The sequence below is a fragment of the Centruroides vittatus genome, unplaced genomic scaffold (assembly GCF_030686945.1).
Source record: "Centruroides vittatus isolate TY-2023 unplaced genomic scaffold, ASM3068694v2 contig_55, whole genome shotgun sequence".
NCBI classification, from domain to species: Eukaryota; Metazoa; Arthropoda; class Arachnida; order Scorpiones; family Buthidae; genus Centruroides; species Centruroides vittatus.
The window spans coordinates 89,952-162,040 of record NW_027122326.1 but is presented as its reverse complement, the minus strand read 5'-3'; the positions used below and the strand labels follow the sequence as shown (position 1 = coordinate 162,040).

The following is a 72,089-nucleotide window of genomic DNA, read 5'->3' as shown; positions in this document are numbered from 1 at the left end:
GCAGCTGCATCAGCTTCTTCATTCCCTTTTATACCTACATGGCCTGGGACCCAACAAAATTTTACAAGAATATTACTTGCAATAAGATGGCATAACAGTTTGCGAATTTTAATCACTATAGAGTGAGAACTAGGTTCATGTGAGATCAAAGCCTGAAGTGCACTAACTGAGTCAGTGTAAATAACACAGCCACAATGACCTTTCCTAATTACATATTTTAAGGCTAGGTAAATAGCCTGCACCTCTGCAGTAAAGATGGAAAAATTTGATGCAATTTGTTCTGCCACGATCTCATCCTGGCAGACAAAGGCTGAGCCAACGTAATCAACTGATTTCGATCCATCTGTATAAATACAAATTAAATTCCTGTCGTGATGTTGAATTTCTGCAAAGTGCTGCCTATAGATGTAGTCACGGGTGGATTCCTTAGGAAACTGCTTTAAGCTAATGTCAACATTAATCACAGGAGTTGACCAAGGTGATATATTAATAAGGGTATATATTATCGACCTCGGCCTGTGAAATGTTGCTTGTGTCCAGGTCAATCGTGCTGCTTACATTCTCCATTCTAATGTCAAATGTAGGGACACAACTTGGGCAAGCTGTAAATAATCTTTTCAGCTGAGTATGTGATACTCTACAATAAACTGAAGGTTTAGCCAAAGATTTCTGTTTAATGTAATAAAACAAAGACAACTGCTCTCGCCTGAGAGATAGTGGGGGCTCATAAGCATCTACGTATAAACTTTGGACAGGAGAAGTTCGAAACACACCAGTGCACAAACGCAATGCTTGATGGAGGATTGGATCCAGCATCCGAAGAGTAGATTCTCGCGCAGAGCCATACACAATACATCCATAATCAAGCTTAGAGCGAACAAGAGCTCTATATATTCTGAGCATCAAACATTTGTCTGCTCCCCAGAATGAGCAGCCTAATACCTTTAAAAGGTTCAGAGATTTTAAACATCTACTCTTCAAATTGCGCAAGTGTGGTAAGAACGTCAATTTATGGTCAAACACGACACCCAAAAATTTTGGTTCGTTGACCATTGGGATTTTAACCCCATTTAGGTGAATTTCAGGCTCCAGGTGCAAACCACGCCTTCGGCAAAAGTGAATGCACGAGGTCTTCTCTACGTTAAAACTGAAACCATTGGTCTTGGACCAATTGTCAATGCGATTCAGAGAGGTTTGCAGTTGTCTTTCAATAAAACTCATGTTAGTAGACTGACAGGAGATCTGAAAGTCATCCACATACAAGGAGTGTTTCACACTGGGAGGAAGACACTTAGCTATGCTATTAATTTTGATTAGGAACAGAGTCACATTCAGAATAGAACCTTGAGGAACACCCTCTTCTTGTATGAAAGGCCTAGACAAAGTGTTGCCCATCCTGACTTGGAATCTTCGATTCTGCAGGAAGTTTTTTATAAAAATTGGCAGATTACCCCGCAGTCCAAATTCATGAAGATCACGGAGTATTCCATATCACCAACAGCGATCATAAGCCTTCTCTATATCGAAAAACACAGACACTAAGTGCTGTCGTCTTACAAACGCTTCGCGTATAGATGTTTCAAGGTTTACTAGATTGTCTGTGGTACTTCTGTTCCTACGAAATCCACTCTGATGTGGTGAAAAGTAGTTCTTTTCCTCTAAGAGGAACATCAGGCGTCTGTTTACCATTCTCTCGAAAAGTTTGCAGAGACAAATAGTCAGAGAAATTGGTCTATAATTAGAGGGATTCTTGCAGTCTTTACCTGGCTTGGGAATGGGAATTATGATAGATAGCCTCCAAAAGTCAGGGAAAGTATGTTCTGTCCATATTCTGTTGAACAGATTTAGAAGGTTACTAAGGGAATTGTCTGACAGATTTTTAATCATGCTGTAATGGATTTTATCCGGACCTACAGCAGTATTCCCCGAGCGTGAAATTGCTGTACATAGTTCTATTCTGCTGAATGGCACATTATATTCCTCATTAGATGGGGAGTGGAAGTTTAGATATTGTTTTTCACTTTGGACTTTATAAGCCTGGAAATTTGTTGTATACATAATATTGCTGGATGAAGACGAAAATGTTTCACCCAACAAATCAGCAATACCTTTTATGTCACTGATTATTGTGCCATTATTTTCCAGCATGGACAGAGAGTGAGAAGCATATTTCCCATTAATTTTATGGATTTTATCCCAGACTGCTTTTGAGCTGGTGGAAGATGTTATGCTAGAAACATACTTCCTCCAAGAGTCCCTTTGGCTTTGCCTTCTTATTTTTCTGGCATTAGCCTTTGCTATCTTAAAAGCGACCAAATTGTTAGCAGTGGGGTATCTTCTAAAAATCCCCCATGCTTTCTTTTGCTTTTTAAATGCTGCCTCACAATTCTGATCCCACCATGGTTTCGGATGTTTTGGATATCTGGTTGACGTTTTCCCCATTGTTTTTTCGGCTGCCTGAATAATACTGGAAGTGACAACTTCGACTGCATCATTGATATCGGCAGTATTGACCATTTCCTCAGTGATATTAGCCAAAGAGGAAAAAGCAGGCCAATCTGCCGTTTCAAGTTTCCAGCGTGGTGGACGGGCTGTTTCACAGCTTTCTCTGCCTTGGTATTTTAGAAATATTGGGAAGTGGTCACTGGAAAGTGGATTAGATCCAACCTCCCATATAAACGCTGAAAACAGATTTGGGGTTGCTAATGATAGATCAATGGCAGTGAATGTTCTTGTTGGGGCGTGGAAGTATGTCACTTCTCCAGTATTAAATAAATATAGTTGGTGATTACCTATGAATCTTTCAATGGCTCTGCCTCGACGGTTGATATCGTGACTGCCCCACATTGGATTGTGGCCATTGAAATCACCAAGTAAAAAGAAAGGAGTTGGCAGCTGTTCAACCAATGCATCCAATTCATCGTCATTGACTCTGACATCTGGTGGCAAGTATATGGAACAAACTGTGACAGTGACGCCCATAGATATTCTGACTGCCACAGCTTGCAGTTCTGTTCTTATTTGTACCGGAAAAGAGAAGATGCGGTTTGAAACCAGTACAGCCACACCTCCACTGGCGCGGGTGTGGCTGTCGTCATCTTTACGGTAAAGATCGAATCCTTTTAAAGAAATTCTTTCTCCAGGTTTTAGATGTGTTTCCTGGAGTGCCACGCAGAGAGATGAGGTAGAGTATGTCAGGTGTTTAACGTCAGAGAAGTTGTTGCGGAAACCACGACAGTTCCATTGGATTATTTTATAATCCATTATGTGTTTGAGGTAGCATTCTTTGCGAGGGTATCCCTCTTTAATTTAACAGGGGGTCTCTCTTTTGGAGGTGACTTTGGTTTCGTAACCTCCGTATTAGGCTCTTCGTCAGATATGTCAGAAAACTCACTCACAGATTGAGCTTCTGATTTTTTTGAAACTTTAGAGAGGGCTGCTTTCACTCTTTGTTTGTTAAGTGGGTTCTTACTGGCTTTTTTAGAACCCACATTTCTGGTTGTTACCCCTGATTTACTTACAGAGGTTTTAGTCTTTGTGATCTCCTTTTCTTCTGATTGTGTAGATGGGATCAATAAGCATCTTGCATGGCATGTAAGAGATTCGCTTGGGGATACAGAAATATCTGTTTGAACCCCACGTGTCGTAGTAGATTTCAACACTGCAGCAAATGTCTTTTGTTGCATAGGTGCACTTGGAGTGACCATGCGACGAGCCTCTGGATATGATATGTTTTTCTCAGTTTTTACCCGTTGAATTTCTTTTTCTCTTTGCCATGCAGGGCATTTCCGGGAGTAGGAAGGATGGGCATCTTTGCAGTTCACACAGTGTGGAGTACTTTTACATTCAGTACTGTCGTGACCTTCAGTTCCACACTGTGCACATAAGCTTTTGCCTCGGCAAGACGTCTGGGAATGTCCAAATCGCTGGCATTTAAAGCAACGCAGCGGATTTGGAATATACGGACGAACTGCACAGTGCAGATACCCGGCTGTAACAAAGGATGGCAATGTAGGCTTGTTGAACGTGAGGATTAAATGTTTTGTGGGTATCAACTTGCCGTCTCGACGGATCGAAATGCGTCGAACGGAAGTGACACCTTGGTCTGAGAGGCCGATCTGAATGTCTGATTCGTCTTCAGACATTAAGTCAAACTCAGATATCACACCTCGTGAGGAGTTCAAACTTACGTGTGGTGTGACCGAAATTGCCATGTCTCCAAGAGTCTTCATTGACAAAAGCTTTACTGTTTGTTGAGGAGAGGCTGTTTCTACTAGTAGATCCCCTGACCTCAATTTTTGCGTTTTTTTTAAATGCCCAATGGTTGATTCAAATAGCTTTTGAATCAAAAAAGGAGAACACTTAGCAAGGGGTTTTTCTCCAGTTGCATGCACTATTAAGTAAGCAGGTTGGCTGGAGGTCTTTTCTTTTGTCTGTGCTTGTTTTTGGTTTTTGGTATCCATATTTAAGAATTTATATTCAGCTCCTAGTGACCCCACCCACCATGGGGCCCAACAGGGGGGTGCCGTCACATGGGAGACTCCCATAGACCGTCGCACCAGGGTTTCCCAGGAGCTATACCCTCACAATGCAGTCGAGAAGAGCACACCTTGTCTGACGTGTCTGCCCGGTCTGCATCGATCGGTTGACTCCAAGCCGAGGTCAACAATGACTCAACGACCAGCCGATTGACTCAAACGGAGCCTGATTTGAGCCTCCCGTTTATCCGAAGCAGGGGCCAAAGCAGTGTGTTGGGGACGTTATGTTGCCCCTCAACTACCAGGATCCCCCTTTCCGGCATACGGGACACCACGCACGGCAAACACGTGGGTGGGCGTTCAGATCCCAGCGATGGTAAAAAAGAGTTTCTAAACCATCTCTGGGAGGTCCCCTCACCACGGACAAAAACCCACATCGAGGGGCCAAATTATGTTCGGTCATGAGGGCAAGCCCCCTTCTCAGTAATAAGGATATTAGTGTGAATATAGGTAGTAGTATGGAACATTGTGATAAGGTTTGGAATTTGGACCATCTGGAAGAGAGAGTAAAAGATAGAGTGAAAGGGATTTTGGATAGTTACCCCAATGCTGTGGTGAAGGAAATTGCCAACATATCTGGCATGAAGAATTACAGTCACTCCATAAATCTGACTAACAATCGCCCTATTAATGTTAAGCAATACAGAATCCCGGTCAGTTATCTCCCATTGCTAAAGAAAAAGGTTGGTGAACTTTTGAGAGCTGGAATCTGTGAGGAAAGCTCATCAGAGTGGAACTCACCGATCCATGTGGTGCCGAAAGAGTCGGGAGAAATTCGCATAACTCCGTTAATTTTTCTTAAATCTAAAGTCACGGAGGCTCAAGTATATCCGATGGCAAAAATCGATGATATTTTATCACAACTAAACGGTAACAAATTCTTCTCTGTCTTAGATTTAAAGGCAGGCTATTTTCAAGTCCCTCTGGACCCAAGGGTCAGGCATGTCTTTGCAATTTCAACCCCCTGGGGCAAATACCAGCTTTGTCGTATGCCTCAGTGCAAAGAATAGCAGCCGTTTCTTTCAACATGTGATGAATAAGGTGCTAGCAAGGTTTGTAGGCAATAGCTGTTTCATCTTTCAAGATGATGTGGTCCTTTTCTCTCAAAATTTAGATGATCACCTTGAGTTACTTATCTTGTAGCACTTTCATGACCTTACTGAGGAATTAAAATTGAACCCCAGTAAATGTCAGATTTTGTCCAACGAAGTAAAGTATCTTGGACATGTGATTAATGATAAAGGGATAAGCCCAGATCCTAATAATATCGAATCTATAAGGAGAATTAAACCACCCAATAATGTAAAAGGCATACGAAGCTTCTTAGGGGTAGTAGGATTTTTCAGGAATTTTGTACCGTCCTTCTCTGACATTGCAAATTCGCTGACTAACCTTACAAAAAAAAGAACTAAATTTAATTGGAACTTAAGCTAATCAAAACTCTTTTGGCATTCCAAGGAGGCTATCACCTAACCTCCAATTCTGGCCCACTCAAATTTTAAAGAGCCTTTCTTTTTACATACGGATGCATCTGATGTAGCAGCCACTGCGGTCCTGGAACAACGACGCGATGAAGGTTTAGCACCCATAGGATACTTCAGCAAGAGGTTCCAAGGTGCAGAATTAAATTACTCAACCATCGAGAAAGAGTGCCTCGCCATTATTTTAGCATTAAGGCATTTTAAGTATTTAGTTTTAGGCCAGAAAGTCAGTCTTGTTTGATCATAAACCGTTGGTGTTTTTAAATAATATCCATAACGGTAGTAGACGTTTAACGCGCTGGGTAATGGAACTATCTGACTATCATATTGAAGTACAACATATAAAGGGGATTGATAATAAAGTGGCAGATTTTCTTTCAAGGAACATAAATGGTGTCAGTTGTGTTAATGTCGAATCTACGGGAGAACTTTTCCCAACAAGACAAGAAATTATTCAGTCCCAAGACCACGATAGCATTTTCGGTCCTATAAAGAGGGATTTAATTAGAGGTGATGGTGGAAGGGACGCAAAGCAGCCATTGAATGAATATGTTGTTTTAAATAATTGCCTGTACAAAAAGATTTTTCTAAAAATACGGGGTTACTACATAAGTCAATTGTGTGTGGGTGAAAGTTTAGCTATGAGAATGGTTAAGGCGATACATGAAAACAAACTTTCGGGGCACTGGGGGTGCGAAAAACAGTAAAGAACATCAAAAGAAACTATTTTATAAGAAATCTAGAGCGAAAGGTCGATCAGATTATTAAGGAGTGTGAGAATTGCCAGCGATATTACATACATAGGGGAGAAGCACCTTTGCAGGAAAACGAAATAGCCGTTGCACCTTTCCAGAAATTCGCAGTGGATGTAATAGGGCCTATTCATAAGACTAGTAAAGGCAATCAGTATATCTTGGTGATTATAGATATATTTATCCGTTTTGTAGAGGCTCATCCGTTGCCTGACCAGACTGCCCTATCTGTTAGTAATATAATTTTCGAGAAAGTGATTTGTAGGTATGGCACCCCAGAGGTGATAATTTCCGACAGAGGGACAAATTTCCTATCATCTCTTTTTGCTGATTGTTGTAAATGGCTCAATATTAGAAGAAATGTAACCACCGCGTATAGACCATGCTCCAACGGCATTTGTGAGAGAGTAAATAGGTCTATCATCAATATGATATCAAAGTTTTCTAAAGAGAGTAGTGTAGAATGGGATGACCTAATTCCTCCCGCATGTTTTGTTTACAATAATGCGCACCATTCTGCTCTTGGTGATTCGCCGGCATTCCTCCTATACGGCGTTGATCCCCGTCCTCCCAATATTGATAAAAATTGGAACCACACTGATACGGATGAACAAAAAAGATTTTTGGTAGATAAACTCCGTGCCATTCAAAGTATGGCAAACGACAAAGCCCAGCAGCATAATAAAAGGGGTAGAGATTATCGTAATATTAACAAAAAATTAAGAAAAGTCAGCGTGGGACAAAAAGTTTGGATAAAAGAGAAGGGTAATAAGAGAAGAAAATTTTCTAGTAATTATAAGGGCCCATTTCGCGTAGTCAAAATCATTAATCCCACCACCTATCAGGTCGAAGGTTGCAACTTAAAGGACAAGGAAACCGTTCATATAGATAGGTTAAAACTTTGCCATGGTAATATAAATAGACATACAATTAAAAGAAAAAGAAAAGGGGTACAGATGACAAACATGTCTGATGATGAGGATGAGATCCCTGATTTTAGGGTAATCGGGAGAACACCTAAAATTGTACATAATACAGAGAGAGAGAACAAAGATACTGGTGACCCCATAGAAAACAAGCAACGTGAGAGACCATACAATTTACAGCACAGAGATATAGACTTCCGTACGTTACACTACGGAAATTAATCTTAGTCGAAGATTCCAAGTGTAATGCCAAGGCATTATATTATTATTATTGTTATTATTTTTTTTCGCATTTTTATAATTACACATGTCATGTCGAATTTTTGTTTTTGTTATTTACTTATTTTTGTGAAATTCCGTTTGCGTGTCGACATCGGGTTTTGGTCGGATGTTACCCGTCGTGAACGTGATTGGCCAGTGGTCTAGACCACGGGCCTTACGTCATGCTTAATGACAGGTAGTATAAAAGGACAAGAACTTTCGTAGCCAATTTTTTTCTCGTCAGATTCTGCTTACGAGGGTTCGACGGCAAATCGATAGAAGAATCCCGGACCATTAGAAGAGGAACTATCCGTGAGGATCAACAGAATCCAATTGCATCTGAGGCAAGAGTGTTTTATATTACTAAGTGAGGAGGAATAAGTGTTAACGAAGTAATAAGGAACTGACTTAAGATCTTATTTTCGATGTCACACGCGATATTTAATGTATATAGAAACATATGTATAGTATATATATTCTTAGTTTGTAAGATGTTTTTTTTTATTGTTTTGAGTCCTCAAATGATTCCCTATAATTAAATGTTAGTTTTGAATCTCGAGTAGTTTGTAAAGTCCTTATTTATTGTTCTGATTGTATTTACCCTCCAAGATATAGCAGCAGACTCAGGTCTACTAGCTTTGTTACACAAGTCATAATGGGAAACACTTTGTCTAGGCCTTTCACACAAGAAGAGGGTGTTCCTCAAGGTTCTATTTTGAGTGTGACTCTGTTCCTAATCAAAATTAATAGCATTGCTAAGTGTCTTCCTCCCAGTGTGAAACACTTTTTGTATGTGGATGACTTTCAGATCTCCTGTCAGTCTACTAACATGAGCTTTATTGAAAGACAACTGCAAACCTCCCTAAATCGCATAGACAATTGGTCCCAGACCAATGGTTTCAGTTTTAACGTAGAGAAGACGTCGTGCATTCACTTTTGCCGAAGGCGTGGTTTGCACCTGAACCCTGAAATTCACCTAAATGGGGTTGAAATTCCAATGGTCAATGAAGCAAAATTTTTGGGTGTCGTGTTTGACCATAAATTGACGTTCTTACCACACTTGCGCAATTTGAAGAGTAGATGTTTAAAATCTCTGAACCTTTTAAAGGTATTATGCTGCTCATTCTGGGGAGCAGACAAATGTTCAATGCTCAGAATATATAGAGCTTTCATTCGCTCTAAGCTGGAATATGGATGTGTTGTTTATGGCTCTGCGTGAGAATCTACTCTTCGGATGCTGGATCCAATCCACCATCAAGCATTGCGTTTGTGCACTGGTGCATTTCGAACTTCTCCTGTACAAAGTTTGTACGTGGATGCTTATGAGCCTTCACTATCTCTCAGGACAGAGCAGTTGTCTTTGTTCTATTACATTAAACAGAAATCTCTGGCTAAACCTTCAGTTTATTGTAGAGTATCAGATACTCAGCTGAAAAGATTATTTACAGCTCGCCCAAGTTGTGTCCCTACATTTGACATTAGAATGGAGAATGTAAGCAGCACGATTGATTTGGACACAAGCAACATTTCACAGGCCGATGTCGATAATATATCACCTTGGTCAACTCCTGTGATTAATGTTGACTTTAGCTTAAAGCAGTTTCCTAAAGAATCCACCCCGGACTACATCTATAGGCAGCACTTTGCAGAAATTCAACACCACGACAGGAATTTAATTCCTATATACACCGATGGATCTAAATAGGATGACTATGTTGGCTTAGCCTTTGTTTGCCAAGACGAAATTGTGGCAGAACAAATAGCCTGCAACTCCGCAGTAAAAATGGAAGATATCAGAGCTATTTATTTAGCCTTAAAGTATATAAATAGGAAAGGTCATCGTTGCTGCGTGATTTACACTGACTCAGTTAGTGCACTTCCGGCTTTGATCTCGTGTGAACCTAGTTCTCACTCCATAGTGATTAAAATTCGTAAACTGATTTGTCATCTTATTGTGATTAATTTCTCTGTAAAATTTTGTTGGGTCCCAGGCCATGTGGGTATAAGGGAAAATGAAGAAGCTGATGCAGCTGCAAAGTCAGCAAGACCTTCTCAGCATACAATGCATACTGAAGGATGTGACTTTAAGCTAGTTGTTAAAAAACGACTAGCAGAGAGATTGCAAAATATGTGGAATGCACAAGTCCACAATAAACTACATGAGATCAAACCTATAATAGAAAATTGGACACATAAGCAACCCTATGACAGGAGATCTGAAGTTGTTTTTACTCGTTTGAGAATTGGACATACTCGGCTGACTCGTCAATATCTTTTGAAGGGTGATGAGCAGCCAGTATGCCAGTATTGCAAATGTCCACTTACCATAAAACATAAAGGCAGAGCAATCGAGCAGTATGAGATAATGCGTAGACAGTATCTTGGGACAGGACGTTTGACAGAGATTCTGGGCCATAGGCCGAATCTGTATAATGTATTAGACTTTGTACAAATTAGTGACCTTTAAAAAGAGATTTAACTATTTATTTATTTATTTAATTTGTCGTTAGGTCATTTTAATTGTGTATATACTCGTTCTTTTTTTTGTTGTTATTTTATATAATATATGCATACAGTGTTTAGAGAATTAACCATTTAGTGTGGCGCAGCTTGGCCGTGGTGGCCCTTGTGCCAAAAAACTTCAACAAACCAACCAACCATTCATTAGCTGGTGGAAGTATGATTGTTTAGCTCGTTTATTTTCATTTCGCCAAGTTTTAACCCAGCATGAGAGTTTTTCTTATTTTTCTCTTCATGTATTCTTGCCAGCTGTAACAAAATTATTGCCTTTTTTCTCCTATTCATTTCAGAAAAGGAACGGCTTGCCATTTTAATAATAAAAGTGGCTAAAAGTCCATAAATACTCTGAAGTAGAAAGTAAAATGTCGGTAAATTCACAAAAATAGACTAAAACAAGCTACTGTAATTTTATTGGTTTATTATAGGGCACGTGTTTTGAGTTGCAACTGCAACGAACAATGTGTGATTGCAAGAAAACATGCATGTGTTTCAGTCGCCTGCGTGGTTGAAAATCACAGTGTGAAAAAGGCTTTACAATTGGTGTTCATTGAAAGTAAGTCTGAATAAGGTGACAGAAGGCCTTAAGCATGTCGTTGCCCTGAAGCAAGAGACTTTCTTGACATGGCCAGGTGATGCTCTGCGTAGGAGATGGCAGATTAAAAGCCTAACATTTTCCAACGTGGGGCACTGGAAAATATAATGACAAACTCTGTTCGGGACTCCACAGAATGCAATGATCACTGGATGAGATCTGAAACCTTGCCAGGTAGGAGTTGAGTTTTCCATGGCCAGTTAGGAACTCGGTGGTGTGGCTAATGTCTTGGTGAAAAATGGCAGGGAATGTGGCCAAGACACTGGGGATAAACTTTCTAGTAATACTTCTAACTTGGCTGTTGTTCCAACTTTCTTGCCAACTGTCGTAAGAAGGTGATTATACAACAAAACTCCTATCGCCCACATCAAAGTGTCGCCAATGGAGAGGCTCGCTGCCTCTCTGGCAAGGCTGTCCGCTTTATCATTGCGAAGGAGGCCATAATGGCCTCTAATCCATGAAATGGCAAACACATTGGTGGAGGTAGCAATGATGGACTGAATCCTAACCACAATCAGGTTCCATGAGAGGAAGTTATTAATATTTTCAGTAGTAGAGCAGCAGTCTGTGAAAGTTGCTGTTGCACCACTCGATGGCCATGCAGATGGCTGTGAGTTCTGCTTGGTAGGCAGAACAATTGGCGGCAAGAGGCCAGAGTTATTCTGAAGTTCAGTACCATCTTAGAACGCCACAAAAGCACTTCACACTTTGTCCTCAAATTTAGAGCCATCAGTAAAGATAGAGAGGTGGTCATTCTCCAAAGGCTGGGTGCATATGTAGGGCCTCTTGTAAGGTGGAAGAAGTCTTTTGGGTGCCAGTAGGTCTCAAGGGATGAGAAAGGAATAGACAGGTTGGTAAGACAGATGCTATGACCTTTCCTACGGTGCCAGGAATTAGATGCCAAGGAAATGGCAAGATTAATAAGGTTGGTAAAGGTTTTTTGCCACAAGGGCCACACAGGCCAAGTTGCGCCACAACATATAGTATAAATAAATAACAATACTAAATAGAATAAAATAAAAAACAGAAAGGAACAAAAAACAAAGAACCAATAACGAAAATATATAACAATTAAAATGTATATAGCAACAAGGTGTATAGAAAATAAATAGTTACAAATATTTATAAAAATATTTAATTTTTAGAAAGTTCAATAATTTATTAACATTTGGCCTCTGGCCCAAAATTTCTTTAAAACTTGCATTTCCAAAATGCTGTCTATGAATCCTCTCAGATGCAATGCAATATCTCAGTATGTGCTTAACACTTACAGTACAGTTGCAATACTGGCATACAGGCAGGTCATCACCCTTCAAAAGGCATTATGAGTCAGTCGAGTATGTCCAATTCTCAAACGAGTAAGAATGACCTCAGATCCTGTCATAAAGTTTCTTCTGTGTCCAATTTTCTATCACAGATTTGATCTCGTGTAGTTCATTGTGGACTTGTTCGTTCCACACATTTTGCCATCTCTCTTCTAGTCGTTTTTTAACGACTAGCTTCAAGTCATCTCCTTCAATAGATTAATAGGGAGTTTGCCAGAGATGACCTGTAAAGAAGAAGTTGAGAAGGCACGGAAGATGTGCAGAAAAGCTTTGCACTGTTCACCACGGAGCTTCCGTTCAATGTGCACTTGGCCTAAGCAGCCAGCCCAAACTGGGGCAGCATAACAAATCATTGGCAAAAACACAGATGATGGAAAGAATAGCTGGGGAAAGCCCCCATTTAGACTTTGCCACCCTGGAGATGGCATTGAAGAGGTAGTTGGTCTTATTAGTTACATATTTAATATGGTCTGCCCAGTTAAGTTTATGGTCAATGATAACACCTAAATACCTGATCGTTGTCATTACCTTGATTGAAATCCTTCCATTTTTATGATGGGGGGCCTGCGGTACAGATGAGGTTTGCCTGGATTAGTAAACACAATTCCCTGTCCGCAGGGTAGTGTTCTATCTCCATTTCTATGGAATATTATTGTAAATGCTTTCTTGTGCAATAATAGTATAAATGTATTCATACAAGCATTTGCCGATGATATTGTGATAGCTTATCAGCATGAAGATCTTCAAATAATACAGGAGAAGCTAAGTATAGCCCTAGAGACTGTACATTACAATGTTAACTAAACTGTGACTGGTTATTTTTGTTACATAACTGCAACTCGCCATTTTCTAAACGAAGCATGTGGTTTTAGCATTATCGTGTACTAGCACTAGTGAAATAGTTTTGTTTTAAAATGTTGAAGAAAAGACAACGAAGCCAGCGAACTACAAGTCACCAGTTCAAGATGCTTGTTAATTTTATAAAAGATAGCCCTAAATTATTGTCAGGGAAGTTAGATGCTTCCTTTACTGTAAAACATCATCAGAAATTGTGGCAAGAAATAGCCAACCATCTGAATTCCAATGGAGTTCGCTCATAAAAAGATCCAGAAGGATGGCAAAAAGTAAGTGATAGTAATAAATTTATATATTCTCCATGTTTAATATTTTAAATAACGAATGGGCTGACAAAATAGACCCGGTAAATTAAGTAAATATTTGTGATGTATAGTTTATTTTAATTTATGTATATAGAATGTACTTTCTTTTTACAACACTAATGAATTAAAGCCAACATTAAACTTAGATAGACATACATTCTGCCAACATTTTATAATTATATAAACAAACAATAAAATCTAGAAAATAAAGATTTCTACGTTTCTTTGTATATTACATTAATTACATGAAATTATACAGAATTTTTTAATTCATTCATTCAGAATAATATGACAAATTTAATTTTTCAACAAACAAAAAACAAAAAACACCACTACCTAAAACAGGGGTGATAACAAGAAACCTGGGTTCAAAAAAGGCTAGTAAGAACCCATTAAACAAACAGAGAGTGAAAGCAGCTCTCTCTAAATCTAAAAAATCAGAGGCTCAGTCTGTGAGCGAGTTCTCTGATATCTCTGATGAAGAGAATAATGTGGAGGTAAAAAAACCAATGTCACCTCCAAAAGAGAGACCCCCTGTTAAATTAAAGAGGGATATTGTCGCAAAGAATGCTGCCTCAAAGACATAATGGATTATTTTATAATCCAATGGAACTATCGTGGTTTCCACAACAACTTCTCTGACGTTAAACACTTGACATCATCTATTTCATCTCTCTGCGTGGCACTCTAGGAAACACATCTAAAACCTGGAGAAAGAATTTCTTTAAAAAGATTCGATCTTTATTGTAAAGATGACGACAGCCACACCCGCGCTAGTGGAGGTGTGGCTGTACTGGTTTCAAATCGCATCCCATCCTTACCGGTACAAATAACAACAGAGCTGCAAGCTGTGGTAGTCGGGGTTTCAATTGTTGTAACTGTCACAGTTTGTTCCATATACTTGCCACCAGATGTCAGAGTCAATGAGGATGAAATGGATGACTTGGTTGAACAACTGCCAACTCCGTTTATTCTACTTGGTGATTTCAATGGCCACAATCCAATGTGGGGCAGTCACGACATCAATTGTCGAGGCAGAGCCATTGAAAGATTCATAGGTAATCACCAACTATATTTATTTAATACTGGAGAAGTGACATACTTCCACGCCCCAACAAGAACATTTACTGCCATTGATTTGACATTAGCTAGTCCAAATCTGTTTTCAGCGTTTACATGGGAGGTTGGATCTAATCCACTTTCCAGTGACCACTTTCCAATATTTTTAAAATATAGAGGCAGAGGAAGCTGTGAAACAGCCCGTCCACCACGTTGAAAATTTGAAACGGCAGATTGGCCTGCATTTTCCTCTTTGGCTGATATCACTGAGGAAATGGTCAATACTGCTGACATCAATGATGCAGTAGAAGTTGTCACTTCCAGTATTATTCAGGCAGCCGAAAAAACAATGGGGAAAACGTCAACCAGATATCCAAAACATCCGAAACCATGGTGGGATCAGAATTGCGAAGCAGCATTTAAAAAGCAAAAGAAAGCATGGGGGATTTTCAGAAGATACCCCACTGCTGAGAATTTGATAGCTTTTAAAAAAGCAAAGGCAAATGCCAGAAAAATAAGGAGGCAAAGCCAAAGGGATTCTTGCAGGAAGTATGTTTCTAGCATAACATCTTCCACCAGCTCAAAAGCAGTCTGGGATAAAATCCATAAAATCAATGGAAAATATGCTTCTCACTCTCTGTCCATGCTGGAAAATAATGGCACAATAATCAGTGACATAAAAGGTATTGCTGATTTGTTGGGTGAAACATTTTCGTCTTCATCCAGCAATATTATGTATACAACAAATTTCCAGGCTTATAAAGTCCAAAGTGAAAAACAATATCTAAACTTCCACTCTCCATCTAATGAGGAATATAATGTGCCATTCAGCAGAATAGAACTATGTACAGCAATCTCTCGCTCGGGGAATACTGCTGTAGGGCCGGATAAAATCCATTACAGCATGATTAAAAATCTGTCAGACAATTTCCTTAGTAACTATCTGAATCTGTTTAACAGAATATGGGCAGAACATACATTTCCTGACTCTTGGTGGCTATCTATCATAATTCCCATTCCCAAGCCAGGTAAAGACTGCAAGAATCCCTCTAATTATAGACCAATTTCTCTGACTACCATTCTCTCGAAAAGTTTGCAGAGACAACTAAACAGACGCCTGATGTTCCTCCTAGAGGAAAAGAACTACTTTTTACCACATCAGAGTGGATTTCGTAGGAACAGAAGTACCATAGACAATCTAGTAAACCTTGAAACATCTATACGCGAAGCGTTTGTAAGACGACAGCACTTAGTGTCTGTGTTTTTCGATATAGAGAAGGCTTATGATCGCTGCTGGCGATATGGAATACTCCGTGATCTGCATGAATTTGGACTGCGGGGTAATCTGCCAATTTTTATAAAAAACTTCTTGCAGAATCGAAGATTCCAAGTCAGGATGGGCAACACTTTGTCTAAGCCTTTCACACAAGAAGAGGGTGTTCCTCAAGGTTTTATTCTGAGTGTGACTCTGTTCCTAATCAAAATTAATAGCATAGCTAAGTGTCTTCCTCCCAGTGTGAAACATTCCTTGTATGTGGATGACTTTCAGATCTCCTGTCAGTCTACTAACATGAGTTTTATTGAAAGACAACTGCAAACCTCCCTAAATCGCATTGACAATTGGTCCAAGTCCAATGGTTTCAGTTTTAACGTAGAGAAGACCTCGTGCATTCACTTTTGCCGAAGGCGTGGTTTGCACCTGGACCCTGAAATTCACCTAAATGGGGTTAAAATCCCAATGGTCAATGAAGCAAAATTTTTGGGTGTCGTGTTTGACCAAAAATTGAAGTTCTTGCCACACTTGCGCAATTTGAAGAGTAGATGTTTAAAATCTATGAACCTTTTAAAGGTATTATGCTGCTCATCCTGGGGAGCAGACAAATGTTCGATGCTCAGGATATATAGAGCCCTCATTCGCTCTAAGCTAAATTATGAATGTGTTGTTTATGGCTCTGCGCGAGAATCTACTCTTCGGATGCTGGATCCAATCCACCATCAAGCATTGCGTTTGTGCAGTGGTGCATTTCGAACTTCTCCTGTTCAAAGTTTGTACGTGGATGCTTATGAGCCTCCACTATCTCTCAGGAGAGAGCAGTTGTCTTTGTTCTATTATATTAAACAGAAATCTCTGGCTAAACCTTCAGTTTTCAGCTGAGTATCTGATACTCTACAATAAAGATTATTTACAGCTCGCCCAAGTTGTGTCCCTACATTTGACATTAGAATGGAGAATGTAAGCAGCACGATTGACCTGGACACAAGCAACATTTCACAAACCGAGGTCGATAATATATCACCTTGGTCAACTCCTGTGATAACTGTTGACATTAGCTTAAAGCAGTTTCCTAAAGAATCCACCCCGGACTACATCTATATGCAGCACTTTGCAGTAAAGATGGAAGAATTCAATGCAATTTGTTCTGCCACGATCTCATCCTGGCAGACGAAGGCTGAGCCAACGTAATCAACCGATTTCGATCCATCAGTATAAATAGGAATTAAATTCCTGCCGTGGTGTTGAATTTCTGCAGAGTTGCAGGCTATTTATCTAGCCTTAAAATATGTAATTAGGAAAGGTCATCGTCACTGTGTTATTTACACTGACTCTGATCTCGCATGAACCTAGTTCTCACTCTATAGTGATTAAAATTCGCAAACTGTTTTGCCATCTTATTGCGAGTAATATTTTTGTAAAATTTTGTTGGGTCCCAAACCATGTAGGTATAAGAGGGAATGAAGAAGCTGACGCAGCTGCAAAGTCAGCAAGTCCTCCTCAGCATACAATGTTTATTGAAGGAGGTGAGTTGAAGCTAGTCGTTAAAAAACGGCTAGCAGAGAGATGGCAAAATGTGTGGAACGCACAAGTCCACAATAAACTTTACGAGATCAAACCTATAATAGAAAATTGGACACAAAACAAACAGTATGACAGGAGATCCGAGGTCATTCTTACTCGTTTGAGAATTGGACACACTCGACTGACTCATCAATACCTTCTGACGGGTGATGACCAGCCTGTGTGTCAGTATTGCAATAGTACTGTAAGCGTTAAGCACATACTGAGCAATTGCACTGCCACTGAAAGGATTCGTAGGCAGCATTTTGGAAATGCAAGTTTTAAAGAGATTTTGGGCCAGAGGCCAAATGTTGATAAATTACTGAACTTTCTAAAAGTTACAAATATTTATAAACAGATTTAGTTGTTTGTTTATTTTATATTTACACCTTGTTACTACATACATTTTAATTGTTATTTATTTTTGTTATTGGTGCTATGTTTTTTTTGTTTTTTTCTGTTGTTTTATTTTGTTCTATTTTATTCTATTTATTATTGTTATTTATTTATGTATTTATTTATACCATGTGTTGTGGCGCAGCTTGGCCTGTGTTGCCTTTGTGCCAAAAAACTATTACCAACCAACCAACCAACCAACCAACCAACCTTACCTACAGGATACTTACCGTGCCATCTTCACGGATCTATTCCCGACAGATGACCCGACGCTCGACAACCCCACCCACAGCAGCACAAGAGCCAGAAGCCACTCCTTCCCACACGAAATAGATTATCGGCCCTTCTCTTCCCACGAAATCAAAAAGGAATTCGATAATATCTAGGAAAAGAAAGCACCAGGGCCTGACATGATAGACTGGCGTATGGCAAAACATGCCTACGCTGCTATCCCAACAACCTTTTTGGTCCTCTTCAATAAGTGCCTCGATCATAAGTACTTTCCACGATCCTGGAAGATTGCTCATGTCAAGCTTATCCCGAAAAGTAAAGACACTCAGCCCATCACTCCTAGCGACTACCGGCCGATATCCCTACTCTCTGTGCTTGGGAAAGTCTTGGATGGACTTATGGGCGGCAGGATTCTTTACCATCTGAATCGTCATAATGTTCTCCACCCAGCCCAATTTGGCTTTATAAAAAACAAAAGTGCCCATCAAGCCATTAATAAAATCTTAGAATACATTTCCACTGCTAAACAGGCTGGCAAGCACACTTTACTCGTCGCTATTGACTTTAAGGACGCGTTTGACCACGCCTGGTGGCCAGCAATCCTCACCAGGCTGGCCGATTCAAAATGCCCGTCTAACATCCTAGGCCTTCTCAGTAGCTACCTCTCTGACAGAACTGTAATGGCTGCGGACTCAGGGAGCGTACATTATATAACCACTATCTCTAGAGGGTGTCCCCAGGGCTCTAAGACGGGCCCCCTTCTGTGGAACATCCTCTACAACAACCTTCTTTCGATCACTGACAACATGGCACCTGAGGGAGATCCCTATGTCCAAGGCTTCGCCGACGACACTGTGGTCCTCCTCTCGCATCAGAACCAGGAGATACTACAACGTCTGACCAACACAGCTCTACAGCATGTTTCTGCCTGGTGTGAGGACAACAAGCTCCTCATAAACTACAAAAAAAGCAGCTGTATCTCCTTTCCAAAACAACATATCCTTCAAAAGAAGCCGTCAATCCGAATTAATGGGCACCGTATCAGCTGTGTGGACTCCATGAAATATTTGGGCATCCTCTTGGACCCCAAACTAACATGGAAACCCCATGTCCACTATGTTTATAAAAAAGCGATAAAAATTTGTCACTCCTTTGGAAGCATCGCACGAAACCTCTGGGGCCTCGACCACAAGACATCTCACTTAATTTACAGTAGCGTCATCGAACCCATCCTCACCTATGGTTGTGAGGCATGGGGTTATTCCGTCCACAAATTGCATATAAAACGCAAACTCCTCTCAGCCCTGAGGCAAGCAACTATAGCTGCCACAAAAGCTTACAGAACCGCACCTACTAACGCTCTCTTGGTGATTGCTGGACAAATCCCAATCCACCTCAAGATCATTCAGAGATATTTGAAAAATCTTTTAATCAAACTACACACAAAAGAAGTATCGACAAACCAGGTTATTAAAATTATTGAGACTTTAAACATCCCGGAAGATGTCAACCAGCTCATACAGGAAATCGACAGCTACGGTATCGACCTCACAAATACGCAAGACCAAACCCACCCTGGTAAATTCTCACCAGTGAACATCAACATTCTTCAAGGCAGCATCCCGAAGGGCAAGAATTTCTACATGGATGGCTCAAAAACTATCAACTCAGTTGGAGCTGCGGTTTACTTAGCAGACCCTACCAACTCCATCCATTGGCAGGCCGCTTACAGGCTCAGGGACCACTGCTCTAACAATCAGGCAGAGTCCCTGGCCATCCTCCGCGCCCTGCAATTTGTAAAGACCAACCTCACCGACTTTCGAAATAGCCACATCAATATCATTAGCGACAGTAGGGTCGTATCAGATCAGAAGCGGAAACCGTAAGCTCCCTATTGTTAAAGATAGTCTTCTCATTCTGAATCAGCTTTCATTCAGCTGATTCAGAATGTCCAATTCCATTGGGTCAAGGGCCACTCTGACGTCCCTGGCAACGACCGGGCAGACGCCCTGGCCAAAAAGGCTGACGCCATAGCCAAGAACTTCGCATATCATGCTATTCCTCTTACAACAATCGTTAAGCGTTGCGGTGCGTAGGTTGTTAAGATGTGGCAGCATGAGTGGGACAGCGAAACAACTGGACGACACACCCATGCCTTCATCCCCAACATCAAACATCGTCTACGTAACCATTTCTTCACCAACCATGACCTAACCCAAATGCTCACAGCGCACGGTAAGTTCAACACATACCTGCATAGATTCCACAACAGAAGTGATGCCCTGTGTACCTGTGGCATCCCTGAGGAAGAAGACCCGACGCATATTCTCTTCACGTGCCCCTTCTACAGCACCCAGAGGACTGCACTTCGGAGAACAGCAGAGACAGAAGGACTTTTCTGGCCATGCCATCTGAAAGACTTAATCAACAACAAAAAACTCTTCACTGCATACAAAAACTTTGTATCGCAGATTGGACTCAGCGATTACTCTAGGATAACAACCAACAACGGTTAACAAGCTGAAATGTACCACAGTGCTGAACTTCTGTTTTGTATATAATTCCACTTACTACTGTAACTTACCATGTATCATATTTTGTACAAATTTTGTTTTCTTTTAATAATTTTCTAGCCCGGCAGGTACTCATGTGATCTCCTCCTCTTCTATAACATCTCCCCCCTCCTTCTCCAACCTTTACCTCTACCTCTATCTCTATCCCTTCCCCCCTTCCATTACAGGCAATACCTTTGGTGCGCCTTAAATTTTGAGGTACATCAGTATTGGAAAGCTGTTTTCTTTCTTAGAGGAGAAATTTGATACCATTTTGACTAAACTTTAAGATTTATCTACTAAATTTGAATGGCTGGTGAATTTGCATAAAGACTTTGAACAGTGTCTCCTCAATGTGGAGAAGAAGGTAGAAGAATTTTCGAACCTAAATGTTTCATCTACTACTCTGACCTCCTATTTTTTCTCTCTCTTAAATTCATTGTCTAACGAACGTCAAAAGAATAATATTCTTATTGCCAGATTACAGGGAAATTCGACTGAAGTTCTGTTCTTGGTTTCCAACATTCTGTCATCTGTTAAAACACCCAATAGCGACTCTATTGTGGTAAAAGATCTTAAATTAGTTTAAAAAAATAATTTGGTGGTGGCTGAACTCGATGTTGCCTCCGATAAAAAAAACTCATTTACCGAAATGTACATAACATCTGATAGAGGGAAAAGTGTTCTAGAGTAGAGTTTTTTTGATGATTTACATTGGAGATCGAGAATTAGGAGAAGAAATCTTGTCCCTTTTTATCGAGAGGCTAAGGAGACAGCTCTCATGAATGCATATTTGCCTGATTGTTTAACAATTGATGGAGATAAATTACGTTTGACTTACTGAATAATAAGCTGATGAAGATTGAACCTTTTTTTATTACCAGGGAAGTCGCTGGATCGTCGAATGGATGAAAATTAAAAACTTTACCTGTTATTCCTTGCTCAGAAGTTTTCTTTACGTTAAAGGTGTTGTCTTGGAATAGCCAAGGTTTATTGTATACTAACTTTACTGATAAGAGTTTTGTTGATTTCATCTTATCGTATTATATATTATTGGCATAACTGAATCTTGGATGACATCATCTTTGAAAACCCTTCTTTCATCATTAGATTCTCAGTTCTATTTTACTGAATTTCTAGCTCATAAATCTGAGGGACCATCTGGTGAATTGTTATTATTAATTTCTTGGAAACTTGGTAAGTTAGAAATTTGTCATCTCTCCGATAATTTTATTATCGCTAAACTTACATTCGATAAACTTTTGTTTAATGATCGTCCTAGACTTCTAATCGTCCTTATTTATATTTCTATCAATAAATATGATTCACTGATTGAGTATCTTGATAGATTGATTCTTGATTTTAAAAATGATGATGACATTTTGATCCTTGGTGATTCTAATGCTATAATTGCTTCCGAAATAGATACATTATATACAAGCTCTAATCTAAATTTTTATAACCTTAGAGAGTCTAAAAAGTTAAAATCTTTAACTGTAGAGGAAGAAATTTTTTGAACTTAGTCAAATCTTATGGTTTGATTCTTTTAAATGGTTGTTTCGTTATTAATTTGATAGTTACAAATTCTAAATTAGTTAATAACATAGTGGACTTAAGGTTCTGAATAAATTTGATTCCAACCATCTCCCAGTTTCTATTGCTTTCAGGTTTAATTCTCTTCCTCTCGGTAAAGAATTGCCTACCAAAACTTGTCGTTGTGTGTGGAGACCTTCATGTTTTGATAAGTATTTGTGTAATGTTATCAAGCGATACGTAGATCTTAAAAGTGAATTCTTTTTCTTTTTATTCGTCCTTTGTTGACGTGATCCTTGAATCTGTAATTCAAAGTAATATGTATGTCCAGTATGATTGTTCAAGAAAATTTGCAAAGTCTTGGTTTAACGCTGATTGTTTACAATCGAAAAGAGAGAAGAATCGTGCTCAATGATTATTTCGGCGATCAAGATCTAAGCAACAATTTATTATTTACTGTAACTTGAAAAAAACTTTAATTTTCAATTATTGCATATTAAAAACTCTGTTAATTCTAAATTTATTAACAATCTTCCAAAATTCAGCAAACTCGTGCATAATAACATTTCTATTTGTGATTGGTCAGAATATTTGCAAACTTATTTCTCTGGACCATCTTTGGCTGTACTGTCTATTAGTACTAATAACAATATGGACCCATTATTTGATGGCAAATTACAATCTGTAGTTCGCTCTCTAAAAAATAATAAAGCCCCTGGCTTAGATGCAATTAAGGCTGAGATGATTAAATTTTTTCCGACTAATGCTTTGAATGATTTGCTATCTTTATTTAATAATTTTAAAACTAATTATTCTTTTCCTACTACTAGGAAAAATATCTGCTTAAAAATGATATATAAGAAGGGTGATCGTCTTGATCCTTTGAATTACCGTCCAATATCGCTAATTAGTGTAATTACGAAAATTTTCTCTACGTTATTGGCTAAACATTTGCGAATCTGGCTCGAGCGATCTCATATTATATCTATTAGTCAAGGTCCTTTTGTAACGAATAGAGGTGTTGATTATAATGTATTTATATTTCAATTAAACAATTAATTTTCACGAAGAAACGTAAAACATTTTACGTTGGATTTACCGATTTGTCAAAGGCGTTTGATTCAATAGATCATGATATTTTATGGTTGAAGCTTTCTTGGATAGGTATATCATCATCTTTTATTAACCTCATAAGACAATTGTAACAATGGTGGACTGCACACCGATCTCTTAAGCAAGAAACGAGAAAATTAACATCCAGGCGTTAAGTGTTAACGAATATCGCTATAATCACTAGCACTTTCGACGAAACTATTTTCGTCTTCCTCAGGTGGATAAAAACGGATAAAATCCTTTTTCAAATCAAAATATTTTCGAAATGCAAAAACTGCTTTAAAACTTTGGAACACACTCACCAATGGAACAGAGCGAGAAGAAATTTAAATGTGCGCGCGTGGTGACATAGCGCATGCGCTATAAATTACTGAGATGTGGAGCTAGAGGTGTTGTTTTAATCTGTTATATAAATTAACCTACATGACAGACAAATCAAGCGTGGGCGTGTTGCACAGATTTAGTGCAGCGGTAAGAAAGCGGTGAGTGTGTTCCAAAGTTCTAAAGCGGTTTTTGCATTTCGAAAATATTTTGATTCGAAAAAGGATTTTATCCGTTTTTATCCACGTGAGGAAGACAAAAATAGTTTCGTCGGAAGCGCTAGTGATTATAGCGATATTCATAAACACTTAACGCCTGGATGTTAATTTTCTCATTTCTTGCATAAGACAATTGTTTTCTGACACTGTTTTCCAAATTGAAGTTAATCGTCGTCTTTCGGAAGTGGTAACTGCTAATAAAGATCTTCCACAAGGTGAACCACTTAGTCCTATTTTGTTTAATTTATTCGTTTACGATCTCCTGGACTTTTTTTGCAGTCGTAATACTATGGGTATATTTATATCACTGGAGGTGGAATTGAACTGTCTTTTGTTTGCCGATGATATTGTAATATTTTCGTATTCATCTATTGGCCTTCAGAAGAAACTTGACCTTCTACAAGATTATTGTAAGTCTAATAAACTACTTATTAATGAGACTAAATCTAAAGTAATGGTTTTTTGGAGAGGGGGCAGACTAGGAAAGGCTGATAAATAAAATTTATCTAATTCTGAGTTGGAGATTGTCTCGTCCTACAAATATCTGAGTGTTTTTTTTACTCCACAGGGTTTATTTTCTTTTCACCTAGAAAAATTGTTTTTGAAATATAAACTTCAGCTTTCCAGTTTAATAAAGCTATCTTCCGTTGAGTCATACTTCCGATTGTTTGACTCCTTGATACGCTCAAGTTTAGGATTTATGTTCCCTATTTGGGGAACATCTCTTATCGATAAACTAAAGAAGACTCAACTGAGGTTTATTAGATCGATATTTCATATTAATCATTCGGTGCCTGGACCTGTTTTATTATCAAATCTAAATTATAATATTAAATCTCTAATAATACAATTACGACTTAATGATTATACTATTGTATTAAATGGGCGTAGAATGAACATATCAGCTCATTCCAATTGTCCACTATGCAACAGATTCTGTGAAAGCGTTAAGAACCACTTATTTGTATCTTGTGAACTTACCGAGCATTTAAAAGACACTGTTTTGACAACCAATTTTGATATGTTTTGTCTATACCAGTGATTCTCAAAGTAAGGGTCACGACCCCCAAGGGGATCATGAAAAATATTTGGGGGGGGGGGTCGCTGAAAAATTGATGCCAGATCAATTTTTTCAAATATTTTATAAATTTACTATGGATTCATGTTTAGAAATAATAGAAATAAAAAATATATAAAATAATTTTTACTTAAATAAATTGCACATATAAATAATAAAAATGATAAAAATATTTAAATACGAGCCTAACCCCCTCCCTCCGGGATGTTTTTTGACACACACTAATTCTTCGGGGGTCCTTTGAAATTTTTAAGTGCAAAAGGGGGGTCGCGGTCCAAAAAGTTTGAGAAACACTGCTGGTCTATACGATGATAATCTAAGCTCCAATATGTTATATAAAGTTCATAAATTTTTCTGTTATTCACTAAATATGTTAACATAATATTACTATGTGGCCGTCAGCCATATTTTGTTTGTATGTATATACATAGTTCATAAGTTGTAAATACACATATATTTTCTATCTTCCTTCCTCCTTCATTTCTATTCTCTTATTTCCGTTCCTTTATTCTTTGTCTAAACAATCTAACCATTATCACTGAAGGGAAGAATTACCCCTTCTAAGAACTAAGGGGGAGTGTGAACAAAAGAAAAGAGAGCCCTGAGGACTAAAGGGTAGAAGAACAACCACTTTTTGGCTGGACCTCGGAGGTAACAGACGTCGTAAGCAGTGCTCCAGATTCAAGAGAGTGAAGAAAGGGGACTGCAGCCAAGAGAGAAAACCTGCCAAGACCAGAGAAAGGAAGAGGTACAAGGGTCTATAGAACACTGAGAGAATTGGAAATCCTAGACATCGAACTGCTAGTTCAGTAGAGACAGAAAGGAGATCACGATTGTGAAAACACAAATCATTAAGGATATCGACTAAACCACTTGGACCCTGGGTACTTTCTATCTGCCTTTCCATCTTTTCTTTACTTTCCTAGGTCTATCTGTTTCCTTTCCTTATTAGTTTTAAGATAGCTATAAGGTTAGTTTTATATTCGACTTAAAACTTTTAAATTAGTCATTAAGTTTAGTTTTTATGTTATGCGCGCATGTATCATCTCTTGTATGCGAATAAGTGGCGACCCACCTTCCCCAGCGGGAATACTAAAGTTGGGATCTTATTGTAAATACGAAAGAAAAGAACCGTGTTCCGGGAGTAATAAAGAAGTTTTTTTTGTTCATATTTGTAACTAGGGCTTACAATACCGGGATTCTGGAATCCCGAATACAGGAATCCCGGACGATTTTTGTCCATTATTAAAAACCAGTATTTATGTAAAAATACCGGTATTTTGGTATTACATTAGTTGATAAAAATTGAATTTATGCACAATATAAATCTAATTTAAAATAATATTAATTAATTACAAGAAATTTTTTTTGAAGATATACAAACAATTTCATTGTATTAAAATCTATATCAGGCACATTTATTACACATACTGAGCCGAATATGGCAACATCGAGAAGCGGCGGTGTCGGCAATATAAAGCGATTGTTTATGTTTTACGTCTACTACCCAATGAATAGGTCTCGTTTATACAAATACAGAAAGTGTGTAACACAAAAATTATTAAATAGTTTAGATTAGATTGTTTAATTTTGCAAATCAGCTGTAGTGTTTACAAGTAAAAAGTATATTTTATATTTTCAATTTTATTTTTCATTCCGTTGTGTCTTGTGGTGTGTGGATTATGTGCACTTGTTTTCTGGTTTTATTTCTAATAATTGAAAATTATATAACGGTATTTAAATACTGATTAATCCATATGAATTATATGATACGGTAAGTTTATATTTGTATTAATTTAAGTTAGTGTGTAATTAATTTACAAATATTAAAATTAAAATTAATAGGCATAAACTGCTATACCCCCTGAAAGATGAATACATTTACGGAGCACCGAAAAGGACAGGATGAAACTTCAGTTTGGAATAATTTTTTTATTGAAAAAAACGGACAGGTTGCTAAATCTAAAATGTGCGCGAAAGAAATAAAGTGTACAGGAGGATCCACGAGTGGCCTTCATACTCACTTAAAAACGATACATGGACTAAATCTTAAAAATTATTGTGAATCCCCCATGATGTCGAATCAAGTGTTTCTAAACAGCCTAAATTGTTAATAACAAATTATTTTAAAAATAATAAAAACGAAAAACTTTCAGAAGTGCTTGCCCGAATGACAGCTTGCGATGGTTTGTCTTTTAATATGTTTATAAAATCGTATGACATAAGAGAAGGCTTAAAGGCAAGAGGATTCAAAGACATACCAAAATCTGCAGTCACTATTAGAAATATGGTACTTGAATATAGTAAAATTATTAAACAGTCTACAGTGCATGAAATTTCTAGACTGAAATCTGAAAATAAACGTTTCAGTATCACATTTGACGAATAAACATCTATTTGTAATCGGCTCTACATAAACATTGTTCCTTCAACACAATGTACATTAATGTAAAATATCAGATTAGTGCACGTTTACGGATCCGTTCCAGCAGAAAAATGAATTTTTCTTCTACAAGGAATAAGCAAAGATTTTAATTTAGATATATCTAAAGACATAGTTGGAGTAACTACTGACGGTGCTTTGGTTATGGTAAAATTAGGAAAAATTATAGGGGCTGAACATCAACAATGTATAGGACATTGCATAAATTTAGCAATTACTGATGTTTTGTATAAGTCAACTTTGAACCCGAGTGTGGCTATTGATGTTGTGGAGCAAAATTATAATGATGTGACAGATGACGATGATAACAATGACGACGATATCGACAAAGAAGATGGTTATGGAATTATTATAGAGTTAGATGCTAGTATTACTACAAGTAATATAAATATTAGACATACTGGTATATCATCTCTAGTTTCAAAAATTCAAAAAGTAGTGAAAACATGTAAAAATTAACCTTCTAAAAATGATAAATATTTACAAAAGTACGTGAGAAAACAATTAGGTAAATAAACAGCGCTGAAATTAGATTGTCAAACAAGATGGAACAGTATGTTATTTATGTTAGAAAAATTTCAAAAAATTAAATTTTGTATTCAAAAAGCGCTTATTGACATTAGTTCCGATATTCATTTTTCTGACGAAGAATTTAATTTATTATCTTAAATTATTGCTGCTCTTACTCCTGTAAAATTAACAGTAAAAGCATTATGCCGAAAAGATGCAAATCTTTTGACAGCTGACGCTTCTTTAACATTTATGTTAGATACTCTTTCCCAGCAAAAATCTGCAATTGCATTAGAATTATTGGAAGCATTAAAATCTCAAATTTTACTGCGACGAACTGAATTATCACAAATACTTCAGTATCTGCAAAAAAGCTCACAAGATGTTGGAGAAGTATTTAAACTCATATCCAAATTTACAATCATTAAAAAAATTGTAAGCTTAACTAAACGGCAAACACATGAAAATCTAGAAGATACAGAAGATATTGGAAGGGATGTTTCTTGCACAACTTCCATATCTTCCCAAATTAGTAATGAAACAGTATTAGAATCTGACAAGGTAAACGTAAACGAATTAAAGAAAAAACTACAGGCAGAAATAGACAATACACTAAATACTTCACCCGTGCCTGCGTTTAAAAAAATTCCAGGTCTGGAACAAAAAATAAAAGATGCTGTTTTTTCAAAAAAAGTAATTTCAACAAAAGAAACGTATTTACAAAATGTGTATGATTTCTTAATGACAATATTGCCGACAAGTGTAGAATCAGAAAAAGCTTTTTTGGCGGCTGGTTATATTTGTACGAAAATTCGGTTCTCGCTTGATGATAAAACGATTGATTGATTGTTTATGTTTTTTAAGAGCATACTTTAATAAACAAAACAAGTTATCAATAATTAACAAGCAAGTTATTAATATTATTTCATAAATACTTTCAATTTAATTATATTTTTTGCTTCTTTAATTATATAATGCAAGTAAAAAAAAGTACATATTAAATTCTGTTACATTTTACATATAATAGGCTCGTATTGCATGTTTTTTTGTATCTATCTACTCCTACTCTCTATGTAATAAAATAAATAATATCTACTCATTTCAGAACAATATTTATTGGATTTCATATATTATTTGTTAACAAGTCAATATAACAACTGAAATAAGTAAAAATATAACTAGTAAATTTTTTATTAATAATACCGGTTTTAATACCGGTATCCCGATATTTCAAATTTCAAATATCAAATGCCGGTATTCAGATTTAAGTTCAATATTGTAAGCCCTATTTGTAACGTTTACTCGCTAACTTACAATTCTCTCGGTATGAACAACCACAACTAATTAAGTTATATATATATTACAAAAATAATAATGACATAAATGATATAACAATGTCTGTAATTATTAATGACTTTGTAACCCCCTTTGCATAGGCAAAAGCCATGGCAAATAAATATTGATTGATTGATTGAAATCTAAATATTATTTGCATAGACATGGAGTAATTAAGAAGCAAACATTAAAAGTAATGCCTCACAAATGAAGAAATCAACATTTCAAACAAAACGTGGGCCTTCAGTTAATCCAAGATTAACTGAAGTTGAAGAAAGAGTATTAAATTTAATTGATATTACTGCTGTCTATGAAGAATCCCAAATTGGTTGGTTGGTTGGTTTGAGTTTCTTGGCACAAAAGCCACATAGGCCATGCTGCGCCATGACAAATCACAAGATCAAACAAAGCCAAATATATATCATACAATATCAATACAACACAAAACATAAACAAGTGCAAACAAACAGAACAACACAAATATAAGTATATAATAAATAAGTAAATAAATTACTTAACTCAAATCTCTTTATTAATATTTATAACTTTCAAAAAGTTCAGTATCTTATCAAGATTTGGCCTCTGGCCCAAAATCTCTCTCAAATTTGCATTTCCGAAATGCTGTCTGCGACTCTGGTCAAAAGCAACACATTTGCAAAGTATGTGTTTGACACTTAAAGTACAAATGCAATACTGGCATACTGGCTGGTCATCACCCTTCAAAAGGTATTGATGAGTAAGCCGAGTATGTCCAACTCTCAGACGAGTAAGAATGACTTCAGATCTCCTATCATACTGTTTGTTGTGTGCCCAACTTTCTATTATAAATTTGAACAAATAACGACTAACCCGTTACAAAGCTATACATCCACAAGAGCCGAATTATCAAGCTGAAGTTGGCTATAATAAATAAATAATTAATAAGACAATTTGGCACTAGAGATTGGCGTTAGGCGCCATCTCTTACTAAACTTAATAATTATAATTAAATAAAATAAATAATTTTAATAATTTGGAACTGGAGAAAAAGAAATCGGCCCGAAGCAGGACTCGAACCCGCAACTTCTGCTATCCGTGCAGACACGTTACCAGTTACGCTACCCGGACCTTCAGTCCAATTGCCTCCTCCAGTATATAAAAGCTAACACGACGACCATCGTTTGACTATAAATTTGATCTCGTAAAGTTCATTGTGGACTTGTTCGTTCCACACATTTTGCCATCTCTCTGCTAGTCGTTTTTTAACCACCAGCTTCAAGTCCTCTCCTTCAATAAACATTGTATGCTGAGAAGAACTTGCTAACTTTGCAGCTGCGTCAGCTTCTTCATTCCCTCTTATACCTACATGGCCTGGGACACAACAAAATTTTACAAAAATATTACTCGCAATAACATGGCAAAACAGTTTACTAATTTTAATCACTATAGATTGAGAACTAGGTTCACGTAAGATCAAAGCCTGAAGTGCAGTAACTGAGTCAGTGTAAATAACACAGCGACAATGGCCTTTCCTAATTATATATTTGAAGGCTAGGTAAATACCCTGCAACTCTGCAGTAAAAATGGAAGAATTCGATGCAATTTGTTCTGCCACGATCTCATCCGGGCAGACGAACGCTTAACCAACGTAGTCAACCGATTTCGATCCATCAGTATAAATAAGGAATTAAATTCCTGTCGTGGTGTAGAATTTCTGCAAAGTGCTGCCTATAGATGTAGTCCGGGGTGGATTCCTTAGGAAACTGCTTTAAGCTAATGTCAACATTAATCACAGGAGTTGACCAAGGTGATAGATTATCAACCTCGGTTGGTTGGTTGGTTGGTTAAAGTTTATTGGCACAAGGGCCACATAGGCCAAGCTGCGCCACAACATACGGTATATATATGTACATAAATAACAATAAAAATGAACAAAACAAAAAACAAAAAACCAATAACAAAAATATACAACAGTTAAACTGTGTATAACAACAACATGTATATGGATATAAATAAATAAATAATTAAATTTCTTTATAAATATTTGTAACTTTTAGAAAGTTCAATAATTTATCAACATTTGGCCTCTGGCCCAAAATCTCTTTAAAACTTGCATTTCCAAAATGCTGCCTACGAATCCGTTCAGAGGCGATGCAATTGCTCAGTATGTGCTTAACACTTACATTACAGTTGCAATACTGACATACAGGCTGGTCATCACCCTTCAAAAGGTATTGATGAGTCAGTCGAGTATGTCCAATTCTCAAACGAGTAAGAATGACCTCAGATCTCCTGTCATAAGGTTTCTTCTGTGTCCAATTTTCTATCACAGGTTTGATCTCGTGTAGTTTATTGTGGACTTGTGCGTTCCACACATTTTGCCATCTCTCCTCTAGTCGTTTTTTAACAACTAGCTTCAAGTCACCTCCTTCAATATGCATTGTATGCTGAGAAGGACTTGCTGACTTTGCAGCTGCGTCAGCTTCTTCATTCCCTCTTATACCTACATGGCCTGGGACCCAACAAAATTTTATAGAGAAATTCCTCGCAAAAAGATGGCAAATCAGCTTACGAATTTTAATCACTATGGAGTGAAAACTAGGTTCATACGAGATCAAAGCCTGAAGTGCACTAACTGAGTCAGTGTAAATCACGCAGCAACGATGACCTTTCCTATTTATATACTTTAGGGCTAAATAAATAGCCTGCAACTCCGCAGTAAAAATGGAAGACTTCGGTGCTATTTGCTCTGCCACGATTTCATCCTGGCAAACAAAGGCTAAGCCAACATAGTCATCCGATTTAGATCCATCTGTGTATATAGGAATTAAATTCCTGTCACGATGTTGAATTTCTGCGAAGTGCTGTCTATAAACGTAGTCTGGGGTGGTTTCTTTTAGAAACTGCTTTAAGCTTAAATCAACGTTTATCACAGGAATTGACCAAGGTGATATATTATCGACCTCGACCTGCGAAATGTTGCTTGTGTCCAGGTCAATCGTGCTGCTTACATTCTCCATTCTTATGTCAAATGTAGGGACACTACTTGGGCGAGCTGCAAATAATCTCCTCAGCTGACTATCTGAACAATCAGCTAAAAGTTTATTTTGAGATCTCTGTTTAATGTAATAAAAAAGAGACAACTGTTCTCTCCTAAGAGATAGTGGAGGCTCATGAGCATCCACATACAAACTTTGTACAGGAGAAGTTCGAAATGCACCAGTGCACAAACGCAATGCTTGATGGTGGATTGGATCCAGCATCCGAAGAGTAGATTCACGTGTAGAGCCATACACAACGCACCCATAGTCCAGCTTAGAGCGAACAAGGGCCCTATAAATCCTGAGCATAGAACATTTGTCTGCTCCCCAGGATGAGCAGCACAATACCTTTAACAGGTTTAAAGCTTTTAAACATCTACTCTTCAAATTGCGCAAGTGTGGTAAGAACGTCAATTTATGGTCAAACACGACACCCAAAAATTTTGCTTCGTTGACCATTGGGATTTTAACCCCATTTAGGTGAATTTCAGGGTCCAGGTGCAAACCACGCCTTCGGCAAAAGTGGATGCACGAGGTCTTCTCTACGTTAAAACTGAAACCATTGGTCTTGGACCAATTGTCTATTCGATTTAAGGAGGTTTGCAGTTGTCTCTCAATAAAACCCATGTTACTAGACTGACAGGAAATCTGAAAGTCATCCACATACAGAGAGTGTTTCACACTGGGAGGAAGACAGTTAGTTATACTGTTAATTTTTATTAGGAACAGAGTTACACTCAAAATAGAACCTTGAGGGACACCCTCTTCTTGTGTGAAAGGCCTAGACAAAGTGTTGCCCATCCTGACTTGGAATCTTCGATTCTGTAGGAAGTTTTTTATAAAAATTGGCAAATTACCCCGCAATCCGAATTTGTGCAGATCACGGAGTATCCCGTATCGCCAACAGCGATCGTAGGCCTTCTCTATATCGAAAAACACAGACACTAAGTGCTGTCGTCTAATAAACGCTTCGCGTATAGATGTTTCAAGGTTTACTAAATTGTCTGTGGTACTTCTGTTCCTACGAAATCCACTCTGATGTGGTGAAAAGTAGTTCTTTTCCTCTAGGAGGAACATCAAACGTCTGTTGACCATTCTCTCGAAAAGTTTGCAGAGACAACTAGTCAGAGAAATTGGTCTATAATTAGAGGGATTCTTGCAGTCTTTACCTGGCTTGGGAATGGGAATAATAATTGATAGCCTCCAAGAGTCAGGGAAAATACATTCTGTCCATATTCTGTTAAACAGATTCAGAAGGTTACTAAGGGAATTGCCTGACAGATTTTTAATCATGCTGTAATGGATTTTATCCGGGCCTACAGCAGTATTCCCCGAGCGAGAGATTGCTGTACATAGTTCTATTCTGCTGAATGGCACATTATATTCCTCATTAGATGGGGAGTGGAAGTTTAGATATTGTTTTTCAGTTTGGACTTTATAAGCCTGAAAATCCCTTGTATACATAATATTGCTGGATGAAGACGAAAATGTTTCACCCAACAAATCAGCAATACCTTTTATGTCACTGATTATTGTGCCATTACTTTCCAGCATGGACAGAGAGTGAGAAGCATATTTTCCATTGATTTTATGGATTTTATCCCAGACTGCTTTTGAGCTGGTGGAAGATGTTATGCTAGAAACATACTTCCTCCAAGAGTCCCTTTGGCTTTGCCTTCTTATTTTTCTGGCATTAGCCTTTGCTTTCTTAAAAGCAACCAAATTGTTAGCAGTGGGGTATCTTCTGAAAATCCCCCATGCTTTCTTTTGCTTTTTAAATGCTGCCTCGCAATTCTGATCCCACCATGGTTTCGGATGTTTTGGATATCTGGTTGACGTTTTCCCCATTGTTTTTTCGGCTGCCTGAATAATACTGGAAGTGACAACTTCGACTGCATCATTGATATCGGCAGTATTGACCATTTCCTCAGTGATATTAGCCAAAGAGGAAAAAGCAGGCCAATCTGCCGTTTCAAGTTTCCAGCGTGGTGGACGGGCTGTTTCACAGCTTTCTCTGCCTTGGTATTTTAGAAATATTGGGAAGTGGTCACTGGAAAGTGGATTAGATCCAACCTCCCATATAAACGCTGAAAACAGATTTGGGGTTGCTAATGATAGATCAATGGCAGTGAATGTTCTTGTTGGGGCGTGGAAGTATGTCACTTCTCCAGTATTAAATAAATATAGTTGGTGATTACCTATGAATCTTTCAATGGCTCTGCCTCGACGGTTGATATCGTGACTGCCCCACATTGGATTGTGGCCATTGAAATCACCAAGTAAAAAAAAAGGAGTTGGCAGCTGTTCAACCAATGCATCCAATTCATCGTCATTGACTCTGACATCTGGTGGCAAGTATATGGAACAAACTGTGACAGTGACGCCCATAGATATTCTGACTGCCACAGCTTGCAGCTCTGTTGTTATTTGTACCGGAAAAGACGGGATGCGGTTTGAAACCAGTACAGCCACACCTCCACTGGCGCGGGTGTGGCTGTCGTCATCTTTACGGTAAAGATCGAATCCTTTTAAAGAAATTCTTTCTCCAGGTTTTAGATGTGTTTCCTGGAGTGCCACGCAGAGAGATGAGGTAGAGTATGTCAGGTGTTTAACGTCAGAGAAGTTGTTGCGGAAACCACGACAGTTCCATTGGATTATTTTATAATCCATTATGTGTTTGAGGTAGCATTCTTTGCGAGGGTATCCCTCTTTAATTTAACAGGGGGTCTCTCTTTTGGAGGTGACTTTGGTTTCGTAACCTCCGTATTAGGCTCTTCGTCAGATATGTCAGAAAACTCACTCACAGATTGAGCTTCTGATTTTTTGAAACTTTAGAGAGGGCTGCTTTCACTCTTTGTTTGTTAAGTGGGTTCTTACTGGCTTTTTTAGAACCCACATTTCTGGTTGTTACCCCTGTTTTAGGTAGGGGTGTCTTTGTCTTCTTGCTCTCTTTTTCTGGTGTTTGGGTAGATGGCAGTATTAAACATTTCGCATGGCGAGTAAAGGATTCACTTGGAGAGACAGAGATATCTGTTTGAACTGCACAAGTGTTTGTGGATTTCAAGACAGCAGCATAGGTCTTCTGCTTCAGTGGTGCACTTGAAGTGACCATGCGGCGAGCCTCTGGGTAAGGTACGTTGTTGACTGTTTTCACTCGCTGGATCTCTTTCTCTCTCTGCCATGCAGGGCATTTTCGGGAGTAGGCAGGATGGGCATCCTTGCAGTTCACACAGCATGGGGTAGTTTTACATTCGGTACTCTCGTGACCTTCCGTCCCACACTGTGCGCATACGCTTTTCCCTCGGCAAGATGTTTGTGAATGTCCAAATCGCTGGCATTTAAAGCAACGCAGCGGATTTGGAACATATGGGCGAACTGGGCAGCGTAGATAACCGGCTGTAATAACAGATGGCAAAGTCGGTTTATTAAATGTCAGAATAAGATGTTTTGTAGGAATCAACTTGCCATCCCGACGAATGGAGATGCGTCGGACAGCAGTGACGCCTTGGTCTGAAAGACCGATCTGGATATCTGATTCATCTTCAGACATCAGATCGATCTCAGATATCACACCACGTGATGAATTCAAACTTCCATGTGGTGTGACTGTCACTTCAATTTCTCCTAAATTCTTTGTAGCTAAAAGTTTTGCCGATTGTTGAGGTGAGGCAGTTTCTACAAGTAGGTCCCCTGACCTCAATTTCTGTGTTTTCTTCAGGTGCCCAATGGTTGATTCGAATAACTTCTGGATCAAGAAAGGGGAGCATTTTGACAGAGGTTTTTCTCCAGTAGCATGCACTATCAAGTAGCATGGCTGGCTGGAAATGTTTTCATTTGTATTTTTTGGCATGTCTGGATTTTTTGGGGTTTTAGAATCCATATTTAAGATTAGATATTCAGCTCCTAGTGACCCCACCCACCATGGGGCCCAACAAGGGGATGCCGTCACATGAGAGGATCCCATAGACCGTCACACCAGGGTTTCCCAGGAGCTATACCCTCACAATGCAGTCGAGAAGAGCACACCTTGTCTGACATGTCCGCCCGGTCTGCATCGATCGGTTGACTCCAGGCCGAGGTCAAGAATGACTCAACGACCAGCCGATTGACTCAAACGGAGCCTGATTTGAGCCTCCCGTTTATCCGAAGCAGGGGCCAAAGCAGTGTGTTGGGGACGTTATGTTGCCCCTCAACTACCAGGATCCCCCTTTCCGGCATACGGGTCACCACGCACGGCAAACACGTGGGTGGGCGTTCAGATCCCAGGGATGGTAAAGAAAAGTTACTAAACCATCTCTGGGAGGTCCCCTCACCACGAACAGGAACCCACATCGAGGGGTTATCAACCTCGGCCTGTGAAATGTTGCTTGTGTCCAGGTCAATCGTGCTGCTTACATTCTCCAATCTAATGTCAAATGTAGAGACACAACTTGGGCGAGCTGTAAATAATCTTTTCAGCTGAGTATCTGATACTCTGCAATAAACTGAAGGTTTAGCCAGAGATTTCTGTTTAATGTAATAAAACAAAGACAACTGCTCTCTCCTCGAGATATAGTGGAGGCTCATAAGCATCTACGTACAAACTTTGGACAGGAGAAGTTCGAAACGCACCAGTGCACAAACGCAATGCTTGATGGTGGATTGGATCCAGCATCCGAAGAGTAGATTCTCGCGCAGAGCCACACACAATACATCCATAATCAAGCTTAGAGCAAACAAGGGCTCTATAAATTCTGAGCATTGAACATTTGTCTGCTCCCCAGGATGAGCAGCCTAATACCTTTAAAAGGTTCAGATCTTTTAAACATCTACTCTTCAAATTGCGCAAGTGTGATAAGAACGTCCATTTTTGGTCAAACACAACACCCAAAAACTTTGCCTCGTTGACAATTCGGATTTTAACCCCATTTAGGTGAATTTCTGGGTCCAGGTGCAAACCACGCCTTTGGCAAAAGTGCAGGCACGAAATCTTCTCTGCATTAAAAGTAAAACCATTGATCTTGGACCAATTGTCTATCAGATTTAAAGAGGTTTGCAGTTGTCTTTCCATAAAACTCATGTTACTAGACTGGCAGGAAATCTGAAAGTCATCCACACACAGTGTGTTTCACACTGGAAGAAAGACACTTAACTATGCTATTAATTTTGATTAGGAACACTGCCACACTCAAAATAGAACCTTGAGGGATACCTTCTTCTTGTGAGTAAAGCCTAGATAAAGGGTTGCCAATCCCGACTTGAAATCTTCGATTCTGAGGGAAGTTTTTTATAAAAGTTGGCAGATTACCCCACAATCCGAATTTGTGCAGATCACGGAGTATCCCGTATCGCCAACAGCGATCATAGGCCTTCTCTATATCGAAAAACACAGACACTAAGTGCTGTCGTCTAATAAACGCTTCGCGTATAGATGTTTCAAGGTTTACTAAATTGTCTGTGGTACTTCTGTTCCTACAGAATCTGCTCTGATGTGGTGAAAAGTAGTTTTTTTCCTCTAGGAGGAACATCAGGCGTCTGTTTACCATTCTCTCGAAAAGTTTACAGAGACAACTAGTCAGAGAAATTGGTCTATAATTAGAGGAATTCTTGCAGTCTTTACCTGGCTTGGGAATAGGAATAATGATAGATAGCCTCCAAGAGTCAGGAAATGTATGTTCTGCCCATATTCTGTTAAACAGATTCAAAAGATTTCCAAGGGATTGTTTGACAGATTTTTAATCATGCTGTAGTGGATTTTATCCAAGCCTACAGCAGTATTCCCCGAGCGAGAGATTGCTGTACATAGTTCTATTCTGCTGAATGGCACATTATATTCCTCATTAGATGGAGAATAATGGTCTTTTTAAGCCTGAAAATTTGTTGTATACATAATATTGCTGGATGAAGACGAAAATGTTTCACCCAACAAATCAGCAATACCTTTTATGTCACTGATTATTGTGCCATTATTTTCCAGCATGGACAGAGAGTGAGAAGCATATTTCCCATTAATTTTATGGATTTTATCCCAGACTGCTTTTGAGCTGGTGGAAGATGTTATGCTGGATACATACTTCCTCCAGGAATCCCTTTGGCTTTGCCTTCTTATTTTTCTGGCATTTGCCTTTGCTTTTTTAAAAGCAATCAAATTGTCAGCAGTGGGGTATCTTCTGAAAATCCCCCATGCTTTCTTTTGCTTTTTAAATGCTGCCTCGCAATTCTGATCCCACCATGGTTTCGGATGTTTTGGATATCTGGTTGACGTTTTCCCCATTGTTTTTTCGGCTGCCTGAATAATACTGGAAGTGACAACTTCTACTGCATCATTGATATCAGCAGTATTGACCATTTCCTCAGTGATGTTAGCCAAAGAGGAAAATGCAGGCCAATCTGCCGTTTCAAGTTTCCAGCGTGGTGGACGGGCTGTTTCACAGCTTTCTCTGCCTCGATATTTTAGAAATATTGGGAAGTGGTCACTGGAGAGTGGATTAGATCCAACCTCCCATGTAAACGCTGAAAACAGATTCGGGGTTGCTAATGACAGATCAATGGCAGTGAATGTTCTTGTTGGAGCGTGGAAGTATGTCACTTATCTAGTATTAAATAAATATAGTTGGTGATTGCCTATAAATCTCTCAATGGCCCTGCCACGACGATTGATGTCCGGACTACCCCACATTAGATTGTGCCCATTGAAATCACCGAGTAGAAGAAACGGTGTTGGCAGTTGTTCAACCAAGGCATCCAGTTCATCTTCATTGACTCTGACATCTGGTGGCAAGTATATGGAACAAACTGTGACAGTTACAGCCAATTGAAACCCCGACTGCCACAGCTTGCAGCTCTGTTGTTATTTGTACCGGTAAGGATGGGATGCGATTTGAAACCAGTACAGCCACACCTCCACTAGCGCGGGTGTGGCTGTCGTCATCTTTACAATAAAGATCGAAATCTTTTTAAAGAAATTCTTTCTCCAGGTTTTAGATGTGTTTCCTGGAGTGCCACGCAGAGAGATAAAGTAGATGATGTCAAGTGTTTAACGTCAGAGAAGTTGTTGTGGAAACCACGATAGTTCCATTGGATTATTTTATAATCCATTATGTCTTTGAGGCAGCATTCTTTGCGACAATATCCCTCTTTAATTTAACAGGGGGTCTCTCTTTTGGAGGAGAGGTTTGTTTTGTAACCTCCATATTAGGCTGTTCCTCAGTTATGTCAGAAAACTCACTGACAGATTGAGCTTCTGATTTTTTTGAAACTTTAGATGGATTTATATCGGATGACTATGTTAGCTTAGCCATAGTCTGCCAAGACGAAATTGCGGCAAGACAAATAGCTTTGATTTCTTCCATTTTTACTGCGGAGTTGCAGGCTATTTATTTAGCCCTGAAGTATATAAATAGGAAAGGTCATCGTTGCTGCGTGATTTACACTGACTCAGTTAGTGCACTTCAGGCTTTGATCTCGTATGAATGTAGTTCTCACTCCATAGTGATTAAAATTCGTAAGCTGATTTGCCATCTTTTTGCGAGGAATTTCTTTATAAAATTTTGTTGGGTCCCAGGCCATGTAGGTATAAGAGGAAATGAAGAAGCCAACGCAGCTGCAAAGTCAGCAAGTCCTTCTCAGCATACAATGCATATTGAAGGAGGTGACTTGAAGCTAGTTGTTAAAAAACGACTAGAGGAGAGATGGCAAAATGTGTGGAACGCACAAGTCCACAATAAACTACACGAAATAAACCTGTGATAGAAAATTGGACACAAAAGAAACCTTATGACAGGAGATCTGAGGTCATTCTTACTCATTTGAGAATTGGACATACTTGACTGACTCATGAATACCTTTTGAAGGGTGATGACCAGCCTGTATGTCAGTATTGCAACTGTAATGTAAGTGTTAAGCACATACTGAGCAATTGCACTGCCTCTGAACGGATTCGAGGCAGCATTTTGGAAATGCAAGTTTTAAAAAGATTTTGGGCCAGAAACCAAATGTTGATAAATTATTCAATTTTCTAAAAGTTACAAATATTTATACAGAAATTTAATTATTTATTTATTTATACCTATATACCTCTTGTTGTTATACACAGTTTAACTGTTGTATATCTTTGTTTTTTGTTTTGTTCATTTTTATTGTTATTTATGTACTTATATATACCATAATTCGTGGTGCAGCTTGGCTCGTGTGGCCCTTGTGCTAATAAACCTTAACTAACCAACCAACCTAAATGATAGGATTAGTAGTATAAGTGTATTAAACGCTAACTTACAAAATAATAACAAAAATATAATAATATTATACATGGGGGGTTTTACCCGCCACAATTGCTCAGGAAGTAAAAACATTCTTACACCAAAAGATGCTATGTTGTTTTCACTTTTGTTATGTTCCTAACTGACAGCTCGAGAGTGGTCAGTAACACAAGCTTTCTTATCGCAAGTGGCTATTAAAACTGAAAACGAAACGTACAGTACAGCTTGGAAGAAGTGCTGTACTTAACTTTTACTTCTTAAATGTGGGACTTTGAGTTAAAGATAGACAATCAAAGCTGAATTCATCTGAGAAAGACTGGAATAGTAAACAAACACAGCAAACATATTGATGTATGCTATCATTTAATTCATGAAAAGTTTTTGAGTAGTGAAGTGCATACAAAGTTTTGTCTTTTATTTATCAATCAATTTTCTGACTTTTTCTGTGTGGAGGGGTCAAAACACAATGTTCCTAAAAGAAACAGAGTCGATGTCACACAATTAAAATATTTTAGCCGGAAAACTAAACTTCAGCTCATTATATTGCTATTGCTATTGCAGAAAAAATTGTTGACCAATTTCCTATAATTTTCAATTACTTTGACAGGTGATAAATAAATTTTCTATTAAATCTGATATAGAAAAGTGACTAAAATGCAAAATCAATGAATTATTTTGTTAATCTTAAAGGTTATGCCTTTGACAGTTTACTCTAAATAAATATTCACCGACAAAAATTAGTAATTTTATGTCTGTTAATGAATTTTTTATTGTTTAAGAAACAATTTTATCAAAAGAAGTTTTGAAAAAATAAATTAAATCTTTATAGAAATAGAAATTAATTTCGAAAGTTTTGTTTTGAATTGTTTCAAATATAATAAACTACGCCATTCAATACACATGAAAGACTGCAGATAAAGAGATTCTAATATTAATTATCTAAATTAAAAAACTTAACACAATGAGTTTAACATCAAAACATTCCTTACTAATTTTCAATCAAATCATTCTTTATAATTCGTTTGTAACCTCACATTTATCTAATACTTCTGGCTTCTTCACTTAATGCCGATGATGATTGAAACATGACGTCAGTAATACTCATTGTAAAACTGACGTCATCTTCAGATGATGCTTGGTCCATGCCCAATTCATTTTTTTCATAGATTATATTGTTTACCAAAGAACATCTTTCTAAATATATAAATGCTTTTTTCAATGGACTTTTCTTGTGTTTTTCAAAAGGAGTAATTTGATCTGGAGACAGACAAAAATTACACACCTCTTCATAACTGAAATCCTGCAGAAGTGAAAAATATATATTAACAGATCTTACCATCAATCCATAATCAATAGTTTTTGTTATAGACAAATATAATACAGTTTTGACATAAACAGAGAATCAAGGAAGTAATTCTAATTACTGTTAGTGTGGTGTACAGGATGAACAAACAATAAATACGAGATTTATTTACACAAAAGTGATGTTTTATTAACAGTTCGCACAGCTCTATGTACACTCGATTCTTTCGGATCCCAACTAGGCAATTCCAATGTACAGAAAATTGGTACGTTGTATCTTTGTGATAACAAAGGATGGTAACACGTGTTCGCGACAATGACCTTTCTTTGTTTAGGTAATTTCCCGAAATATTACAACTAACTTAACCTATCTTAAACTAACTTACTAACTAGAAAACAAAGAAGGAAAGGAAGAGAGAAGAGGTAAGAAGAAGAAAAGATTTGGCAAGGTACCCGGGTCTTCCGTAGATCGTCACTCTTCTAAAACGGGGAATATGCGCTCGATTCGCTTTCAACTGTCCTCTCTATATCTCTGAACTTGATGATCCTGAAGATCAGAATTCCTTCGATTCTTTGTCGTCAGTCTGTATCGTTCGTCTTCTTGCAGACAACTTAAGGTCCCTCTGTCCTACTAATCGGCGATCTTGACCTTCTTTCACCCTCTGCCTCTCTGAACGCTAGCACAAGAATGACCTACACAACTCCCTGACTTGCCTCAGGGCCTTTCGTTTTACACCCTTGTTTCCGGTGTTATTCCTCAAACTTGCGCCCCCACCGGTGGAAAGAAAAGACCGTTAGGAAATTCAAAGGAAAGATGTAAAACAAAAGATTAAGGAAACTTAATATTAGGCTTACGCTACATATATATATATACAGGGTGGGCCAGCAAAAACGAAACGGCAGAGTGTTCGTGTTCGTCCAAGCAAAGCGCTCGGACAGGTCGATTTTATTCTCGAGGGGACATCTTTTGCAATAAAGTTTTTGTGATTCTGAATATTAACTAAACAAACATTTTTTTCGAAATAAATGTTTGTTTAGATAATACAAAATAAATGAGTTTTTAAAATTTTTTGTTGTCTTTTGTATTCAGAATCGCAAAAACTTTATTGCAAAAGATGTCCCCTCGAGCAAAAGATCGACCTGTCCGAGCACTTTGCTTAAACGAACACGAACACTCTGCCATTTCGTTTTCGCTGGCCCACCCTGTATATACAACAATATGGCGTATCGCCACATTAGGTTAATTTTACATTACTCGAATTTTTTTTATTTAATAAATAATCAATTTGAAGCCATGTTAAATAACACTTTTTAGATGAGTTGCATTGTTGCATTGGTTTTTTCATATTTAAACCTTTAAAAAATAATTGAAACTAATTTAATAATTATCATTATTTTGATTGAATTATAACTTAATCCGAATAAAACAAAATTGTCTTCTCTTGTATGAGCAATTACCACACGTCAGGTCTGCCATTCTACTTGTTTCTGTTGTATAGATTGTTTCGTCTATCTCAAACACTACATGTTAAATCCTCTTAATTCTTACCCAATCAATAAGGCAATGTCACACAATAATAGATTTTATTAAATTAACCCTGTGTCAGGCGCGCAGGGAAGTGTTACACGGAGGGGCGCGCGGGGTGTACGTGACCTAATCAGATACACAGACATTTACAAACGATATTCCTGTGTGTGTACTGCGTTTATACACATTCACAATCGCACAATGGTTTCAGTTGACTAACAAGGGGGTATCCTTATGTGTTGAAAAAAGTTCTCACAAACAGAATAATTATGATAATTGAACGAATATCTGCTCTACCATGTGGTACTCCTGTTACAAAGAGCATATGCAGTGTAAAAATAAAAAATTTCCAGGACAAATTGTATTATTCACAGAAAAATACATTTCTTTTCGACAATACATACATTTGTCCTGGCAATGTTTTATTTTTACCAAATGTAATTATTAATTATTATTTTTCTGTGAATAAGCATATGCAGTGTCCTTACACCGACAGAGATGGATTCCTTTTTTTTCGGCCTCACCAGTCCACTGCTTGCTTTCCGTGCTATTAGCAGATAACCCTTACCTTCTCTTCTCACTCAAACAGGCCTTAGGAGTCTAGTCCAGGCACAAAACGTCCCTCACCACACATGACATACACAATTTAAAGGTCTCACCATTTGGGAGCTTCTGTACACACATGACCTGCCAAATAGCCAATAACCAATTACAAGCTTCACCCATCAAACGATGCTATGTGACATCCATCTTTCAGGAGGAGGTGTTTCTTATACGAAACGGAATTCATTTCTGTCTCTTCAATTACAAACACAAAATCAATTATACAACCTTAAATTTATTTTTTGTTCAATTTTGTGTATTAGTGACATGGCAACTGACAAAACTGAAATAGTGTAGTGCATTAACATTTATACCTTTGACAGAATCTCCTGTGCTAACTTTACCAAATGGACTTTATGCACGTGATCTGAATAATCAGAAACTAGAAAATAAAAAAACACAGCAATTCATAAAACTTTCTTGAATATTTATATAAAAATTTGAAGGAGAAAAACAAAGGAAATGACAAATAAAGAAATATAATTGTCGAGGTGAAATTGTGTAAACACGATTCCCGCCCTTCCCTTTTTGCGCCGATAACGATCATCGTTCCAAAAAGACGGTGGAGGGAGGAACTGACCACATGTGAACGGGAAAACACCGGGTGGTCGTCCGACACGTGGCAGACGTGTGTACGAAAAGGAGAGAGGGACGCAGGTGGTGAAAGGAGATGATCTGGTTACGTGATTCGGGACAGTTCGTCTCGTTACGCCAGTGGGACAGGGTCGCCCACGATACGCCATCCGGACGGTTGGCGAGAGAAGTTTCTAAGGTCGTTTGGACCCGAGCGGAGCCTTCAAGCAACGGAATATTCGCAAGGTGTCTTCCCGACGGACCTGCAACGGTGTTTTCCAACAGGACACACAGAACTTCGAGTATTATTGGCGCACCGTGTCAATCACCAATAGTGAACACATCGGACGTTTGTGAACTTTACTGACGTTACTTTGAACTTTACTATAATTTTAAATTATAAATGATTTCTTTAATATTTTTAGTAAAAATACATTTGATATTTTTTTGCATTTAGCTGGAGGAGATTAAAAACTTTCCCAAGCTTTTGCGTTTTGAATGGGTAGATCGACTGTTTGAATCATCATTAATGAAACTTGTCAAGCTGTTGGCAAAGGATTACGTAAAGATTCCAAATAAAAAATCATTTGCAAATTTTGCTATCGAATTTGAAAAAAAATGAAACTTTGGTCACTGTGAGTAGTATTAGGGAGAGAGACTTTGGGATAATTTGTTAAACTTTTAAGACTTTATAACTTTTATTCTAGTATCGCTCAACCTCTCGAGGGAAAGACGTCCACCAGGGGCTAAAAATGGCAAAAACCGTTGAATCGTTCGAGCGTTTCTACGATATTTGTATTCCAAAAGCTCTCGTAGACATTAAAACCACGCCCATTTTTGCTGCCCCTTCGGATATACTTCACCGCGAAATGTGAGCGAGCGTTTTTAGAATACGCCGCGCCGCGCCGAGTCTTAAGAAAAACGATATTTTTATTAAGAGATTTTTTTTACAATACGACGAGTCTTAAGAGAAACGATGTTTTTTCTCTTTACAATCTCTCTCTTAAGAGAATCAATATTATTTTCTTTATTTAAGAGAATTACTATTATTATATATATAACTTAAATAAAAGGAAGAGGAGAAAAAATATTAATTTTTATATTTTTTATTTTTTTATATTTATATTTTTTTTTTTATTTTTTGGTTTGGGTTTTGTTTTTCCTCTTTCTTTTATTTTCATATATTTTTTTATTTTTATATATTTTTTATTTTTGGTTTAGTTTTTTAGTTTTGGTTTTGTTAAGCCGGCGCCATCTGTAGACAAATTAATTTGACACAATTTTTTCTCTCCCTTGTTCTTTTCATTATGAATAAGAGCAAAAAAGTTATAATAAAAATGATTACAGTAATAATAAAATGAGAGATACATTTTTCTTCATTACAATAATTAAAAAAATCACTACATTTACAAAATAAAAGATTACAATAATATTTGTTTTTTCTGATATTTCAAACATTCTCTCCCTAGAAATAAGAACACAAAAAAGTTTATAATATAAAATTATTACAATAAAATGATTACATTTTTTTTCATTACAATAATTAAAAAAATAGCTACATATACGAAAATAAGGATTACAATAATACAAAAATGATTACATTTTTTCATTTTTAAAATAGAAATTATATGAATAATATTAAAAAGACGATAGAAAAATAATCTAAATACCTAAGAAGAAATCGAATAATGTCCGTAGGATAGCATGTCTATTCCGTTACTTAAAATATATTTTTTATCATAAAAAGCTGGATCTATGAACATCTATAAAAGCCAGTTTATAAATTATCCATCCACTACCTAACGTAACGGCGATTGATATATCGCTTAGAATTTTTTCTATCGCGTTATCGATATTTTTCCAAGCCAAAAACGGGGATAAAACTCGTTCAGCATAGCTTGTAAAAAAAAATCTTTAAAATCATATCGATGTCCTGTTTCTACGCATTTATACATTATTACTTTAAGACTAATAACAAATCGAATTCTATAGTCGTTTCCAAAATTCGTAATTACATTAAATAATTCGGATTTTATATCTCTAAAAAATATGACCGGATCAACATACTCGAGATTAGATTTTCGATAACATTGTAAAAAATTTTGAAAAGCGGATTCTATTAGCAAAAACATTTTTTCTTTACCTGATGTAATCTAGGTCGAGCTTTTTTTCCCTCGTTGTTCGAACAATATTCTTTGAAGGGAGAGAATTGTTTTTCTGATAAAAAAAACATTCAATTAATTTACATAATTTTTTTAAAAACGTTATAAAATTGGAAAAAAAATTTTTTTACTTACTTTTATTTACATGTACTCCTCCAAAAATTTTTCTACGGCTGCGAAAGCTTTTTGGAAAAAAGGGAATTCCTTGATAGGAATATTAAATCTGTTTTGAATCTCTGCATTAGAGTTTGATTTTGCTAAGCAGATGTAAAATTGCTGGCGAAATTCCTTAATTTCTAAATTATAACCATGAGAAATATATACAGAATATGGTGGAATCGACTTATAAGTTGTTTCGTCTTTTGAAATAATTAAATCGTATTTTTTCTTTTTATCGGCTGGCGCATCATCATTTTTTGTAGCTTTTCGCTTCTTAGAAGTAAAAGGATGATCGATTACAAATAAGGATTGAGAATCTAAAAAAAATGTCTATCTATGAAAATTATTAATAATTTAATTTTCTTATTTTTAAAAATAACAAAAAAATCTAGATAATTACCTTCCATTTTTTTCTTTTCCTTGTGAGATTAAAAGCGTATGTGTTTAGAGAAAAACTCGCTAACGAATTAACCGAAGAAAGTAAACCTCCCGTCTTTATATCGTTGGGAGGAGTTGATTTGACCTCGTTTTGTAAAAGAGCGAACGAACCGGATGTGAGGCCAACACCGGGAGAGGAGAATACATTATAACCGATTTGTGTTAAGTAAGTAAAAAAAATACAACAGAAATATTCAATTCATTTCATTTTTTTATTGAAATAAAAAACATTTACATCAATTAAGAAGTAAGTATACAAAATACATGTATAAATGTATTAATTATATTTAAAAAAATTAAAGTCTTTCACATATTTTTGCCAAAACACGAATTAGAGCAAATTGATAATTATCAGTTATAAATTTGGCCGATAATTGTTTCTGATTACTGATGAGACTACACCAATCCAATTTATGTTTAAAATCTTTCATAAATTTTTCGGATAAATCTTGATATTCTGAAATAATCTCCCAATCCACATGGTTTTCAAGTTCTTTAATAGTTTCTTCGGTTAATCGCTGATATTTACAAACAAGCGCCATATTGAGTGAATCTTTAAAACTTATAATGAATTGTGGACTCAATTTTTGATATTGAGATACGAGATCCCAGTTTAGATAATCAGAATATTCACTCAAAAATGTTTCTGTTAACTGCTGATAACGACAAACATCATCCCAATTAATTCGATGATTATACTTGTTTAAAAAAATAGGAGAGTAATGTCTGTTTTTCCATATTTTATTCCAGTTTAATTTATCTTGGAATTCTTCAATAAATTCATCACTAAGATTTTTTTCAGAAATAATATCCCAATCAACTTTATCTTGAAGTCGTCTTATTATGTCTTCCGTCAAATTTAATTTAGAGAAATCTTTCCAATCAACCAACGAATTTAATTCGTCAGAGAGCAGGGCTATTTCTCTTTTCTCCATTTTTATACGACTTGTCTTCTTCCGATATTAATATAATACTAATTTAATTTTAGTTTGTAGCGCTTTATATGACGAAATCAATTTGTATGATGCAATCGATTAGTTTTGTTTTAGACCAATAAGCTTTTTTATGATGCAATCGTTTAGACAAATGAGCTTTTTATATTTTTTTTCATGTTGCAACATGTTTTTTTATAAATATTATTCGAACTTTTATATATTTTTTCGTGTTGCGACACGTTTTTTAAAATATCGTTATTAACAGAATTAATTATTTTTTCACGTGATCATTTATTACGTTGGTTGGAGAATTTTTTCTCACGCACATTTTTTTAGGTCAACGTATTTATTACGTTGGTCTGAGAATTTTTTCTCACACACCCATTTTATTTTTTAGGTCAACGAATTTATTACGTTATAATTTTTTTAGGTCTCGAATTTTTTTTTCACGCTACAATTTGTTTTAGATCAACGAATTTAAAAAGTATATATTATTTACAATTAATGGTTTGCGGTATTATTATTATTAAATAAAACACAAAATTTTCGAGGAAAAAAAAATACAATTTTATTGATTTTTAATTTCGTATTCAAAATACATTTTTTTGGATTTATTGATTTTTACTTTCGTATTCAAAATACATTTTTGGAATATTATTTTCGGGTCCGCAATGGGAGTCGTGCTTCTCGGCGTCGGAAAAACATGTTTCGAAAGTTTCGAATGTTTTGTCGGATTTCTCTAAAATTTCCAGGCTGAAATGATGATAAGATTCTTTCGCAGTCAGCATCCAACGGAACTGTTTCGTTTTTGGTCTAAATCGAGGGCAAACATCTACAGAGTATAGAATTTTAACAGTCGGAGGAAACTGTTGAGCTTTAGCCGCGGCCTTGGCAGATTCTTCTGCTAACTCGATGCAGGGAAACGAGGTTCTAGAGAAAGCGTATGGAACTAATAATTTCTCTTTCAATGGAACAAACGCTGTCCAACGAATCACGGGTAGCATATCATCACTACACCCTGCCATCTTTTCGAATAAAATAATTTTTAAATTCGCGATTGGTTTTTATGTTTTTTCGCGCATGTGCACTGTTGTTTTATGTAGCGTCATCTGTTGACGAAAAAAATTATAAAACAAGACACAAATTTTCGAGAAAATGCAATTTTATTTTTTAATTTCGTATTCAAAATACATTTTTGGAATATTATTTTCAGTCTGTCCACAATGAGGGTCGTTTTCTAGAGCGTGGGAAGCGCATTCGTCGAAGTTGGTAAAGATTTTGTCCGATTTCTCTTGAATGAGTACGCTATGATGATGGGGAGATTCTTTCGCTGTCAGTATCCATCGGATCTGTTTCACTTTTGGGTTAAACCATGGTCGAAAATCTACTGAGTATAGAATTTTAGTAGTTGGAGGAAACTGTTGAGTTTTAGCCGATTTTTCTGCCAACTCGATGCAAGGGAAGGAGGTTCTAGAGAATGCGTACGGAACTAATAAGTTCTCGTTGATGGGGTAAAACGCCGTCCAACGAATCTCGGGTACATCGTCTCTATACCTCGCCATCTTTTCGAATAAAATAATTTTTAAATTCGCGATTGTGGTTTTTATGTTTTCGCGCATGTGCAGTAGTGTTTTTGATTTTATTTAATAAGCAGTTATTTCGGTTTTAATTGCTATTTTAGATCATCATGTCTCGCAAAATAGTAGTCGCTTTTATTATTATAAGCTGTATAGAAATATTTTCGCTAACAATTTCTTTTATAGTTTTATTAAAAGGATCAAATTTTAAAGAAATTAATATAAAAAACACTACTTGCGAATATTCTTTACATTTAGGTAGAAACTTTTATTTACATAAATGTACGAATGCTGGAAGAACTGTATACGACATTCGAAGATTTTCGACCGATGGATTGCCTCACAAGTATAATGGTGTACAATTATTAAAGAACGAATTTAACTTACTGTGCAGAAAATGCGTTTAAAACATCCGTCCAGTTGTATCGTCGTGGGCCCGTCTCAATCTGGAAAAACGTCTTTAGTTCGGAAAATGCTACACGAAAATATCTACGAAAAACGATTAAATCGCATTTTATGGTGTTACTCGATGTATCAACCTTGGTTCGTGGAAGAGAAAAATATTCATTTTAAATGCGGTATTCCCGAAAGTATCGACGAAAATGTAGATTTAATAATTATAGACGATTTAATGCATTCTATAACCGAAAAAATTGCGGAATTATTTACCGTTCAATCGCATCATAAAAATATAAGCGTTATATTGATAATGCAGAATTTATTTCCTCGTAATAAAGTAATGAGAGATATTAGTTTAAATACTCATTATTTGATTTTATTTAAGAATAATAGAGATGAAAGCCAAATCAACTGTCTCGCTCGTCAAGCGTTTATAGGCAAAATGCCCTACTTCAAAGACGCATATTTAAACGCGACATCCAAACCGTACGGTTATTTGTTTATCGATTTCCATCCATCGACCGATAAAGAATTGTGTTTACGAGATTCGTGTTTTCCCGACAATCAAGGCGTGTATTGGGTTTATATTCCACAAAAATGAAGAATATCAGAAAAAATTATCATTTGTTAAATGTGCTGGCAAAGGCAACACCCGCTCAGAGAAAAGCTTTGTTAAAAGAAGCATCGCCCGATCAGATAAAAGTCATATGTGAAATTTGCGATAATACGCTGCAAGGCCGAGTACCGGTAAACATTAATAAATTAAAAAAATATAAAAAATGTATTCGAAAACTCGCAAATAAAAAAATAGGTCTCCAAGCAAAAAAGAAGATTTTGATAAATCAATCGGGAGGATTTTTAGGCACGATTCTAGATCCAATAATATCATTAGCTAAAAGAATTTTTGGATTATAAAAAAAATGGCTCAACGAATGGCGTTAGTACCTCCCGAATTAGTACCTAAATATCAACTGCAAAAACCGGAAATACGATTGCACGATAATATCCAAGATTTATTAGAAGAAAGTACTTTATCGGACGATTTGAAAGTTAAATTATTAAGTCAACTAATTTCGAGATTTAAACAAACTATTCACGCACCGAAAGAACCGATTCGAGTCTCGATGGTATCAGAACCGATCGAAGAATCGCAACCATCGTTAGAACCGACAAAACCGACGACTATCGAAGATCAGATATCAGTTTCTGTCCCGCTGGGATATCAAAAATATGTTCCGCATATCATTCAATTACTAAAGCAATATCAATACGATTGGAACGAAAAAGGAGAATTTCTGGTAAATAATGAGCCGATAATTAACTCCCATATCGCGGATCTGATGTCGCATTTAATGCGCAATCGAAAATCTTCTATCGTGCCCGTCGGATTTAACGAATTTTATCAAGCGATTATTAAATCTAATATTCCTAGAGAATGGATAGGAAATAAGGCGCTATCGAGTCGATTACGAATAGAAGAATCGCCCATACTTCGTTTTCGAACGCCGTCGATTCCGCCGCCACCCATACGATCAATTACTAGCGGAAGAAAAAAAAGAGTTTCGTCTACGAAAATTCCTAAACGGATTGGCTCGTCTAAAAGAAAACATATTTCATGGAAAGATTATTAAGCTCTATTTATTATAATCCATCTCATCCGGCATCGTTTGGCGGCGTAACGAGACTAATAAAAGCGACAAAGTTGCCTAGAAAAACCGTCGAACAATGGCTATCGACTCAAGATACGTATACGTTGCATAAACCCGTACGAAAAAATTATAGTCGCCGTAAAACTAAAGCGCTATATCAAGGAGAACTACTCCAGTCGGATCTTATGGATGTTCGACAATTTTCGAAAGATAATAATGGAATAAAATATTTATTAGCAACTATCGACGTGTTTTCTAAATATGCGTATGTAATTCCGGTAAAAGACAAAAAACCCGAAACGATAAAAAAAGCATTTCAAAAAATATTTAGAAAAGTAATACCCAGGATGATACATACCGATAAAGGGAAAGAGTTTATGAATTCTGTAATTAAGGATTTATTTAAAAAACATCAAATAAATCATTATTATACTCATTCCGAAACGAAAGCGTCGGTCGTAGAACGGTTTAATAAAACTTTAAAAAATAAAATTTATCGTCTTATTACCTATCGAAATTCTAATAAATATATCGATAAATTAAACGATTTGGTGAAGGCATATAATTATAGTAAACATCGAACTATAGGAATGCCTCCGGCCGAGGTGAAACCTAAACACCATTTACAAATTTTTAATCGACTTTACGGTAAAACGAAAACGAAAATAAAATATAAATATAAAATTAATGATAAAGTTAGAATTTCTAAGAAACGTAAAACGTTTTCTAGAGGATATTTGGCAGGATGGAGTAAAGAGGTTTTCTATATAAAAAACCGATTTCCGACGACCCCGGTCACTTATGTGTTAAAAGATTACAACAACCAGACGATTACGGGTCGATTTTATAACGAAGAACTGCAGAAAGTCAAAAATGGATAGGTTTTATGTTACGCTTATCAGTACGGCGAGTATGGACTATTTTCCAAAAAATACTCAATCGTCCTTCACATCGAAAATTAATCCACCGATAAATTTAAGCGGGTCGTGGGAAGCGGCATTGTCCCAGATAATAATACCTCGTTCGTGGTTTAATATAACTAGCGAAAATAATACTTACAACATAATTTCTAAAGAGACGAAGTTGATTAAAGTAAAAACTGATGATTTGACTACACTAATTCCGTTATATCCTATAGGAGAGAACAAATCAAGTAATATATTCGAGACTATTACGAATAATTTAAAAGAATTAGGAAAGGATGGTCTTATTAAATTTTCTTATAACAAAGAAGACAGCTTTGTGACGATTCAGATCGCTCAAGATTGCGAATTACGCATAAATCAAGATGCTCCTACATTTCTTTCGGCTCTAAATCTAGAGTATTTAAAACAATATATTGTAAGAGGAAAAGATGAAAAGATTCAATATAATTCATCTTTTACCGATTTTAAAGAAGAATTTATTACATTAATCGAAAAAAATAGATATATAGATAAAGTAAAAATCGAAAACGTCGAAAATACGATGCGTATACCGATTGGATTATACGGACAAAGAGAATTTCTTAAATCATTTCAGACAATCAGTTTTAAATCGCTTCCCGATAAAAAGTTATTATTGAAAGTTCCACGAGAAACTACCGTAAAATTTAATAGTCAATTAAAAGATATATTAGGATTCGATCGATTAGAATATTCCGAAGGAGAATTTACGGGAACTTATCCCTTAGAATTAAACGCCGGAATAACAGAAATATTTGTATATTCTAATTTAATAGAATCGCATCACGTAGGCGATACTTCGGCTCCACTATTTCGAGTAATTCCAGTTATGGGAGTAAAAGATCAACAAATCGTTAAAATTTATAATACTCCGTTATTTTTCCCTCTTCGATCGAATTATATCGAGACTATAACCGTAGACATATGCACATCAACGGGTGAAAACGTCATATTTACTTCGGGAAAAACGCTTTTGGTATTGTGTTTTCGCCGAAAAAGTATATAAAACCGGATTCATTAAAGAATCGGTTATTTGATAAAATGAAGCTTAAACCGGAGGACTGTATTAGTTATTATCGTTCGCAGACGGGAGGATATCCCGATTCTATATTTCCTCACACCCCTTATGTTACTCCTCAATGGGGAAGAGGACCGTATTTTAAAAGTCGACCGATTCAACGAGGATATGGATTTTTCGGTTCAATTTTTCGCGAAGCAATACCAATTTTAAAACACGCGAGTCGATATATTGGAAAAAAAGCGTTAAATATAGCGAAAGATATCGGGTCGGATATACTCACGGGAAAATCGTTAAAAGACTCGGCTCTATCGAGAATTAATCAGGCGGGTCGAGAAATAAAAGATGACGTCATTAAAAAAATTCAAAGCGGGTCGGGTAAAAAACGAAAACGTCTAAGAAAAAGCGTAAAACGAAAGAATACTAAGAAGAGGAAAGTAGTAGATATTTTCTCCTAAAAAAATGGATCCTTTCTCCTGCCCGTGTTTAAAATCGGAACTAGATTTTTTTAAAACTATTCCGACCCAGTTGGCGATTTTAAATACTACCGAGGCTATTCTACATCCCATCGCTTCGATAACCGATCAGAAATCTCCTATAGAATTTCTAATCCCCGGCTCCGGAGAAAACTTAATAGATTTGAGCAGTATTTCGATTAATGCGCAAGTTACTGTTACTAAACAAAATGGAACTTCTACTCTCGATATCGATTTAGTAACACCCGTGAATAATTTTTTGCATTCGATGTTCTCTCAATGTACTACGATATTTAACGATAAAACTGTATCTACGCACGTCAATTACCCATACAGAGCGATAATAGAAAATCTATTATTTTCCTCCGAAGAAGCGCAAAAAACCTATTTAACCAGCTCTTTCTTCTACAAAGACACCGCCGGATTTTTAAACGAAACCAACCCGATTAAAGACGCCAAGAATGAAGGATTAGTCACCAGGTTTAAGAAAAGCAGCAGAAGCCAAGTATTAGATTTATACGGACGACTTCATTTCGATTTTATTAATCAACCTAAATTATTGATAAACGGCGTAGACGTTCGAATAAAATTGGAACGTTCGAAAGACGCTTTCGCTCTAATGGCGACGGCCGATAATTATCAGATTCGATTAAAGAATATTACGTTAAAAGTAAATAGAATAGAAGTAAGTCCTAGCATCTTAATTGGAATGGAAAAAACATTAGAAAATTCTGTAATTAAAATGCCTTATCGACGAGTTAATATTAAAGTATTTACATTAAGTAAAGGGATTTTAAGTTCAAATATATCGAATGCGATAATCGGTCAAATCCCGAAAAGAATTATAATCGGATTGGTGCGAAATAACGCTTTTAATGGACAGATCGATTTAAATCCTTTCAATTTTGAAAATTTCGACTTAAACTATATTTCTGTTATAAAAGATTCGATTTTAATCCCACCGAACCCGTTCTGTCCAGACTTTGACGCAAAATCTTACGCTCGAAGTTACGCAACATTATTCGAAGAAATAGGGGGAATTCCCTACGGAAAATTCGCTAATATATCGTATTCCGACTACGCTCAAGGATACATGTTCCACGTATTCGACCTAACTCCCGACCGCGCAGCCTCCGAAAACCATACCTCTGTGTTGACCTATGGAAATGTTAGTTTCGATTTAAAGTTCAAAAGACCTTTGCCAGAAACAGTTAACGTCATATGCTTCTTAGAATATCGTAATACAATAGAAATCGATCGATCGCGAAACATTTACGTCGACTACTAAACAACTAATGGATACGATTATGCTCTGGAAACTGGCGTTAGGTGATTCCGAAATTAGCAAGACATTCGGTGGCGTTTATCCCTCGGATTTATTACCTCAAACAATCGGAAAGAAGAGAAGCTTTATCGTTAATACGGAGAACAGCAAAAATCCCGGACGACACTGGATAGCTCTTTTTTTCCGAAATTCGACTTGTTATTATTTTGACTCATACGGACTACCGCCAAAAATCCCGAACATTATAAAGTTCATAAGACAAAATTCCAAGGAGTTGCGCTGGAATCGAAAAACGCTCCAAGGTCCGTATAGTTCTACGTGCGGATACTTTTGCTTATTTTTTCTCTACAAAATATCGAGAAACCAAGACTTAAAAATTCTTCAGCCTAATACTAAATATTTTAATGATAACTATGTATTCGCTTTTGTACGCAATAATTTTCGTTTTGGTAAAATACCACCAAATATATTCATTAAATGTAACCAATGTAGCGTTAGTTTACTCAAATAAAATTTTTTTTAAAACTTAAAAAATGCGTTTTTTAATTGAAACTATAAAACATTAGTCGCTTTGTGTGGGAATCGGGTCACCTCGAATTCTTGACTTTGAATTAGGAGGCCTATCTTTGACCTAGAATGTAAAAAAGATAGAGAGGGACAGATAAGACGCGACTTTGATGCCGTAGGCTAAGATGGGGACTAGCGAAAGTGAACGCGCATATTAATAAACCTAGAGTATAAACACTTTCGCTTTTTATCCGATTTTTTTTTAACCCTCTTCGAATTCTTGACATTGAATTAGGAGGCCACTAGAATGTAAAAAAAGATAGAGAGGGACAGATAAGACGCGAGTTTTGATGCCGTAGGCTAAGATGGGGACTAGCGAAAGTGAACGCATATATTAATAACCTAGAGTATAAATACTTTCGCTTTTATCCGATTTTTTAACCCTCTCCAAGATGAGATCTCCGCCTGAATGTGACGTTTTTAGAAACCAAATATTTTACTAAATATAGTTTGAATTTTGAGGGGAAAATATATGAAGGAACGCATATGGTATCGGAATCATGGGATTCGATCCAAATATTGGAGAATTTTGATGAAGACAACCAAATATGTTTTTTTCACAAAGGAGCGTGGAAAATTTTAGACCATAATGGTAATTATCTTTTTTATATTTTAGAAAAAATTTTTTATTTAATTGTATTTTTTTAAAAAGTATTTCGTAATTTTCAGAAACAACAATACAGCTACAAAATATTTATTATGTTAAGCCCAGAATTAGCATCCCGTTAAATATACCATCGGAAGTAGTAGTAAGTGTCTATAAAAAAGAAAGCATTTATTATAATGAAAAAATATATTCCAAGATAACAAATTTAAACGCCGCATTTAGAAAAAACGTACTTATTTTTCAAGAAAGTTATAAAAAAATTATAATAAAAATGGGTCAACAAAAACTAATTTTATTTGAAGACGAGCAATAGAAGGTAAGTTTTTTTTTCAAAAAAACTTTATATAAATTTTAAATAATAGATGTAAGAATATTCTGCAAGATTTTTTCGAGCCAAACAAAAGATGAATGTCTAGACATTAGGTCAATTTAAATTCTTTTAGTTTTTTAATATTTGAAATAAATTTAAGCTTTCTACGACTAACTTTTTTTATAACTTTTTAATACGCTTTTTTTTATAATTTCAATCTTAAACTTCTTACCTTCGCGGTTGTTGGCAATACATCGGTTAATCCTATCGATCGTCTCTTATATTTAAAAAACAATTGTAAGTCTAAAAGCAACAGTTGCATTTTAGACACAATGACTAGACATCTTTCTTTGTTTGACAATCTTCTTTGTTTCGAAAAAGAAGAACGACTAACGCCTTCTGCTTTTTTTCCTTGCAGATTTTTCCTTACTAATTCTACTTTTTAATTTAATACTACTTTTATAATAAAAAATTTTTTTTAAAAATAAATTATTACAACATAATATTTATTGTTTTTTTAGATGCATTCGACGGAGATCTCTTCATATTTTTTACATCATTTTTATTAATATTTTTGTTAATCCATTTTGTTAATCATCTAAATAACAATAAAAATGAACAAAACAAAAAACAAAAAACCAATAACAAAAATATACAACAGTTAAACTGTGTATAACAACAACATGTATATGGATATAAATAAATAAATAATTAAATTTCTTTATAAATATTTGTAACTTTTAGAAAGTTCAATAATTTATCAACATTTGGCCTCTGGCCCAAAATCTCTTTAAAACTTGCATTTCCAAAATGCTGCCTACGAATCCGTTCAGAGGCGATGCAATTGCTCAGTATGTGCTTAACACTTACATTACAGTTGCAATACTGACATACAGGCTGGTCATCACCCTTCAAAAGGTATTGATGAGTCAGTCGAGTATGTCCAATTCTCAAACGAGTAAGAATGACCTCAGATCTCCTGTCATAAGGTTTCTTCTGTGTCCAATTTTCTATCACAGGTTTGATCTCGTGTAGTTTATTGTGGACTTGTGCGTTCCACACATTTTGCCATCTCTCCTCTAGTCGTTTTTTAACAACTAGCTTCAAGTCACCTCCTTCAATATGCATTGTATGCTGAGAAGGACTTGCTGACTTTGCAGCTGCGTCAGCTTCTTCATTCCCTCTTATACCTACATGGCCTGGGACCCAACAAAATTTTATAGAGAAATTCCTCGCAAAAAGATGGCAAATCAGCTTACGAATTTTAATCACTATGGAGTGAAAACTAGGTTCATACGAGATCAAAGCCTGAAGTGCACTAACTGAGTCAGTGTAAATCACGCAGCAACGATGACCTTTCCTATTTATATACTTTAGGGCTAAATAAATAGCCTGCAACTCCGCAGTAAAAATGGAAGACTTCGGTGCTATTTGCTCTGCCACGATTTCATCCTGGCAAACAAAGGCTAAGCCAACATAGTCATCCGATTTAGATCCATCTGTGTATATAGGAATTAAATTCCTGTCACAATGTTGAATTTCTGCGAAGTGCTGTCTATAAACGTAGTCTGGGGTGGTTTCTTTTAGAAACTGCTTTAAGCTTAAATCAACGTTTATCACAGGAATTGACCAAGGTGATATATTATCGACCTCGACCTGCGAAATGTTGCTTGTGTCCAGGTCAATCGTGCTGCTTACATTCTCCATTCTTATGTCAAATGTAGGGACACTACTTGGGCGAGCTGCAAATAATCTCCTCAGCTGACTATCTGAACAATCAGCTAAAAGTTTATTTTGAGATCTCTGTTTAATGTAATAAAAAAGAGACAACTGTTCTCTCCTAAGAGATAGTGGAGGCTCATGAGCATCCACATACAAACTTTGTACAGGAGAAGTTCGAAATGCACCAGTGCACAAACGCAATGCTTGATGGTGGATTGGATCCAGCATCCGAAGAGTAGATTCACGTGTAGAGCCATACACAACGCACCCATAGTCCAGCTTAGAGCGAACAAGGGCCCTATAAATCCTGAGCATAGAACATTTGTCTGCTCCCCAGGATGAGCAGCACAATACCTTTAACAGGTTTAAAGCTTTTAAACATCTACTCTTCAAATTGCGCAAGTGTGGTAAGAACGTCAATTTATGGTCAAACACGACACCCAAAAATTTTGCTTCGTTGACCATTGGGATTTTAACCCCATTTAGGTGAATTTCAGGGTCCAGGTGCAAACCACGCCTTCGGCAAAAGTGGATGCACGAGGTCTTCTCTACGTTAAAACTGAAACCATTGGTCTTGGACCAATTGTCTATTCGATTTAAGGAGGTTTGCAGTTGTCTCTCAATAAAACCCATGTTACTAGACTGACAGGAAATCTGAAAGTCATCCACATACAGAGAGTGTTTCACACTGGGAGGAAGACAGTTAGTTATACTGTTAATTTTTATTAGGAACAGAGTTACACTCAAAATAGAACCTTGAGGGACACCCTCTTCTTGTGTGAAAGGCCTAGACAAAGTGTTGCCCATCCTGACTTGGAATCTTCGATTCTGTAGGAAGTTTTTTATAAAAATTGGCAAATTACCCCGCAATCCGAATTTGTGCAGATCACGGAGTATCCCGTATCGCCAACAGCGATCATAGGCCTTCTCTATATCGAAAAACACAGACACTAAGTGCTGTCGTCTAATAAACGCTTCGCGTATAGATGTTTCAAGGTTTACTAAATTGTCTGTGGTACTTCTGTTCCTACGAAATCCACTCTGATGTGGTGAAAAGTAGTTCTTTTCCTCTAGGAGGAACATCAAACGTCTGTTGACCATTCTCTCGAAAAGTTTGCAGAGACAACTAGTCAGAGAAATTGGTCTATAATTAGAGGGATTCTTGCAGTCTTTACCTGGCTTGGGAATGGGAATAATAATTGATAGCCTCCAAGAGTCAGGGAAAATACATTCTGTCCATATTCTGTTAAACAGATTCAGAAGGTTACTAAGGGAATTGCCTGACAGATTTTTAATCATGCTGTAATGGATTTTATCCGGGCCTACAGCAGTATTCCCCGAGCGAGAGATTGCAGTACATAGTTCTATTCTGCTGAATGGCACATTATATTCCTCATCAGATGGGGAGTGGAAGTTTAGATATTGTTTTTCAGTTTGGACTTTATAAGCCTGAAAATCCCTTGTATACATAATATTGCTGGATGAAGACGAAAATGTTTCACCCAACAAATCAGCAATACCTTTTATGTCACTGATTATTGTGCCATTACTTTCCAGCATGGACAGAGAGTGAGAAGCATATTTTCCATTAATTTTATGGATTTTATCCCAGACTGCTTTTGAGCTGGTGGAAGATGTTATGCTAGAAACATACTTCCTCCAAGAGTCCCTTTGGCTTTGCCTTCTTATTTTTCTGGCATTAGCCTTTGCTTTCTTAAAAGCAACCAAATTGTTAGCAGTGGGGTATCTTCTGAAAATCCCCCATGCTTTCTTTTGCTTTTTAAATGCTGCCTCGCAATTCTGATCCCACCATGGTTTCGGATGTTTTGGATATCTGGTTGACGTTTTCCCCATTGTTTTTTCGGCTGCCTGAATAATACTGGAAGTGACAACTTCGACTGCATCATTGATATCGGCAGTATTGACCATTTCCTCAGTGATATTAGCCAAAGAGGAAAATGCAGGCCAATCTGCCGTTTCAAATTTCCAGCGTGGTGGACGGGCTGTTTCACAGCTTCCTCTGCCTCTATATTTTAAAAATATTGGGAAGTGGTCACTGGAAAGTGGATTAGATCCAACCTCCCATGTAAACGCTGAAAACAGATTTGGACTAGCTAATGTCAAATCAATGGCAGTAAATGTTCGTGTTGGGGCGTGGAAGTATGTCACTTCTCCAGTATTAAATAAATACAGTTGGTGATTGCCTATAAATCTCTCAATGGCCCTGCCTCGACGGTTAATGTCGGGACTGCCCCACATTGGATTGTGGCCATTGAAATCACCAAGTAGAATAAACGGAGTCGGCAGTTGTTCAACCAAGTCATCCAATTCATTTTCATTGACTCTGACATCTGGTGGCAAGTATATGGAACAAACTGTGACAGTTACTCCAATTGAAATTCTGACTGCCACAGCTTGCAGTTCTGTTCTTATTTGTACTGGTAAGGAAGGGATGCGGTTTGAAACCAGTACAGCCACACCTCCACTAGCGCGGGTGTGGCTATCATCATCCTTACGGTAAAGATCAAATCCTTTTAAAGAAATTTTTTCTCCAGGTTTTAGATGTGTTTCCTGGAGTGCCACGCAGAGAGATGTGGTAGATGATGTCAAGTGTTTAACGTCAGAGAAGTTGTTGCGGAAACCACGACAGTTCCATTGGATTATTTTATAATCCATTATGTGGTTGAGGCAGCATTCTTTGCGAGGGTATCCCTCTTTAATTTAACAGGCGGTCTCTCTTTTGGAGGTGACATTGGTTTTTTTACCTCCACATTATTCTCTTCATCAGAGATATCAGAGAACTCGCTCACAGACTGAGTCTCTGATTTTTTAGCTTTAGAGAGAGCTGCTTTCACTCTCTGTTTGTTTAGTGGGTTCTTATTAGCCTTTTTAGAACCCACATTTCTTGTTATTACCCCTGTTTTAGGTAGGGGTGTTTTGATCTTCTTGCTCTCTTTTTCTGGTGTTTGGGTAGATGGCAGTATTAAACATTTCGCATGGCGTGTAAAGGATTCACTTGGAGAGACAGAGATATCTGTTTGAACTGCACAAGTGTTTGTGGATTTCAAGACAGCAGCATAGGTCTTCTGCTTCAGTGGTGCACTTGAAGTGACCATGCGGCGAGCCTCTGGGTAAGGTACGTTGTTGACTGTTTTCACTCGCTGGATCTCTTTCTCTCTCTGCCATGCAGGGCATTTTCGGGAGTAGGCAGGATGGGCATCCTTGCAGTTCACACAGCATGGGGTAGTTTTACATTCGGTACTCTCGTGACCTTCCGTCCCACACTGTGCGCATACGCTTTTCCCTCGGCAAGATGTTTGTGAATGTCCAAATCGCTGGCATTTAAAGCAACGCAGCGGATTTGGAACATATGGGCGAACTGGGCAGCGTAGATAACCGGCTGTAATAACAGATGGCAAAGTCGGTTTATTAAATGTCAGAATAAGATGTTTTGTAGGAATCAACTTGCCATCCCGACGAATGGAGATGCGTCGGACAGCAGTGACGCCTTGGTCTGAAAGACCGATCTGGATATCTGATTCATCTTCAGACATCAGATCGATCTCAGATATCACACCACGTGATGAATTCAAACTTCCATGTGGTGTGACTGTCACTTCAATTTCTCCTAAATTCTTTGTAGCTAAAAGTTTTGCCGATTGTTGAGGTGAGGCAGTTTCTACAAGTAGGTCTCCTGACCTCAATTTCTGTGTTTTCTTCAGATGCCCAATGGTTGATTCGAATAACTTCTGGATCAAGAAAGGGGAGCATTTTGACAGAGGTTTTTCTCCAGTAGCATGCACTATCAAGTAGCATGGCTGGCTGGAAATGTTTTGATTTGTATTTTTTGGCATGTCTGGATTTTTTGGGGTTTTAGAATCCATATTTAAGATTAGATATTCAGCTCCTAGTGACCCCACCCACCATGGGGCCCAACAAGGGGATGCCGTCACATGAGAGGATCCCATAGACCGTCACACCAGGGTTTCCCAGGAGCTATACCCTCACAATGCAGTCGAGAAGAGCACACCTTGTCTGACATGTCCGCCCGGTCTGCATCGATCGGTTGACTCCAGGCCGAGGTCAAGAATGACTCAACGACCAGCCGATTGACTCAAACGGAGCCTGATTTGAGCCTCCCGTTTATCCGAAGCAGGGGCCAAAGCAGTGTGTTGGGGACGGTATGTTGCCCCTCAACTACCAGGATCCCCCTTTCCGGCATACGGGTCACCACGCACGGCAAACACGTGGGTGGGCGTTCAGATCCCAGGGATGGTAAAGAAGAGTTACTAAACCATCTCTGGGAGGTCCCCTCACCACGGACAGGAACCCACATCGAGGGGACTTATAAAAATAAAAAAATATATAAGAATAAAAAAAATATATAAATATAAAAAAAATAAAAATATAAAAATAAATAAAAGAAAGAGGAGAAAAAAATATATATATATCGTAAAAGTATCGATAAAAACCAAATAGCAAATGGCGCGATCCGATTAGCGACGGACGGTTCGCGCTGTTTGTTATTTTTTTAATCGGTTTCGAAATTTCGAAGGAAAAAAATAATTTAAAAAGAAAATAAAGTTTAATATTTTGCCAACAGATAACACCTTCGAGACTTAACAATTTAATATTTTGCCCAACAGATAACATTGGCTTAACGAACAGAAAAATATCTTAAAGTTATATATATATAATAATATTAATTCTCTTAAAAAGAGAGAGAGATCGTCGTATTGTAAAGAAATCTTAAAACATAACAAAAAGAAAAATATATTAAAGTTATATATATAATAAACATCGTTAAGACTCGGCGTATTCTAAAAACGCTCGCTCACATTTCGCATTGAAGTATATCCGAAGGGGCAGTAAAAATGGGCGTGGTTTTAATGTCTACGAGAGCTTTTGGAATGCAAATATCGTAGAAACGCTCGAACGATTCAACGGTTTTTGCCATTTTTAGCCCCTGGTGGACGTCTTTCCCTCCGGAGGTTGAGCGATACTAGAATAAAAGTTATAAAGTCTTAAAAGTTTAACAAATTATCCCAAAGTCTCTCTCCCTAATACTACTACTGTGTTAGTCCAATAAATGTAAAAATTGCTGTGACACAGCCAGAGTTTTTCAATATAAAATTTCAATTAAACAAATGTACTCTACGCTGATTGGGCTCGCATATTATCGATGAACTGACCACATAAAGAAAACCCCAAAATAAAATGAGTTCACACACATCAACATTCCGTAAGCATGTTTTTCATTGTTGTGTAAAAAATAAATGTTAAGAATACATTTTCAGTGATTGTTGAAGCAATTTGTTGAATAAAAATGTGAAGGCCAAAATTTGGTGAATAAATTTTTGTTTGATTTGTTAATGTTTTTTTTTCCTAGTGTTGAAGACAATTATACTTTTTCCCATGGTCTTACTTCCCTATTGAAAGTGAAACATTGAATGTGTCACCCAGAACTAACAAGCGAACATTTGACATTTGGTTCTAAAATACTAAAAATCTTAACCACGTCATAAAAAAACCCAGGAGAGGCCCCCAAATAAAAGGAAAGGAATGACGACAATTTGGAGCAATCGTCATCAACCTTTTCTTAAGGTGTGTGTGTGTGTGTTCCAACCCACCGTTACAGCTGTCGTCACTTGCCGCCGCCCAAGAACAGAAAAATAAATTACTCTCCGAACTGAATTGCCAAACCATCACACCTATATCGCATCGATACATCTAGAACTTAGATACCTTAGAATACTTGTATCATCTCACGTACTTACTGTGAGCTCTCTCTCTATATTGAAATATATTTTCCTTTTGGAAAGAGCCATGTTTCGAATTCTGCCACGTGTAAGCGTTCTAACATATTTTTTAATGAAATGATCGCAGGTTTGTGCACCGCACATGTGATTCGAAATGATGTTGATGTTAATTTTTTAAAAATTATCTTCTAACAAAATCTGCAACACTGCTGAAAGGGCCAACTCTTCTTTAAAATTGATGCATGTGGTGTTTCATCCTGCTCTGTATATTTCCATAGCTTCCAATAATTTGAGATGTTCCAGGTGGTAATGCGGGCTGTGCTAAAGTCTGCCATGACTTCTTGATCAGTGACATATGTTGAGAGAGCTGTTGTGAGCCTTTTGTGTAGTATGTCTACTTTATGTTCTTTAATTCTTATCCCTATTGTACATTTGGTGGAGCCAATGGTTGGTTGATTCTTGTTTTTTGGCGCAAAAACCATGTAAGCTAAGCTGCACCTGGTCAAGAGATAAAAAAATTTTAACAAAACAAATCAAAAACATATGATAAAAATTACGTACTAAACATAAATGAAAATGAAATAAACAAACAACAACAACAACAAATATATACAACAATTTAGGTAAAAAAACAAAATAAATAGAACTATATAATAAATAAATGATCAAATCTCTTTATACATATTAATGACTTTCAGAAAGTCCAGTAGATTCTCCAGACTTGACCTCTGGCCCAAAATCTCTGACAGACTTGCATTACAAGAATACAGTTTACGCAACCTCTCAAAAACAGAGCAATTGCACAGTATGTGTTTTACACTAAGAGGGTACGTACAATACCGACAGACAAGCTGGTCATCACCCTTCAAAAGGTATTGATGAGTCAGTCGAGTATGTCCAATTCTCAAACGGGTAAGAATAATCTCAGATCTCCTGCCATATAGTTCCTTCTGTCTCCAATTTTCTATCACAAATTTGATCTCATGTAGTTTATTGGCAAAACGTGTGGAACGCACAAGTCCACATCTCTCCTCTAGTCGTTTTTTAACGACTAGCTTCAAGTCACCTCCTTCAATATACATTGTATGCTGAGAAAAACTTGCTGACTTTGCAGCTGCATCAGCTGCTTCATTCCCTCTTATACCTACATGGCCTGGGACCCAACAAAATTTTACAAAAATATTACTCGCAATAAGATGGCAAAACAGTTTGCAAATTTTAATCACTATACAGTGAGAACTAGATTCATGTGAGATCAAAGCCTGAAGTGCACTAACTGAGTCAGCGTAAATAACACAGCGACGCGATGACCTTTACTAATTATATATTTTAAGGCTAGATAAATAGCCTGACACTCTGCAGTAAAAATGGAAGAATTTGATGCAATTTGTTCTGCCACGATCTCATCCTGGCAGACAAAGGCTGAGCCAACGTAATCAACCGATTTCGATCCATCAGTATAAATAGGAATTAAATTCCTGTCGTGGTGTTGAATTTCTGCAAAGTGCTGTCTATAGATGTAGTCCGGGGTGGATTCTTTAGGAAACTGCTTTAAGCTAAAGTCAACATTAATCACAGGAGTTGACCAAGGTGATATATTATCGACCTCGGCCTGTGAAATGTTGCTTGTGTCCAGGTCAATCGTGCTGCTTACATTCTCCATTCTAATGTCAAATGTAGGGACACAACTTGGGCGAGCTGTAAATAATCTTTTCAGCTGAGTATCTGATACTCTACAATAAACTGAAGGTTTAGCGAGAAATTTCATTCAATCAGAGATTGTATTGTTCATCTGCTTGATCACCACAAATGGCATTCACAACAGGATCCCAACCGTAATAGAGGTGCATGGCCTTTGATCTATGTACTGTACATAAAAACAATTACTGTATGTATTACTTATTGATAAATTTATACAAGAGTGTTATATTATCATATTTGTGTAAAGTATGGATTGCCAAGCAGGAAGTTCAATTGTAGCTGAAAGTAATGGCCAAAACCGTTAATTGTTACAGGCTTTTCAGGGATGATTCCTATGTTCTCAGAAACATAAAATAACGCTGTAAACATAAAACAATTTTTTAACACCATTGAAAATGTAGCCCATTTAGCTGGGTGGAGTAACGAAGTTAAAGTTGTGGTGTTGCAATCCAAATTGAAGGGCAAACCCTTAACAATGTTTTTGTGCCTTCAGGAACAATAGCCTGGGTGGTACAAGGATATAAAGCGGGATTTGACTAAATGTTTTAGCAAAAGAGAAGACAGTGATAAGGATATAGTTGACCAACTCTTAGAATAAAGACAGAGAAATGGTAAATCTGTGACAGATTTTTCGATTTGGATGAAAACGTTAACTTATTAGTGAGGGCGATTAGAGGTAATGATGAGTCTGTTCTGTGATGACAATTATAAAATGTTTTATAAAAGGGTTGAGAGGGAACCTAAAGGTTAATGTGTTAAGGAGGCCCCAAAAACATTGGAAGAAGCCTTTGACATCGCTGAGAGAGAAAAGAACATAAAAAAGGAATGTGATAGTTGTTTTGAATGTAAAGGAGTAAACATGGGAATAGAGGAGGAAGTTGATACTATACCTTCGCATCTCCCAACCAATGTAACTCCAAAGGATAAGACCAATGAACGGTTCTCAGAGAAGAAAATTGAGGCCCTAGTTGAAACTGTTAGTATGCTTGTGAATAAAAATGATCAGGATCGGAAAGTAACAAATAATAAGTGTTAGGCTTGTAGTAACACAGGCCATTTCGCGCGAAATTGCCCATATCGTAAAGATGGTGCTTTAAACTAATCAAGAAACGCCAGATAGGCCAGCATGGAGCTCTTTGCATAAAAATAAGACTGGTTAATGAGATATATGTCACAAAAGGGAGTCAACAAGGTGAAATTATGCTTCATTATTGAGACAGGTGCTGAAAAATCGATATTGAATCTTGCGGCTATTGCATGCATACCTAAGGAAAGTGTGGCTAGCACTACCATCAAGGGTAAAAAATTAAGAATAAGAGGCATAAATGGTAAGGTGTCTGAAAGTGAAAAAAACCATTCGCGCGGAAATCAGTTATGATAGTCAAATGAACAGAGTAACAGTCGTGTATGAAGCTGCCTAGACATGTGAATTACGATAAAGTATTGGGAATGGATGTAATAAGAAAGGTATGCAAAATTATTGAGGGTGTAATGGTAGCTGTGCAAGGGTAAGTAACTAACCATGAAAGACACTGGATCCCATATGACGAATTTAGTAACATTGCCCAATTGGAAATAAAAAGCTTAAACAGTTTGAATCCCGAAGAAAAAAAATGCATGTATGACATATTTAGGAAATATCCCAAATGCTTTACCAAATTAGAAGAAGAGTTAACAGGTATGATAGGTGAGACGCATAGGACCATAATAGATCAAACCAAGCTCATGAGCACACGTCAGTATAGGATCCCTGTGTATTATTTAAAAGGGTTAAAATCACTAACTAAGGCTTATTTAAAAGCAGAGATAATCAAAGAGAGTTCCTCAATGTGGAACTCTCCTATTCACATCATTGAAAAGGAGGGCGGCAAAATTAGAATGCCATTAAATTTCCGGCAGATCAATGACCTGACTGTGTCCCAGGAATTTCCCATTGCCTGCGTTGACAAAATTCTAACCAAATTTCACAAATGCAAGTACTTTTCTGTATTAGACTTAAAATCTGGTTATTCCCAAATAAATTTACGTACATCAATTAGACACGTTTACACCTTTTCTACTCCATGGGAGAAATTTCAGATGTGCCGGCTTTCACAGGGTGCCAAGAATAGCAGCCAATTTTTTCAAAAAGTTATGTCAAAGATTTTAGCAAGGTTTATAGGGATATGCTGTTATGTATTTCAAGATGATACAACTGTGTTTTCCAAATTACTAGACGATCATGTAATGGTACTCGGCAAAGTCATAGGCACACTGAATAGTTATAATTTAAAATTACACCCTACCAAAAGTTGCTTTGTTGTAGGTGAAGTAAAGTACCTACAACAATGGTCAAAAATAAAAGCTTCTAATGGATGTATAATTTCAAACTTTGCTGAGGTCGTATAAAATATCCAATAGAATATGAAATAAGCTTTTTCCCACATATATCAAAGATAAGACGATTACAAACAATTATTAAATACTTACCCCGAGATAATTCGGGTTAAAAGCTTAAGAAGTTGATGATTTTACTACCCTCAAACTTAAGCTTTTGTCATTTCATAATGATTAATAATATAAAACAATTTTTAAAAAATTCTAAAAGATGGGGAAAACAGTTTTAAAAGTTGTTCCCAGTAAATGTTATTCATAGTTTACTGTAGCATTAATACAATATGTGTATTACGAAAATACATAACTATGAATTGTGAAATTTTCTACCCAATCTACTAGTCTGACTACCGATTTATTTAATCCCTAAACTATTCTCTAACCTTTGTATCTGGTACTTCCTTTACTGTTCAAAAACAAACGTTTTTGGCCTCACTCAAGGTCTGCTTCAGGTTAATTGAACAAAAGAACGAACGAGAACTGGCTTCCAAATTATTTGAATTAATCCTCGAAAAACTTTTAAAATATATTCGAACCTAATTTTGAATATACGCGTGCACTATGAAGCATTACCATTTTCGTATTCTTCGCATACATAATGCCATGCGTATGAAAGGGCGTTGCCGTCCTTACAGACCTTATACAAAGAAATTGCAACCAAAACTGGTACCAGAGTGGCATACAAAAGTCCAAAGATATATATAAATTGTTGTGCAACGCCAAGGACAAAATGAACCTGCTTTGAGCTCCAGGTGTATACAGTATTCCAGTGAGAGATGACAGATTTCGGCGTGAATTAGTATACATTGGCTCCACTAAACGTTCCATCCAACAGAGGGTCAAGGAGCACAGATACGATATAAACCATGCTCATTGCACCACCGCCTTATCCACCTACGCCACCGATCACGCGGACTTATCCAATGCCAGATTGATAAAGAGAGCCTTACAGACGAATCACATCAGGGACCTCGAAGCCCTGGAAATATACAGGGCCGGCCGAGTAGGGAAATGCATAAACTTTAAGGACGGCAACGCCCTTTCACACACATGGCGTTACGTATGCGAAGAATACGAAAACAACAACGCTTCATAGCACACGCGTATATTCAAAATTAGGTTTGAATATATTTTAAAACTAAAAGTTCCTGTAGGATTAATTCAAATAATTTGGAAGCCAGTTCTCGTTCGTTCGTTTGATTAACCTGAAGCAGACCTAAAGTGAGGCCAAAAACGTTTGTTTTTGGACAGTAAAAAAAGTACCAAATACAAAAATTAAAAAAAAGTTTAGGGATAAAATAAACCGGTAGTCAGACTAGTAGATTGGGTAGTTTACATGGCTATGCCGGCCAAAATATACAAAAGATTAGTGCTGGCCCTAACTAGGGCCAGAGCCAAATTGGATTTACTATTAGAATGCAAGAGAAACAAAGTATTTCCTATGACGATATACCGCATACATCTCCCGAAAGGATGTAAGTCCCTACTACCAAAGCTGAGAAATCTTTGTCTAAAAAAAGGCAATTAGATCAACTAAAAAGTGCGTGTATTCGAAGCTGAATAAATTAATCTAAAAAGAAAATGTTTTATTTGAACAAAGTGTAACGGATCTTGAGGAAGCAAACAGAAAGGCTGCCGCGTTTGAAGAAATCTTAAAGAGGAACCTGACCGCAAATTACGAGAAAAAGATGCGTTGGATTTTAAAAAAGCAAAGAGCGGTCAAAAAAGACATACCAGTAATTCCATTAGTATGCTGGGATAACATTTCTCTGCCGGACTATTTAATTAACACCTTGGCGCATGGGCCGATGTATATGCCGGAAACCCCGATTACAAGCTTAGATAAGGTCATGCCGCATATTGAAAAGCTAATCAGGAACATGAATAATATCCAAAAAAAGTACTACAGATGGAGAGCCACATTAGAAATCTGTTCCGACAAGAACAACAAAACGCAGGAGGAATGTTTTTGGCATCATCTACAAAAAACCAAAAACTGGCTAAAGAGGAAATGAATCATTGTATTGAAAGCCGACAAGAGCAGGGCATTAGTACTCCTAAAAGAATCCACATACAGAGATCTTATGCAGCAATACATCACCGAAACGGATTGTGAACCAATTGACGAAGGGTTTGTATACAAACCCTTCGTCAATCGGTTATTGATGAATAGGTGCAAGATTGCGCAATGTTCGTGGCTGGCCACTGTTACTGAGTTTTTCTGAGCCAATCTGCAAAAATTGTTGAGAAATTGGACCGTGTATAGTGTAAATGAGTCGGGTCAGTACCATGCGTGACAGCTGTCACATCGTCTGCGTATACATAAATTTTAGTATTTTCATTTTCTAGTTGAAAGATCTCATTCATGAAGATAACAAACAGGAAGGGGGATATCACACTGCCCTGAGAAATTCCTAAGCATTGGGTACTACTATGGGAGAGGTAGCCTTCTCCATTTCTGCCTGTTGGACAAGAAGTCTTAAAGCCAGAGAATTAAGTTACCTTTTTATAGGGTCTTCCGTATAATAAGAAAGTGATTGACTTTATCGTAAGCACTACAAATATCAAGAGTAGTAACGTTGATGTAGTAGCCTTTATTCCGGAGGGTATATAGTTGTAACATGAGGTGCGTTAGTAAGTCCCGAGTGCCTTTGCCGGGTAGGCCTCCAAAGTGCTTATAATTAAACCAATTATTGTGAGTGGCTATGCGCTGCCATCTGTTTAGTATCATCCGTTCCATTGTTTTCATGATCGTGGAAGTGAGCGCTATTGACCTATACTTCTCGACCATAGTCAAATCTTTACCTTGTTTGTGAATGGGGAAGATAATGGTGTTTTTTATTTTCGGTGGTATGTTGCCCGTCGACCATATGGTGTTGTAAACCGCCAAAAGGTGATTTCTGGACTGGCAATCGAAACCCTTTAGCATGTTTGTCATGATGCCCCGGCCACTCTTCCAGCGGAAGAGTGGACTGCGCGGTTTAAACGCATTGTGTATTCGCTGCTCGACCGGCAAAACCTTCCTATCGCCCCACTAGCCTTAAGCTGGTGGGCGCACTAGTCTGCTTCTACTAGTGGAAGTCATAGAACTACCACTAGTCTATTCTTCCCCTTCCTGCCTCTTCTTTCGTTGGTTGCTTTTGCACCCCAATAGGTTTCCGCCCTTTCACTCTTACCTATCAACTCACATTTGGTCATGGCAGCCTCGCCAGTAGCGAATCAAGTCACCGTGCTGGTACCTTTGCACCCACCTCACGGCTGCAGACTTTGCCTTCCAATACCCCGGGGCTATTCAGACCACGCGGGTCTTGTAAAACATCTAAAGCATGTCCATGGCACGTGACTCTTTTTGAGTGCAGGGCATGTGGCCTTATTTTGGATCAACTTAAACGCATCAAATTGCATCAACAAAAGTCAGAAATCTGTAGGAACATCATCGCTGCAGCTTCGCCTCCTCCACCTTTACCCCCAGACCGGAAGAAGGTCTGCATACCAACAAGGCCTAGGAAAAAATATTCTCCTAAAAAGAAGCGTGCTGCTACCCTACCCCAACTAGCAAACAGCG

At 37.2% G+C, this 72,089-nt stretch overlaps 3 protein-coding genes and 1 long non-coding RNA gene across 4 annotated transcripts; 1 reads left to right on the top strand and 3 right to left on the bottom strand.

The window, feature by feature from the left end:
• Positions 1-30,321: 30,321 nt before the first annotated feature.
• Positions 30,322-36,080, bottom strand: LOC136978790 (uncharacterized). The gene is made up of 2 exons (XM_067274612.1): positions 35,078-36,080; positions 30,322-30,530 (listed from the first exon to the last, which is right to left on the bottom strand). The coding sequence occupies exons 1-2, from the start codon at positions 36,078-36,080 to the stop codon at positions 30,322-30,324; spliced, it is 1,212 nt and encodes a 403-aa protein (XP_067130713.1).
• On the bottom strand, positions 35,495-63,039 carry LOC136978795 (uncharacterized). Its single transcript, XM_067274615.1, has 2 exons — positions 61,035-63,039; positions 35,495-36,553 (listed from the first exon to the last, which is right to left on the bottom strand). The coding sequence occupies exon 1, from the start codon at positions 62,657-62,659 to the stop codon at positions 61,367-61,369; it is 1,293 nt and encodes a 430-aa protein (XP_067130716.1). The 5' UTR covers positions 62,660-63,039; the 3' UTR covers positions 35,495-36,553; positions 61,035-61,366.
• Positions 46,619-47,184, bottom strand: LOC136978794 (uncharacterized). The gene is made up of 3 exons (XR_010881289.1): positions 47,165-47,184; positions 46,741-47,081; positions 46,619-46,660 (listed from the first exon to the last, which is right to left on the bottom strand). It is a non-coding gene; the product is annotated as an uncharacterized lncRNA (long non-coding RNA).
• On the top strand, positions 54,187-55,488 carry LOC136978789 (uncharacterized protein F54H12.2-like). The gene has a single exon (XM_067274611.1). The coding sequence runs from the start codon at positions 54,187-54,189 to the stop codon at positions 55,486-55,488; it is 1,302 nt and encodes a 433-aa protein (XP_067130712.1).
• Positions 63,040-72,089: the final 9,050 nt, after the last annotated feature.

Coding starts and splice junctions, on each gene's coding strand:
- LOC136978795 (XM_067274615.1), bottom strand. CDS start 62,659: ATGGGATCCTCTCATGTGACGGCATCCCCTTGTTGGGCCCCATGGTGG.
- LOC136978789 (XM_067274611.1), top strand. CDS start 54,187: ATGGATCCTTTCTCCTGCCCGTGTTTAAAATCGGAACTAGATTTTTTT.
- LOC136978790 (XM_067274612.1), bottom strand. CDS start 36,080: ATGGATTCTAAAACCCCAAAAAATCCAGACATGCCAAAAAATACAAAT. Junction 30,531..35,077: donor TGTGGGTTCTAAAAAAGCCA/GTAAGAACCCAC, acceptor GTTGTGTCCCAG/GCCATGTAGGTATAAGAGGG.